Source organism: Phocoena phocoena, chromosome 7 (genome assembly GCF_963924675.1).
Source record: "Phocoena phocoena chromosome 7, mPhoPho1.1, whole genome shotgun sequence".
In the NCBI taxonomy this organism is placed as follows: domain Eukaryota; kingdom Metazoa; phylum Chordata; class Mammalia; order Artiodactyla; family Phocoenidae; genus Phocoena; species Phocoena phocoena.
The window spans coordinates 64,690,813-64,762,901 of NC_089225.1; the positions used below are offsets into that span (position 1 = coordinate 64,690,813).

Sequence of the window (72,089 nt, forward strand, 5' to 3'; positions counted from 1 at the left end):
TTGATGACATTTTGTGGATTTGAGAAACCAATTCCTTTAAATCTCCTGCAGTCGGTTCTTGCCCTTCTTTCCTCATTAACATGAAAAAGGCATGAGAGAAACAGGAAGAGGCAGAAGTGCTAGTTTCCAGTCCTCTGTCCTTGAAGCTCAGGTTGAGGTCAGGACGAGAGATACTGAGGTGAAGTTCATCCACTGTGGGACTTCACTACTACCCCGTGACACCCAAACTCCCCTTTGTGGGCTACAACAGCAGCATCTGGAAAGAAATGACCCTGTCTTAGCCATCTGAGAGTAAAGCCCAAAGGGCAGATGGTGAAAATACCTGAAAGCAACCATATGGCAGCTCAAAGACTGTGTGGTCCTGATGTAGGCATAGGTGAGAACTCCTTCTTCTGGGATTGTGGAAATTGTTGGGGTTTGGGGGTCAGTCAGGAGGCAGGGATGTTCTCTTACTTCCAAAAGAGGGAATTTAGATCAATTGTTATTTACCATTTTAGGAAACTTTTGTTCAGGAATGAATTTCATTCTTGCATGTTTGTCCTTGTAGAAGGAAACAGCACCATTTGCTTCATAAGTGTTTTCTTTTCAGCATACCACAGCTTAGAAATTTGGTTCTATTAATACTAATATCAAATATGTAAATTTAAGAGAATGAGACTGTCAAGTGATGGGCACAGGCTCTAAAGAACCCCTGCTGGAGGAAGAAGTGAGAGCATCATTTGTTCCCCATGGTCCCTGGGGGACCCCACTGCAGCTTGGGTAATGAGAATGAGCATTTGTTTGAAAAGTCAGAATCACCTCTCTCCTGACCACCATCATTCCTTTTATTGAGCATATTTTACTGAGCATTAAACAGCACAAATCCAAATGATAAAGTTTAGGTCACCGCACAGGCCTGTAATTCAGTTCAGCTTGGGTGTGAGTGTACGGACACACACCCCACGCTGACACACACAGACACACCCACACCCGGAATCTTGCACATTTTACCATCCTGCAACTACAGCATTTTAGAGAGCCCCATATCTTTAAAAAAATAACACCCTGGTGCATATGCGTACACACTTTCTTTTCCTGGTCAAATGCAGCAAGTGAGATTTATTTTAAAAGAAGAAGAAAAAAAAAGACTTACACCAATGAGGTTATCTAAAAGGAAGCAAATTAAATAGAGCCATACTGATAACAGCTGATGTCTGGTTATAATTCACTTCCCTAATGCTGATTAATATATTCACAAACAAATCGAATGTGTTGCCAAAAGAGAAACACTGCTGTTAACACCCCAACAGCTACTGGTTTCAGTTGTGCTTCTCGATCAGGCAAAATGCTCTTTCCCCAGCTCCTAACACTGTTTATTTTGCTTCCTGCCAATCTTGCAGATAATTCGTCTTGCGTGTCGTTTCCTCATAAATTCTTCCTGGTGCTTGATCACTTTGCCTGTGTGGCATTTGATTGCAAACTGCCATTTTACCTTTATAAACATTTAGAACTTTCTAAGCGTGAGGAGAATGCCCAAAAGGCATGCAAAAATGAGGCTGTAATTACATCAGCAAAGTATGCCTTACAGCCTATCTAGCTTTCTGTGTATACCAGAATCTCTCTTTGCATCCAATATTGCATTCCCAATCTGGGTGCAGAACAGTAAATTAACATTTACTCCAGCAAAGAGGCCCTGGTATCAACATGTTTAATTTATTATTATTGCAAAGGACAGTTTTCCCATGATTAGTAAAATAGAATACATATAATATATTTAAGGATCTGCACCCAGACCACAGAAAAGGGGGGTAGGGATGGAGGGTAGGAGAAAAGCAGAAAATAAAAGAAAAAATAGAAGTAATATCAGTTACCACCTGCTTTTTGTGGTTAAAAAATAGAATATGACGTGCAATAGTGCAATTTTCCTTTGCTAGTCCAGCGACGCAAGTCTTAATAGGAAGTCCACTGAGGATTTTCTGCATTTCAGGATTTAGTTGCGTGCTTGCCGGGGGTTAGAGTTCCTACCAGACTTCTGACTCTGAGTGGAATCACTATGGCTAGAATCACTTTTATTCAGTCCAAGATGACGGAGCTTCATATCCCAGCGCTGTGAAATTTAAAACAGAAAACGGTCACAAGCACATATTACCAGGGTCATCACTTCTATTATTCTAACAACTGAGTAAGACTGCAAAATCAGATCTCAAAAGCATTTTACTACTTTTCCAAAAGTATAAAAATCTATATCCCAGGGTAACAATGAGATGGATGCTATGTAAACATAATTCTTTTATTTGAAAAAGCACAAAATTGGCCACTTGTATCAGTAATGCTTTCATATCAAATCTTTAACTTAAAATATCCAATAAACGGTGACACAAATATACATTGATATCTGTGGGTATTTCCTGAGGTAACATACACAAGTCTAGTACTTCATGGGTGACCAACAAATGGAAGATTTACATAGAGAATTTGAAGAAAGGGCTACTTTTTATTTTCCTCTCTTATGACTTGTAAAAACACAGCCTTTTAAACCTGTGTGATTTGAGCAGTGAAAAAAATGAAAATGGGGGAGGGGGTAGAGTCCCTTAAAAATATTTCCTAAATAATATCTACCAAGTGCAACAAAACAGAACAAAGTTCTGCCCTTATTCTACGTTTTACAAAGCAGACATCACCAATGTTTCTGATAACTACAATCAAGCTTATTAATATTTCATATTAACAATTTCAATAATGTTTACATTATTGAATATAATAATTTAAAAGGAAGTTATATTATGGTATTACAGGTAGTAAATAAGAATAAGGGCTATAGCAGTACTTCTTAAACTTCAATGAATATAGAAATAACTTGGAGATCTTGTTAAAGTTGCAGATCCTCATTCAGTGGGTCTGGGATGGGGCCCAAGATTTTCATACCTAACAGGCTCCCAGGTGATGCCCGTGTTGCTGGTCCAGGGACCACACTTTGAGCAGCAAGGAGCTAATGTCAGATGGCCCAAGTTCAAATTCTAACTCCGTCAGTTACCATTCGAAGATTCTTGGACTTACTAGCCCTTATCATTTACATATTAGAATTAATTCTAGCATCTCCTTAGTGTTCTGAAGATTCACAGATGAAAAACGTATAAAATTCTTAGTAGATAACAAATTCTCTATTTTCAATTACTGAAATTACTGAAAGTAATTCTTCATTTTAGCACACTTAACTCCACAATCTTATTGGATTTTCATATAAAAAAAAAAGTCTGAATTTTAGCTCCCCAAGGCAGGCCAAATATCTTGATTTGAACAACCTATTACAGAAACTTAGGTTTAAAAAAAAAAATTGCATTGCAAAACCATAAAAAAGTCTTTATTTAATTCTTGATCTATCCCTGAGCGCAAAAAAAAAAAATCAGCTGAAAAGGCCAACTTTTATTTTAAAAAAAACCAGTATCCTCCATAAAACTCTTTTTTACATCTTCAGAACTGACTGGAAAACTACAGTAAGGATCTCAGTAATTCTAGCCAAAAGAGGTTTCCCATTCATGGTCTTTAACCCTGAGTTCTGTATATGAATTAAAAATTGTTCAAGTTATTTCTTCCCTTCAGCATGTTTAAATCCAGACTGAAAATATAAATGAGTTCACAATAATAACTGTGAGTTCCCTGTAGAAAGCAATGGAAAATATCTTTGCCTTACTAAGAAAAAGGACAAACACGCCATGTGTCCTGGGTCTTTACACGATGGTAATTGTTTTGGTACCAAAAGAGAAGCAGCAAGCCGTGTTATATGCTTTGCAGCAATTCCAACTGGTACAGGAATTTAGGACAAATTCCTGTTCTGCATTAGCAAGCAGAAAACGGAATTAAAAGGACAGTAAGAGATTCCAATACACTGAAGAAGAGCTACTTTTTAACAGACACCAAACAAATTGAAAAGAGATACAAATAGAGAATTCTCATGAGTCTGAACTTGAAATACATCTCACTTTTGACAAAATACAGAAGTGGCGGTGGGGGCGGGGTGGGGGGGGGGAGGGATACCTTTCTGGAGGGTATTTTCTCCCTGCAAAATAATGCCCTCTACGTTTCTTGTAGGTCACTTAAACTGAAATGTGTCTGCTGTGTCAAGTGCCAGGTGTATAAGATAAACTGCCTGGGGGTGTTTAACTTACACTTGTAAATGTTTCCCAAGCCTTCAGACTCAGAGGGAAGAGGATATATTATGTTTGGTACAATTCCCACTCTCCCCTCCCCCCCTTTTTGCCCACTACACACACACACACACACACACACACACACACGCGCGCACGCGCGCGCGCGCGCACCATTTTTGATTCTTTGCCCTTCTGTGCCTACTACCCACATTCCTTTTGTTGAAACAGATTTGCTTAGTAAGAGGAAATGGAACCTTCTATAATAAGGTGATTTACTGTGATTTTTTAAAAAATGCGTCACTTACAGAATCTAAGAGTCATTGGCTTAAAAATAAAGCTATGGGGCTTCCCTGGTGGCACAGTAGTTGAGAGTCCGCCTGCCCATGCAGGGGATGCGGGTTCGTTCCCCGGTCCGGGAAGATCCCACACGCCGCGGAGCGGCTGGGCCCGTGAGCCATGGCCACTGAGCCTGCGCGTCCGGAGCCTGTGCTCCGCAACGGGACAGGCCACAACAGTGAGAGGCCCGCGTACAGCCAAAAAAAACCAATAAAGCTATGTTTCTGCTTTAAGGACCTAATTGGGTCAGATCTCTTATATACAGATGAATGTGGCTGCACCTTGTACAGAGGAACTGGTGTCTATGCATTGGGACAATATTGGCAGTTTTGTACCCAAGCTTTATTCTCCCCTTCTTCTCTGACTCACAGAACTGCAATTGTTCAAGGAACCAACATATTCAGCTAAAAAAACTACATTTTCTAGTTCTCTTGCAGCTAGGGATGGACAGGAGACCCAGTCCTAAGTAAAATTGCTAGGTAGGATGCTTGGAATCTATTTTTACCTCCCTTTTCTTTCTCCTTGAAATGTAGGTGTGATGTGGAGGTAGGGCAGCCAACCTGTGACGTCCAGCTAACCTTGAATATGGAAGCAATATCTTTTAAAATGACCGACCCGTAAGCTAGAGGGAGCCTGGAGCCCTAATGATAATGTGGAGCCACTAGAGCAGGGCTGGCCTAACTACAGCTAGACTTCCCATGGTGGGAAGTTAGACAGCTGTAGTTAGATCTCTGATACACACACAGAGAATTTGCTCCTTAAATGAAACAGACATTACAGACAAACTCAGTTCTTGGAATATTAAATATATATGTATCAGGTTTTAATATTTCTCATGAAGTTGAGGGCAGCTATTTTGTTTAAATGACTGTCTTTCTACTTTTATTTCCTGTTTATCATTTTGAACATAAAATTTAGGCTTACCTTAACTTTTTTACCAAGTCGATCCTTCCATTTCTCAGCAATAGAACCTTCCACCAACAGTAATCTATATTTTTAAAGAAGCAACCATTTTTGAAACATTAAAATATATTACTGAAAAGTACAAGGGATCATTGTCAGAAAGACTTACTGTTTATACTAGACTAGGACAGCCAAGTTTTAGAACAGTAATTCTAACTAATTGGGAGTCATGGACCCCTCTAAGAACAAACGAAGCTATGATCCCTCTCCCCAGAAAAATGCACACCCACAAATTTCCCACATATACTTTTGTATCCAATACATGAAATTGAAGGACCCAACTAAAACTGATCTTTAATCCCTCAGAAGGTAGACAGATCCCGAAGTAAGAACCCAGGAGTCATTATTCTGAATCCTTAAGGAGTGAATTACCTGGAGCGTTCCTCATCTTCATAGCCCATGATGAGATACTCTTCATTGACGTTAAGTGGAGGACACAGGCAACCAGAGCTGGTGTAAAGGTTAACAGTGTCCCTTGGAATGTTTACCAGAGAAGCCTTTAAAATCTCCTTCACCTCCACTACTGCAGTCACATCATGGCACTTGATCTTCACTTCTTTAACTTTAGCCCGAATGACTGGGTAAAAGACAATAAAGCTGATGTGGTAATATGATACACAATAGGCACCCCATTCAAAAAAGACACATAGGCTTCTTTCTAGTCAATTCATATCCACTTAATGCTCAAAGAATAGAGAGGAAAAGTCAACCATATATTTTCACCTTAGACAGTAGTGAGTGACACACTACACAACACACCTGCCCCCTTAATGTTCAGCCCTGATCCCCTTTGCATGTAAGTTTATATTTGTGTGTATATAAGCATACATGTGTGCATGTATTTCATGGTGAGAAACCATTTAGATAATCAAAGATTGAATCTGGATGTAATTTTCCTTCAAAATTTCATTTTGGATGTGTGTATATGTATATGTGCAGTTTCAATTGTGCCAAGAAGAATTTAAACTATATTAATTTCACTCTATGTAAAGACCTAGTACTTAAATATTCTTTGTTGCTTTGTCAGCATTCTTCTATAGGGTCTATTAACAGATTTTCTAAAGAGTTGGGGTTTTCTTTAGCGTCATAAAGTTGTTCTGTTCTACGGTGTCCCCAATCTTGTTCTTCGATCTTTCCACCGGAACTCATCTTAGCTCACTGTTCAGACATCTGCTCCTTTCTTCCTTTGTTTCAGTATAGATTATCTTTCATACCCTCCTTTAGGTATACTGCATTTTCTTTTTGAATAAAAACTGTCGCCACTCATGTGCTATGGAATGTGGTCTAATATGTCAATTGCATTAATTTACCTCTTTCAAGGGATATTCTAGCACCCAACTTATAAGACTCGGTTTGACATCTCAATATAAAGACAAACTGCCTTAAAAATAATTCAGTTGCCAAGTCAAAGTATTTGACTCAGAATCTAGAAAGTACAGTTCTCCTTCTTTTCTGTATTTCTCTCCTTTGGAAGAGCCAAATTCTTTAGATTCCTACTTCTGGTAAATGAGCTTTTTACTTTTTTTTTCCTAAAGGGGGAGTTTGAAAAAGCCTAAAAAGAAGCAAAAATGTCAATTAGTAAGAAGCCAGTGGCTTTTGACCAGGCAGCCTCATTGCTCTAGTTCAATATCCATGGATGTTATACAGAGGAAAACACAACATATCTAAATGAATGTACTTTTTGAAAGCCTCTTAGGCATATATCTGTAAACTACTTTCATCTGAGTCCCTTCCCACATATTTTAGGGGTTTTGAACTACAAAGAAAAAAGTAATCCGTGAAAATATAAAGCCAGCTAATAAGCCATTGCCTCCCATCAATGCCCCAATTCCATACAGAAACTTATTCAATAACATTCCACCAGTACAAGACACATACAATAAAAATTAAGCTGCTAATTCTAAAAACTTTGGGACAAAACCTCATTTTTGCTTCACAGGTATTTCAATCTTCAGAGAACTAGTTGTCTCAAGTATGAGAGCTTATACTAAGCAAAATGTAACTGCCCAGCTGTCCCTGCTTGGTGTGATTTGTGAGTGAAGGAGTCCCTTTTTATTAGTGTTCTACTCTTATTTTAACAAAAGATAAGATTGCCCTTTTTGAAATGTCATTTGGGAGAATCAGGTGATAGATTCACAACCCCAGCTAGCAGACATTTTTGTGCGTCCTGGCTTATGTGAATGTGCTTCATGGCATTCATCAACTATCACAGATTAGTGAGCTGTGCAAACCTTCTCAAACTAATGATTTATTTACCCGGTGTGTCTACTATTTTCATTAGAAATTTTTAGCACATGTACCCACTCCAAAATAAATATCTCTCTACAAGACTTACTTTATTATTCAAGCAATTTTGTTAAAGCTCAAGAGCTTTTAACTGAATTAATCTGAATGAAGCAGAGGTTTTATCTGAATTATCAAATGCTCCCACCCCCACTTTGTTTTCTCAGTAGACACATGTAGATATTTAAGAAAGACAAAAATCAACATATTTTGGAATTTAAAATGTATTTTCTTTGCAGGGTTTTTCCTTTTATTTAATCATTTCAGTGCCTGCCTTCCCCAAAGAATCTCTGAGTAAGCCTCAGACAAGTGAAAATCCTTAAACTATGGGCAATCTAGTGATTGTTTGGCTATGAGAAAGAAATTATCTTTTTTCCATTAACTGTGCTCTGTATCCCATTTTCGGTTGTAATTTTCACTCAGCTACCTCGTTGCTGATTTTCTCTTCCCCTGACTTGTACCCAGTAGTATTTTATCTTTTAACAAAAATAGCAGCACTAACCACTGCAGCACTAAGAAGGTTGGGTATAGTAAAAAGTAATAAGTAAAATAAATGTAAATTCAACTAAAATTCCCAATATAAAATTTCTATCATGCTTTTGTTTTTAATATAACCATACTTAAAAGTTCATATAGCATTTTTCAGTCTTACAAAGCTAATCTCCTAAAAATTAAGGCTTCCTTTTCCTTGTGATAGTTCATATCACTTTGTAGAGGAGAGGGTCCTCGGATGAGCAGCCAGGTAAACATTTCAACCTTGGAAAGTGTGTCTACCATTGGCTAAGAGAAACTATAAATTCCTCTAAAGATGTTAGTAAACAAAAAATAAAAATTGATTCCGTTGAAGAAAAACTTGAGAAACTAGGTATATTTTTTTTAAAGAGATTTAACTACACTGAATCTTTTACTTGATACCTTTCAATATACAGTATTCTCAAAGATATCAAAGATTACTCTTACAGAGGTTTACCCATTTCTCTCCATCCAATTCCCAAAATTATAAAAGCAGGATAAGTGTGCCGTATATGTCCTATATTCTCTAAAGTAGGGCATGTAAACTCAATAATAAAGCCCTCATTTTAATAATGTAGGTGCATTTAAAAATCTATTTAATTGCCATGTTTATTCATTTACTCAGCACCGACAGAGACAGTAACATGAAATTTATTAATCTCATAAATGCCACAGGGGGAAAATCATAATAAAATGCCTATGGAATACAGCAAATACTGATTTGTTCCTTATTTTATCAACTGGAAAACTCTATTAATTGACCCTTTGAAATATAGCGGTAATTGATATTTGTGACTCTGAAGCATCCCAGTACCCAAAAGTAATTCTGAATAATCAAAGGAAAGACAACTTAGGTTCAATAACCATTGATAAAATAAGGATAATAGAACGTCTCATGGCGCAGTTGAGAAAATCACATAAGACAGAGTATAGAAACCGCCTAACACAGTACTTGGTACAGAGGCAGCAGGCTTTTTCCTCCTCCAGTTAAATTTGTCAGCTACATTTAGATTGGTAGCTCTTCAATTAATATTTTGTTTATCAGAATACCACATGTCTAGGTCAGTCTAGATAACAAAACATTTCCTTAATTGAATACTAACAACTTTTGTGTTACTCTCCAACCCTGTCAATGTTTTCCATGAGTTAGACTGAAGAAACCCAGTTTGATTCTTTTAACCACTCATAACACATTGAAGTGCTCCTCTGTTTATCCCACTTACCGTTCACCCCCGTAAATCACAACTGATGACCCATTGCAGCTCCAGATCCTCCCTGGCCCGTCAGAAAGGGAAGAGTCCCTCCCATCTGTTTTGAAATGTATCTCTGTGTACTTAACTGCATGGTTCTAAGATGCCAGCAATGCTGCCTGATACGCTTCAAAAAAATCAAGCATTTGTTGAGAATGGTCCCCTTATGAGACCGTTTAGTTGTTTGGAACAGGGAGAGTTTGCTCTTAAAAGTTGTCCTTGTTGGGGCTACCCTGGTGGTGCGGTGGTTAAGAACCCACCTGCCAATGCAGGGGACACGGGTTTGAGCCCTGGTCCGGGAAGATCCCACATGCCGCGGAGCAACTAAGCCGGTGCACCACAATTACTGAGCCTGCGCTCTAGAGCCCGTGAGCCACAACTACTGAGCCCATGTGCCACAACTACTGAAGCCCACACGCCTAGAGCTTGTGCTCCACGACAAGAGAAGCCACGGCAACGAGAAGCCTGAGCACCCCACGGAGCCCCCACTCGGGGCAACCAGAGAAAGCTCACACACAGCAATGAAGACCCAATGCAGCCAAAAAAAAAATCAATTAAATAAATCAATTAAAAAAAAAGTTGTCCTTGTTTGTTTTTAAGCCTCATTCTTATTTACACACACATACACATCCTTTCTTAACTCAACAGTTTATAAATCAATCATGAAGTTATCCTTACCATAGTTGTAATTGTTTCGGAAATAAGTCTTCTGTGTAGCTCTGATAGGTTTACATTTGCAGCGTTCTAAAAAATATAACATTTTATCTATTATAAGCAAAACTTCAACATCAGCTTTCTTTTGTTTATGCACATTTTTTGGTAATATTAGATCCAAGTTCGGTAGCAAGGAGGCTCTTAGTAATTCTACGTGTCTGGTCTCTTTCTCCTGGAACTACATTCACGTTTATTCTAGATACATAGCCTCTTATTCAGTGTCAAATGCTCATAAGTTCCCATTCTCCAACAAACCACCCAGATCCTGAGGAAACACTTCATCACCATGCGGGAGGAGAGCATGACTCCAGAGTCCTGAAAGAGACATGCTTAGTGCTTGTGGCAGAAGAATCAATGCCAACTGAGAGGCAATTTATGCTTATGCTCAGGTAACTGGTTTACCCCTGTGCAAGATCACTTGCATTCATGGACATTTTACAGGTTACACAGCACCCCTCCAAATATTAGTTTCCGGATCTAAAAGCAACTCAGTGAGATAAGCAGGTATTGTTATAACCCAGTGAACTTATTGAAGAGGCATGAGTTCCTTCTTTTTTATTTAATTTTTACTTTTTAAATTTTTAACTGAAGTATAAATGAGTTACAATATTATACTTGTTTCAGGTGTACACCATAGTGATTATCATGACTACCTTCTACAGGCAGAATAACTGCTATTAAACTCAATGGTATTTTTGTTTATTGGCAGAAATTACTAGATACATATTTCAAAATGAGAAGTTCTGTGCTTTTTAAATATTTGGTGAGTGGTGACCAGAACACGTATTCTATGTGACATAATACAGGTGTATGTAATAAACGTCATTATCTCAAAATGTTTCATGTATTGGATAAATCATTTAACATCTTGGAGAGTGGATTACTATATTGTTTATAGATTACTTAGCTAAGAAATATACAATATATATACATCATACATCATAATATATATACATCATAGTAAATTCTTAGTCATTAAAGTCAATATAAAAATAGGAAATAAAACACAATCACCTTAGAAAGCATTTTAGTTTATGTAAAGATTTCTTTAAAATAGTACCCCTGAGAAAGATTCATTGAAGATGAAATGGTATGTGTTTCTTCTATTTTCACACAGAAAAAGGAAAAATGAACACATGAACCACAGAAAAGAAGCCAACAAAAAATTTTTGTTTAAAAAGTGTTTTATGTTAGCATGGAGACTAATAAAAGGCAGAAGCTTTCCTTGACCATTTGACATTGTGTTTTCTAATCAAAATAAATGTTATTTCCAGTTGAACTCACAGATAACATGCTTTGAAGTAGTAGTCCCAAGGGATGTAACACCTCACTACCCGATTTTCAATTCTAGAAATAAGCGTCTCTACTGGGGACAGGTGCTGGTCTCCAAAGCAGCAGCAGCAGCACTGTCGTTCTCACCCAGGAGAGAAGTGAGGATGTCCTCAGGGCTACACACAGCAATTCTCTTGTTCTGCAGATAATTTTTAACACTGTTTTTGTGGAAGAACAATCTCAGCCTAATAAACCATACGTAACATCAGTGCTGGTTGCTATTTTGAAGAAGACCCTTCAAAAAATAACTTTCTTATTAGCAAAACATTTGTATTCCCGTTTAAAACAGAATAGAAAGTTATCTAGTTCTATTGTTATATTTTGTACCAAAATATTACACATTTTTAAAAGAGAGAGATTCTTGAGATTGACATTATTTCTGAAGAAATATATGTTATGGTCTTTGACTTACAAATTATCCTCACCCATATATAGATATGGATTTATGCTTTTCTACCTCTTTGTATTTTTTTAATTAAAATTTTATTTTTATTGGGGTAGAGTTGTTTTACAATGTTGTGTTACTTTCGACTATACAGTGAAGTGGAGTTCCCTGTGCTATACAGCAGGTTCTTATTAGTTATCTATTTTATACATATTAGTGTATATATGTCAATCCCAATCTCCTAATTCACTTATGCTTTTCTATCTCTTTAAAAATAGATATTTATTTATTTATTAATGAATAGATATTTATTCACTAAAAATAATGAATGTAGATAAATTATCTACATATTTGTAATTCTTCAGAAAATTGCACATGTGCTAATAAAAAATTCTTGGCAAAAATATACCAGCTGTTACTGGATTGCATCTAATATGTTGTTGTTACCATACAGCTTTGCTTGAAGCATAAAAAATGGATTCTAAAACACTTTCCAGGCAGAGATTTTTCAAAAAAATTATATCATAAAACAATTTAGGAAGATTTCAAGTAGGTGTTTCCACAACCATATGTACAACTACAGGGCTTCCCTGGTGGCGCAGTGGTTGAGAGTCCACCTGCTGATGCAGGGGACATGGGTTCGTGCCCTGGTCTGGGAAGATCCCACATGCTGCAGAGCGGCTGGGCCCGTGAGCCATGGCCACTGAGCCTGCTTGTCCGGAGCCTGTGCTCCACAACGGGAGAGGCCACAGCAGTGAGAGGCCTGAGTACAGAAAAAAAATAAAAATAAAATCTTGAAACTCATATGTATAACTACATGTATTAGCTAGTCTCTTTCCTAATAGCTAATGACCTAAGTAATTATTTTCTTGGGACTAAATTTTGTTCCTCCTCAATGCACTTGTTTCTGCTGCTGGCCTCAGAGGTGGCAATGCCATACTATATGTTTGAAAACTTTCCTATGCTCCAAACCTTAGCTCTTGCTATCAGCAAATATCTGTCTGTTTGAAGTAACTAGTAGCTCAAAAAATAACATAGTAATAAGGAGGAGTGGAATTTTATATCTACAAGGCTCAAATACAGAAGAAATTTCACTTACTTATGCTAACTCAACTCAAACATTCATATCTGAAGGTTTTCATGAAAAGTGTATTTTAGAACAACATATCTGGAAGATTATCCCTTTTCTAAAGTACTTCTACCCACATCTACATATATGTCTCCAAAAGCCCAAGAACTGGGAAATGGCCAAAAAAAAAAAAATCATAGAGGAATACACTGCATGCATTATTTACTACATTTTTTTGTACCAGCCACCCTAAATCAGACTGCAACAGCTTCTTTTTATTTTACTACCAATAGTTGATTTCTCAGACTTTTTATTGGGCCAGTAGCATTATCATCATATCTACTTTAATTCACCAATAATTTTGCCACTAGTGTCCCTCCCCCAGCTTGCCAATGGCACAGGTCTATTATTTTACTGAGCTTTGCACAAAAGACCACTAGATATTGATTTGCTTGCATTCCACCGTTAAGAAGAAAAACATGTAAAGGAACTGCCTTGGTGCTCTTATCTAAGGAAAAAATACGGCAAAATTTAAAGGAGTTGGCTGTGACACAGTAAAGAAGTGACAAGGAGTTCTTCTAGTGTGGGGAAAGTTTTAATATTAGCAATTCATTCACCTCGAAGTCTAGAATTAAATATAACCTGAATCACAGGATAACATGCAATCCTATATCTCACAAGCATCTATGGAGCACAACCAGGAAACTGTCTTGGGCAGCTTTCCCTCATATTCTCTAGTTAGATTCTCTCAGCTACTCTTCTACAATCCAAGATCTCCTACTCCTCTGCTAATGAAACTGAAAACTGTTTATTATCCTAGTATGAACATGAGTTTACCACTCTAGAACACATAGGAGTTTGTGAAATTAACATGCCCAGTGCTGCACAGAACCTGGTCTGCAATTCAGGGGAGCTGCCCTATGGTGCACTGCAGTGCCTGAGCCAGGAACAGCTTCCCGGTCTCAACACTGGGGCTTCTGAGAAACAGTTCCGAGTGGGAAGTCATCACATCCTTCTTTATTCATTTTTTTACACATAAAAAAAGAATCAGCTCATTTATTGAAAATACATAAAGACAATAGTCTTTTTTAAAGGGTTCCATGATTTTACAAGTCTAAAAATTATAAGTACCTGACAATTATGAAATTTGATACTCACCGGACCTTAACTATTTAAGGCAACCTTGTTTGAGTTCAAGCTTAAGTGTGATATGACTTTCTAACTAACCCTGACCTTTGTTTGAAATTGACTTCTGTTGGGTCTTCTCCAGAGCTGTAAGACTATAATTAACTTTGGCAGATTCCAAACCCCCTATAACCTTTCATGTACCATGACTTTGGAATACTACCATCTGTTAGTGAGTCCTTTTCTGTTTTTTTTTAGGAAAAGGCCTTAGATCTGTGCTCAAGATTTATTTTCAAAAAGAAAATACAATTCTATTTGCATTACAATTTCTATTATAACTCTTTCAAGACGGACTCTAATCAGATCAGAGTTTAAATAATTTTAATTTGTACCAAATGAACTATATGTTTTATATTTGACCCTGAAAGCCCACTTGTCCACCTTCGCTCCATTTTAAGACACATAGGAGCAGACCACAACAATTTTTAAAACAGATGTAAAAAATAAAATGTTATGATCCTTAACTATGACTTCTTTACTGAGATCCAGATCTATATTTTCAATTGCCTATAAATGGTGTCCATGAGCCAGGCTTGAGTAATTTTAAACATATGTCAATGTCCATCACACCATAAAATTGTCTTTCTTCTATAGAAATAGCGTTTTCTGACTCTACAACCCTGGGATAGCTATGCTTCTCTAAATATAAGATGGAAAAGGAAAAGAGAACTAACATTTGTTGAAGCCTTTGAGTCACTTACATATTAATTCATTCATTCTACAAATATTTATTGGGTGTCTATTACATGCCAAACTCTGTGTCAGGCATGTAGGACACCTGATGAGCAATACAGACAATTCAGAATAGGGTACAGACATTGAACAAATAATTACACACGAAATAATTTATTTTCATATGTAATACATCCTATGAAAGAAAAGTACAATGTGCAGTGAGAACATACAATTTGATGACCTAAACTAGTCTGGTCTTCAAAGTCCTCTGAGGAAATGACATTAAAGCTTGAAACCTGAAAGATCAGCTGTAGCTATCTAGGCAGGAACTACATCTTTATACATAAGATAGTGAAGAAGAAAACCATAAAGGAGACTGAGAAGGCACATCCAAAGATGGGGAAGAAATACAGGAGAGTATAGAGTCAAAAAGCTGAAAGAAGATGGTGTTTCAAGAGAAAAGGAGAGCTCTTTTTGAGGAGAGCACCCTCAAAGCTCAGATGACTTAAGAGGGAAAGGGGTCCATTAAATTCAGTTGGCAAGGGGACTTCCCTGGCAGCCCAGTGGTTAAGACTCCGCGCTTCCACTGCAGGGGGCGTGGGTTTGATCTTGGGGAACTAAGATTGCGCATGCCGGAGGGCCAAAAAAAATTTTTAGTTGGCAAGGAAAACATGGGTGAAAGCCAGAGGGACACTCTATCCACTGCACAAGAAGAAAAAGGAGAGAGGGGTACTGATGTTGACAGCTTCTAAATCTGTTGCTGGGATGATGAGAGTTCCCTCTGTTGGCTTTTACTTTCTCACTGAAGGATGAAGTCATCAGCTGCAGGGAATGAGAGGCTAAGAGAAGCTGGGTATGGAAGAGTAAGGAGAGAAGAGAAAGTATAAAAGAGTTATTTCGGGCGTGGCGCAGTGGTTGAGAGTCCGCCTGCCGATGCAGGGGACACGGGTTCGTGCCCCGGTGCGGGAGGATCCCGCATACCGCGGAGGGGCTAGGGCCCCTGAGCTCAGGGCCGCTGAGCCTGACCGTCCGGAGCCTGTGCTCCGCAATGGGAGAGGCCACAGCAGTGAGAGGCCCGTGTACCACAAAAAACCCGGTTATTTTATTGAGTGGAAAGGCAAACTTTCCAGAGAAACAAGGTAGGGTTGCTAAGCAATGTTAATCATGTATTTGAATTTTGTCTTGAACTTAAAGTAAAACCAGTCACCCTAGCCAAGTAATCTTCTCCAGCACCAGGAGTTGAGAATTTGCCAGGTGACTAAGGCAGAAGAAAAGATAGGCAAGGGAATTGAGGGTATTTTCAAGGGAATGATTATTACAATAGACTATGAAATCTCAGGTAGAAAAGGAGGTTAGGGTTGAACAATAATAGTAAGCAGTATATGATGAATAGGTAGTCCCAGTGGAGTAACATTTTAGCAGTGATGATACTAAAGGAAATCTGCTGGAATGAAGAGATGGTAGGCAAAGAAGTGGATACTTGAAATTAAGATTACAGAGCTGGCATCACTGCTAGATGGCAAGGTACAGAATATGCCCATGGAAGTGGATGGCTGGGGTAGAACAAACAGGTTAGTGAAGTGAAGGAGTCAATGCACTAGACGGATGATCTACTTTATCATCAAAGTCATCAAAATGGCAACAGGGATGGGTGCCATTATGGAACATGTACAGATAGAGCTTAGTGCAGGGTGGGCAATGTATCATTTGGCCTTCTGGAAGTCAGTTTCACTACCCTTCTAGAAAAAAAGAGATGGTGAAACATCCCTAGATTCCACCCCTAGGACCACCTTCCCTCTTCCCAAAATTACAAGTCATGAAATGGACACTGTATTGAAAATCTAGAGGATATTATTATTCCTGGTGCAGTAAAAAAAAAAAACAAAAACCTAAAACAAACAAAAAAACAGAACCCTAATGTCCTGATCTCAATAATGAAGGAAAAATTTTAAAAAGAACAACAATGCATCTCTTACAGAATCAGGAACCATGTTGATCTGTACCACTAAGAAGATCTATACCACTGAGGCAGAGTCCAGGAAACACCATGGTTAAAAGGATGGACTTTTATTGTGAGACACAGCTGGGTTTGAATGTAGGCTCCATCTCTTATTATTTTTATAACTTTTAATATCTAAAAGGTGGTATCTTGCAGAATAACTGAGAGAATTAAATGAGATAATACACATAAAATACCTTTCACAGTACCTAGCACACCACGGACCATAAATGTCAGATTTATTTTTGTGCAAGATTCACTGGGAATCTTAATCCCTCATTTGTAAAGACCATTTAATGAGTAAGAAGCAATATTTTCCCAAGGCTCCTTGCCACCTACAGAACTGCGGTGCCTACCAAAAGTAAGCAAAGCGATCAGAATTTTTTCAGTAGTGCCTGACTCTGCTATTTTGATTCAGGTACACCAAGCTAATTTCTTTCCTGATGTAGGAAGTCCATTTGAACTATTATGTACACATCCAAAATTTGAAGGATCAAACTTAGTGAGCCAAAATGATCATGTATGTGGCCATTCTAATAAACATTAGTGCTAAAGAGTATGGCAAAATTAAGGGCACATGAGTTTAAATCCCATCTCTGTCCCTTCCTACTTATGTGGCCTTGGGCAAGTTACAAAACCCATTTCTACACTAATGCTGGCTACCTCAGAGGGTTATTGTAAGAATTTAAAGAGTAATTCACATAAAGAATTTGGCACAGAGCCTGGTACTTAATCACTCGTTGGATGTTAGCTAGTAGTAGTAGTAATATATAAGCAAACCAAAAAGATTGGAAGGAAGATACTTATGCAAATTCAAGAGCAGTTTATGAAACAGAAGAGATAATTTTCTAACAAAAAAATGATCTATAAGTTTGAGGATAAAAATTTGCTAAATTTTCTCCTAGAGATAGAAACTTAATTTAGATGATTACATTTAGTTTGGGAGGAACTGTATAAAAAGAATAGAATTTAGAAATCATATTGGTATTATGATCACACACAGGCATACTATTTCACAATAAAATGATACACAGAACTAAATGGGTAAATCTCAAAAGCATTATACAAAACGAAAAGCAGCCAGTCACAAAAGAGTATGTACTGTATGATTCCACTTCCATGAAGCTGAAGAACAAACATTAATTTATAGTACTAAAAATCAGACCTATGCTCACCTCATGGTGGGGTAGGTGATTGACTCGGCACAAGGGAATTCTCAGGGGTAATAGATATGTTCTTTTTCTGGATCTGGGTGATAGCTACATAGGTATATACATTTGTCAAAAGTCAATGTGCCATATACTTAAGAATTGTGCATTTTACTGTAAGTACTATTGACATAAAAATTCATACTTACATGAATTCCTTTCATTTTTCCATAAAGTGTCATGACTTAGCAGCTGTTCATTACATGTTTAAAATAATATTTATTTCCTAAACATATACATTGGGCAAAAATATCATATTAGATTCTATTTTGGATTAGAGCAGTATGTGGAAAATGCAATGAAGTTGATTGGTGAACTCAGGTAATATAATCAGGCTTTAAAAAGCAAAACTAACATTTGCTTAATTTAGCTCAAAAAACAAACCTCGAACATTGTAATAAAGGTCTCAATTCACAGTAATTTGCACTTTGTAAAAGGGAATTGCTTAAGATTGAGGGAACTAACACTATATTAATATGAAAAGGAAATTTAGTTTTATTCCTTTAGGATTTATGTCACTGGAAATTTTAAAATAAACTGTCTTTCAGAAGGTTTCTGGATCCACAAGTCATTCAGGATATACAAAATGTAGAGAACCAATGTGATATGCCTGTTTTCTCCTGTGAGATCTGAAGTGTTAGTTTTGTGATATATAAAAGAGGTCAATTAAGAGGGAATTCCCTGGCAGTCCAGTGGTTAGGACATTGCCGAGGGCCCTGGTTCAATTCCTAGTCGGGGAAATAAGATCCCCGCAAGCCACTCAGTATGGCTAAAAAAATAAAAAGGTCAATTAAGAGAAAAGCAAAGTGGGTCTTTCAGAACATCATGTATCCACTCAATGTCAACCACACAGAAAAGAGGTGGGAGAAAAGGGTAGGGCAGCCAACTCTTCACTCCATCCCTGTTCTTGGCATCAAGTATGCCTGGTACAAGGGGTGGTGAATGGTGGGTGGATGGACTAATAAGTTTATTGGTAGATGGACTATGAAGTTTCAGTACTGGGGATCTGGGAAAACAATGGTGCCACATACTAAAACAAAAGTTGCAAGGAGTAAATTTTTAATGAAAAGAAAATTATTAAATAATGTAGTATTTGAAGTACAAATAAGCTGCCCAGGTGGAAGTGTTTACTGGAGGAGAAATGTGGAAATCTACCTGCGAGAGTGATCAGAACTGTCACAAGAGTGATAATTAGGCCTATGTGGCTGAATGACTTCCAACAGGAAGAACTCGTAAGGAGAAGCAGAGGTCAAGCACAGAAACTCGGGGAATGCCCATGGCTGGCGGACAGGAGGAAAAGAACTAGGACAATTTGGGTAATAGCTCAGGGAGAAGAACACTTAGGAATAAGTATTAATCAAAAGTGTCCAGGGACTTCCTTGGTGGTGCAGTGGTTGAGAATCTGCCTGCCAATGCATGGGACACGGGTTCGATCCCTGGTCTGGGAAGATCCCACATGCCATGGAGCAACTAAGCCCATACGCCACAACTACTGAGCCTGCGCTCTAGAGCCCGTGAGCCACAACTACTGAAGCCTGCGTGCCCTAGATCCTATGCACGGCAACTACTGAGCCCACGCACCGCAACTGCTGAAGCCCACACCCTCTAGGGCCCATGTGCCACAACTACTGAGCCCACGTACTGCAACTACTGAAGCCCTTGTTACCTAGGGCCTGTGTTCCGCAACAAGAGAAGCCACCGCAATGAGAAGCCTGTGCACCGCAATGAAGAGTAGCCCCAGCACAACTAGAGAAAGCCTACTTGTAGCAATAAAGACCCAACACAGCCAAAAAAGAAAAGTGTCCAATACTGGAAAGCAGTGAAAAAAGCATATATTTGTAAGCTACTACATAATTACAAAATACAATTTTTATCTATCCTAATTTTATTTTCAAATAAAGGGTAGAAGTTGCCACAAGTGAAGTCAGCCTCTATAGTCAGTATACATTTGCACCAAAGGAAAAAAAAAAGTGGACTCCTTCCCAAAATTAGTAGGAAGCCAAAGGGGAGGAAATAAATTTGGAGAAGGAGAGAGAACGGGTCTATACTACCCAAGCTAGGCATTGGTCATCCCAATAAAAGGGGGGGCGGGGCGTTGCCACGGCAGGCCTGGCAGGTGCAAGCAATCAAGAATCACGTTACTCAGCTGCTCAGAGGAATTTCTCAGAAGCACCTTGGAAAAAGGGTCAGGAAGGTGTTAGTGAAAACTGGGAGAGTACCCAACTTAACATCAGCAGATATTACTCATGTTTCCCTAATTTGAAAATATATCAGATATGGGACTTCCCTGGCAGTCCAGTGGTTAAGACTTTGCCTTCCAAAAAAAAAAAAAGACTTCGCCTTCCAATGCAGGCTGTGCAGGTTCGATCCCTGGTCGGGGAGCTGGGATCCTATGTACCTCCTGGCCAGAAAACCAAAACGTAAAACAGAAGCAATATTGTAACAAATTCAATAAAGACTTTAAAAATGGTCCACATCAAAAAAAAAAAAATCTTAAAAAAAAATTTTTTTAAAGAAAATACATCAGAATTCAGCAGTCAATATGATCTGATTTTATATTAAAAAAACAGACCCAGAATAACAGGTTAAGTAATTTGGTCATGCTTACACAGTTAATTAGTGTCAGAATTTACTAACTATATCACCTCTTTGGGGAAATTTGTGTTTTTCAAATACAAAAGCTCATAAATTGGTCACCATCACCAAGTAGAAAACTGGGGCGGGGGGGCGGGAATCTTTTTCAGAATTGTTTTAATAAACAACATATCTTTTCATTGCACCATTTGAATACCTGCCTTAATTTTCTGTGTTGATTTGACAGACGAAGTGACTCAGGAGAATAGAACTAAAATTGTTTTTCTCCATATTCCATGTTATGGAAACTAGAGAGAATGTACACCTTATTACGATAGTGGATTTACAACAGCAAAACACACTCACAAACTGGAAGCTGCTCAGACAGTCACTATCTCCCAAAAAAGAAGACTGTTAGCCTTTGAGGCAAAGGATAAATTAACTGGAGAGAAAGAATTTCATTTCCAGATTCCAGACAGAAACAGCTTGACACTTTTGAAAGAGGGGTTATGAGGGTTACAATGTTTTTGTGTCTTCCTCATTTCCTGCTTGATCATAATCAACCTCAGCTGTTACATTACTCCAAAGCACAAAATTTTGAGTGTGAACAAATTTTCTTTTCTTTTGGAACATGTGACTATGTCAGTGTGTTTCTTCACAAGCAAATGAGCTTGTTTTTGCCTCCCTGTTAATTTGTTTTCATCACTCCCATTATACCAGGGGACAGGAAAACATTTATAAAAGAGAAACAGTAAACACTGAACCCTGGAACACTGTATTCATTCTAGGTAGTTTTACACATTGAACTATCTTTGTGTATGAATGTACAGTGTCATTAATGTCTTCTCTCTTTCACACACTGAAGTGCTATATTATTCTAACCATAAGTTCTAGACAAATTGATAGCACATGCATGCGCTTGGCCTGAAATTTTGACTCACTAATTGTACTATATACTAATGAGGTTTTCTGTTTGTTTTCAGCAAATGTGAATAGCAGGAGTGATCCTTAAAATAGCACCACTACTGGACACCAGTGATTTCCAGCTAATTTTATGACACTATAAGAACACTCAATTACATTAAAAAGGTAACAACATAATTCTAAATAAATCATTTTAATTCACTTCTGTTTTTTAAAAGATAAATGTTTGTTTGGTGCACACTGCCTCATGTCAAATACTTGTCACTCTGATAAGATTCAGTGGAAATCAACAGTGAAAACTCTTCCAATCTAATGAAAATTGATGTTTCAAATTTATTTACAACTTACTAAAGATTCCACTTCCACCTATAAAACACCTTACAAGGCAGTACATACAGACCCAAACCAGTGCACATTACTATTTCCAGAAAGTAAGAAAGAAGTATACAGTAACTAATTGTAGTTGTAAAGTTCCTGCAGAAACAAATGCAGCATTAGTCATAGTAAAAAAAACAAAACAAAACTAGAAACAGTGCAAATGTCCAGGAACATTAGAATGAATAAATGAAGTGTGGTATACTCACATGATAGAAAACTATATAGCAATGAAAATTTAGAAGTTCTGCTATACACACCATAATGAAGAACAAAGGAAGCCCCACACATGCACGCACACATGCACACACACACTATATATATATATTAGGATTCCATTCATAAAAGTTGAAAATCAGGCAAAATTAATCTATGCTGTTAGAATTTCTGCTAGTGGTTACCTCTGGGAAAAAAGGTGGAAGTAGTGGTTTGGAAGAGGCACAAGGAAGTGTTTCTGGAGTGCTGGTAATGGTATACATCTTGATCTGTGCAGTGGTTACATACGAGTGTTTATTTTGTGAAAAGGCACTGGGCTGCATGCTTATGATTTGTGCCTTTTCTGCACGTATGCCATACTTCACTTAAAGGTTTATTTTATGGAAAGATGGAGTAAGTAGACTCCATCATGTCTCTCCCACGGAACACAGTTATCAAACAGAACGCAAGATGTTGCTACTTAAGGACTCTGAAAAGTAAACAGTAGCAGGAAGTTTGAGGAGAAGCTCAGTACCATCAGACTGACAGTGGGTTCATCATTCTTTCCACCTCTGATACCTCCCAGCCTGGTTTCAACACAGCCAGGAAGTAGGTATCATGCAGAGTCCTCCAGGAAAAGCCCCCTGGTTCTGACTCAGGAAGTCAGAAATGGTCTCCTAACACTCCATTCTCTTCTATCCCCATCTCTGAAGCAATCGTGGGACAGTGGTGGCAGCAACAGCTGCTGCAAGGGAGGTCCTTGGAAGCCTAAAATGCCGATGGAGGGGAACCTTCCTTTCTGATGTGGTGTCAAGAGACTGGGACAAACCCCCATTGCTTTGTCCTCCACCACTTGGCCCCTGATACAGAAGAAGTCACGGAAGTATATCACAGAGTGGGATAAATAAAGCTCCAGCTTTCTGGCCAAAGGACAAAAAGGGGGAGCCCCCAAGGAACAGAAAAGTACTAAGGCAATCACAGAGAAGGAGGAGCTTGGGAAATGATCCCATAAAAATACTTATGGACTGCTGGGCTCACCCCTGGGTATATGTAAATCTGACACTAAACAGTATACTATAGACTTTGAAAACTCGACTATGGTATAAATCACAGCCCTGATCTCACACTGGCCACTGAGTAGTGTACACATGGGATAGATCTGAAAGGCACTGCAAATGCCTTTGGAAGTGGAACTGATATTGAAATCACAACCCACAGAAGACTACTCAGAATTTGCAGCCTAACCCAGTTAGGTAGACTGCTGCTAGAACAAAAATATCACCATTTCCCATAAGATTTTAAGGACCCAAAGTCTTAGAACATAATATTCAAAATGTCCAGGATCTAATGAAAAATTACTCTGCCCATGAAGAACCAGGAAAATCGCAATCTGTATGGGAGAAGACAATCAGATGACACAAATGTTGAAATTATCCACCCACGATTTTAAGGCAGTTTTATAAAAATTCCCCCAAAAGTAATGGTGAATACCCTTGAAATGAAGGGAAAGATAGAAAGTCTCAACAATGAAATTCAGGATATAATAAAGAACCAAGAGGAAATCGTAATTTTGAAAATTACAATAACGGAAATTTAAAAGTTCACTGGATGGGCTCAACAGCAGAATGGAGAGGACTAAGGCAGGAGTCAGTAACCTTGAAGACAGGCCGATAGAAACTATCCAATATAAAGAACAGAGGAAGGCTGGGAGGGAATGAACAGAGCCTCTGGGACCTATGGGAAATATCAAAAGGTCTAAAATTCATATCATCATCAACTCACAAGTAGAAGAGAATGTGTATAAAATATTTTTTGAAGAAATAATTGCTGAAAGCTTCCTAAATTTGAGAAAAGGTATAAACTTATAGATACAAGAAGCTCAATTAACCCTAAACAGGATAAACCCAAAGAAATCAATGTCCAGACGTACTGTAATCAAACCGCTAAAAGGTAAAGACAAAGAAAACATTATTGAAAGCAACCAGAGAAATCTGATGCATTACTTACAGGAGAACAACGATCTGAATGACAACCAATTTCCCATGAGAAACACTGAGGACAGAAGTAAATGAACTAACATTTCTTAAGGACTGAATGAACTGCCAACCCAGAATTCTATATCCAATGAAAATATCCTTCAGGAATGAATATGAGATGAAGACATTTTTAGATGAAGGAAAACTGATAGAATCTGCTGCCACCAGAACTGCTCTAAAAGAAGTATAAAGGAAGTTCTTCAGACACAAGGGAAATGATACTAGAACATCAGGGAAGAAGGAAGAACAACAAATTATAAACATCTGTATAAATACAGTAGGCTATTTTTCTCCTCTTAAGCTGTTTAAAACATATTTAATGTTTGAAAGAAATATGAATGGTTCAAAGAGAGAATACTACATTGTCTCATGGAAAGATATATATATATATATATATATATATATATATATATATATATATCAGACAGACACATACATGGGTGTGTCTGTGTGTGTGTGTACACATGTGCACATGAGAGAGAGAGAGAGAGAGAGAGAGAATGAGAGAGAGATACATTCAAATAACCCAAGAGAAAGCTAGGAAATTGGAAACAGGAATGAAAAAGAGAGGGAACAAACATAAAACAAATAAAATAGTGGCTCTGAATACAAAGATATTAATAATTACAGCAGATGTAAATGATCTAAATATACTAATCAAAAGACAAAGGTTGACAGAATGGCTAGAAAACCAACCAACAAAAAAACCAACTATATGATGTCTAGAAGAAATTTATTTAAAACATAATGATGTAGGTAAGTTAAAAGTAAAAGGATAGAGAAGAAAATTGATACACCTTGCAAACACTAATCAAAAGAAAACTGGAGTAGCTATATTAACGTAAAACAAAATAGACTTTAGAAAAAAGAAAATTACCAGAGATAAAGAGGAACACTGCATCATGAAAAGGGTCAATTCACCAATAAGACATAAAAATATTAAATGTGTACACACCAAATAATATCACCTTTGACTTCATGGAACAAAACTGACAGAACTGAAAAAAGAAACAGAAAAATCCACAATATTTGGAGACTTAAACATTTCTCTCTCAGTGATTGATAGATGTAGTAGATAGAAAACCAGCAAGAATATAAAAGAACTAAAAAAAAGTATCAATCAATGAATCTAATTGACATTTAAAGAACATTCCACCCAATAACACCAGAATATATATTTCCAAAGTGCACATGAAACATTCACCAGGGTAGATCATATCCTGGGTCATGTAATAAATCTTAACAAATTTAAAAGATTAAAATCATACAGATTATATTCTTTGACCATAATGGAATTAGAATAAAAAATTAATAGCATAAAAAGAAAAGAAAAACCTCCAAACAGCACCAAATTTAACAACACAATCCTAAGTAAGGCATGAATCACAAAGGTAATCTCAAGGGAAATTATAAAACATTCTGAACTGAAGAAAAATCAAAATAAAACCTACCAAAATTTGCAGGATGCAACTAAAGCCATTCATAGATGCAGAGCACCTAGAACTCTTAAGCTAGTGCAAAATTGAACAGTCATTTTGGAAACAGTTTGGCAGTTTTTTATGAAGTTAGACATACCTTTATCATTTAGCCCAGTAATCATATTCCTAGATATTTACCCTAGAGAAATGAAAACTTACGTTTACACAAAAACCTATACACTAATGTTTATAACAGCTCGGTCGATGATAGCCAAAAAGTGGAAACACCCTAAATATCCTTCAAGATGTAAATGGGTAAACAAATGGTAATACATCCAAGTAATAAAATATTCAGCAGCAAACTGGAATGGACTATTGATACATGCAAAAACTTAGATGAGGGCTTCCCTGGTGGCACAGTGGTTAAGAATCTGCCTGCCAATGCAGGGGACACGGGTTCGATCCCTGGTCTGGGAAGATCCCACATGCCGCGGAGCAACTAAGCCCTCAAGCCACAACTACTGAACCTGCGCTCTAGAGCCCACGACCCACAACTACTGAGCTCACGTGCTACAACTACTGAAGGCTGTGTGCCTAGAGCCCGTGCTCCACAACAAGAGAAGCCACTGCAATGAGAAGCCCGCGCACCGCAACGAAGAGTAGCCCCACTTGCCATAACTAGAGAAAGCCCACGCGCAGCAACAAAGACCCAATGCAGCCAAAAATAAATAAATTAAATAAATAAAAATTAAAAAAAAAAACTTAGATGAATCTCAAAGGCATTTTGTGTGTGAAAGAAGCCAATGTCCAAAGTTTACATACTCTATCATCCCACATATGGCAATCTCAAAAAGACAAAAGTATAGCAATGAAGAACAGATCAGGGATTGCCAGTGGTTAAGGGTGGGAGAAGCTCAAGGGAACTGGGGTTTTCTTGTTTGTTTGTTTTGAGGTTGTGGAACTGTTACGTATACTGATTGTGGTGGTAGTTACACAAATCTAAATATGCATTAAAATTCATAGACCTATACACCAAAACAAAAGATCAAATTTTACCATGTTAATTTGAAAAATAAAATACAAACAAATATTTTTATTTGTTTACTTTGCAAATATAAGACACAAACTTCCCTAAATAAGATTTGAATATCTAGGTAACATCAAGACTAATCTGACCACAAAAGAAAACCAGGAAGATAGTGATATACTCACCACTGCTTGCCCCTCTACAGTTTCCATTACTAGAATCCATAGGAAAATCTGAAAGGAGGTGATAGAATAAAGTAAGAATCATAACATGTTCATTATTATTTCAAGAATTCCCATATTAAAATCTAATTCAGTCACAAGTTGATTTGGGTAAGAACCCAGGTGTCTCAAGGAAATTGATTCTTGTTAGTGTTGTAAGGTTGACACTCTATCATTTGTAGGTCAAATAAGGACACAATGTATTCTTTCATGTGATTGACAGTTGATATACTCTTTTGAATCTTCATCAACTGTGCATACTATTTCAGTATTTAATAAACAAAGTTTCTGAGTTTCACAAAAACTTCCTGTAGCTTTAAAGCCCATGAATATATTAGGTATTCACCCAACACATTTCTTGATGGCTAAAAGAACTAAATACACCTCTTCAATAAACAGATGTATCACACTTCACTGGCATACATGTTAATTCTTAGTGCTTAAGGAAAGCATGCAGAAAGCATTCTTGTGCTCTGGGTTAACTGCACACTAAACAGTTCGTTTGCCTAAAGGAAGCCTACCATCCAGGGGACTACTCAAGCCAGTGCCATTAACAGACACAGTAATAATTGGAATGCGCCATCAACTCTTTTCATGATCCCCAAATCCCACAAAATGATAAATGGTAATGAAAACGGTAATTATGTAAAGTTCTTCTTTGTTCTAGTTTAGAAATCAGCCTCTAATGAATAACACTGAGTGCCCCAGCAAAGCACTATGCTGTACCTAATTATATGTTCTTACTGACACTTCAACTCAGTACACTTACACGAGCATTTTACATTTGTATTAACACTTTATGTTAAATGAGTTTAATGCCTCTGTTTATCCTAATAGAAAATAATGTTCTTCCTCTGTCCTTTTTCTTCACAGGTCATATCATGAATAAATTAAACAAGGAGGGGTAATACCATTTTAGAACAATAACACCCAAAATTACAACTAATGAATTACTTTCCCAGGCTTAGTAATCATTAGCTGGTATTTTAAAAGGTATATCCTAGGGAGTTTCCTGGTGGCCTAGCGGTTAGGATTCTGGGTTTTCACTGCTGTGGCTAGGGTTCAATCCCTGGTCGGGGAACTGAGATCCCGCAAGCCTGCAGTGTGGCCAAAAAAATTAATAAAAAATAAGAAAAAAAGTTATATCCTAGGAAAGATGGCAGTCACCAAATAAAAATATAGATAATTAGGCAACAAAGACTTGATTCTAAAATGTTTGGTTCCACTCAGGTCAGATACTATGAATTCTATTCTTGAATAAGTCTAATATTCATGTGATAATATGCATATGATTTATACAAAGATGATCTCTCCATAAATTAAAAAAGTATATTGATCCACATTTAAAATAATTGCTTAATGTCAAAAGGTTGAAATAAAACTGAAAGATAAAATTCTTCTCTTGGAAAAAGAAAACCCCTTTGAAGCAGCTGAACCTGGGAGCTTGGTTTTCTTCTTTTACTCTTATTCATAGGAAAATGTTTCTACACTTTTTAAAGCGCTTAGACATCAATTGTTAGAATTATAAGAGAGAAAACCAAAGTTTTCTGATCATAAATAATCCAAAAAAATGTTTTCAGAAAGTTAAACTTAGGAATTCTAACAAAATTATCCTAAATTAAAATAGTGGGTATTATTAGTAGGTTTTAATGCCCCAAGGATTTCAGGTAGGGGTCATAGAGGTTTCCAGGAGAAGAGTTTTAAAAAAGAGCTGGAGAAGGAAAGGAGGGTTTTCCAAATAGAGAATAGCACATGCAAAGGTCTGGGGTGAGAAACCACAGGACTCATCAAAGGACCTGCAAGTCTTCCAGTGGGGCTAATAGAGTGGTATAAGCAGAGAGAAAGGAAACTAGAGAGGTAAGAAGGCATGAAATCATGAAGACTAGAGGCAGATATCAAAGGATTTTAAACAACAGATTTGTACTTCAGAAAGATCACCCTGTTGGAATAGGGAGGCATCATACCGGAGGTCAGCAAGCCAATTATCATTCTAGCTCCATAATGCATGGAAGAAATGGTGAGGCCAAAACAAAGAAAGTACCATTAGGGAAGAAGGGGAGGGAACTGGATTCAGAGTAGATCTAATAGTACTTGATACCTATTGAATGTGGGGGATAAAGAAAAGGGTGGAAGCAAAGCTGACTCCCAGGCCTGGAGTATGGGTGTGGCGGTGCCTCTTAACAATACAGAAAATACTAGACGAGAATAGTCGTATGAAGGTAAGGAGATGATGAGTTCACTCTGGGGCCTGCAGAGACTGAGGGGCTCAGGGTTAGACAGGAGAGTCTGGAATGTATGTCTTCTGCTGTCTCAGAAGTGCAGAGAAGTACTTGTCTCTTATCTCTTGGAATCCATTGTCCAGGACTGTCTTCTATTCTCTTAGGCCCTATATAAATGGGCTTTTGAAATGCAATGAAGAAAACTTGTTCCTTTAACTGAAATCTGATGGTTGAAAGACACAGATTCTCTGTACAGTTAGTATCACCTATTTCTTCATAAGAGAGGAAATATAGCTTAGAACAGGTCCTGGTTTGAATCTTCTTTCTATTAATAGCTTTATGGACTTGGTGCACTTAACTTCTCTAGATGCTTCAGCTTCCCTTTGTGCAGATAAGAGTAATAGTATTATACCTACCATGCAGTTATTATGAGAATTAAATAAATTAATATGCACTGCCCACTTAAAACAGCACCTGGAACATACTAGGTGTTGTTAGTTCTTATTCTGTGGCCGCTAATGATTCTTGTTCTGAGAATGACACGTCCTCTTCCCAATCACATTAATGTTGATTTACGATTTATCATTCACTTCACATGAATATTTCTTTTTGTTCTTCACAATCTCAATGTTAAAGTCAAATGACTTGCTCAAGGTACAACATTAATGGCAAATCTGGGATTCCAACTAAGGGCCCATAACTTTAAAACTGGTGGTCTTTAAACTGAGGATATATAGCCAATTCTTAATCATTTAAAACTCTGTATGGTGGTTCTTGGTCTCCTCTTTTGATACACCTAGTAGGAGGAGAAAGGACAAATATAACTTAGTCATTTTTGCTATTTATAGCAAACAACTGTTTAGAATTTTGCGGGAACAAGATAAAAGCGAATTATTGAAATACAATTTGGAAACTACATAAGATTCCATTACCACTGATAATTGTGTTAGCTATAAATAGAATTTAATATCATCACATTCTAAAATACTCTTCTCTACCCCATCCAGAGTGCCTTTCGATATTTTACATTATGAAGAAGCTTTAGAATCATGTTTTCTCTCTAGTCTTAATCTAAAATGTCCATTTCTCCTTTCCATTCCATTTTCCTCCTCATATCACACTAAATAATTCTCCCTTCTTGGTATTTGGCCCCTCAAATATTTGTAGAACAGGGCTAAAGAAAAGGCTGCCTGTTCCCCAGAAAGTGGAGAAATGATTAAACAGCAGTGCATGCATGTGAAAGTTGGCACAGCTCTGCCAGGCGAGAGAGGGCTGGGAGAAATGTGCTGGGCAAGAGCTGGGGTGACAACAAAAAGCAGCAATGACTGAGGAGCGATTATAAAGCCCTTGGCATGGCAAACCAGGAGGCTGCATAAACACCAGTTAACTATCATACCATACATTTTCTTAAACACTCAACGTCTACATTTCTGAGATAAACTATTTGTAACTAACAGACATCCATCAGACTCATTCTTCAGACCTATTGCTCCCAAAGGGATTTGTTCTTGAGCCTGAGGTCCAGGTCCATTTGTGTACAATGAAATACTAAGTTTATATTCAGGAGAAATAAGATCCACTTTCCCAGTTAGTTCTCGGTGTGAAGCTTGTTTCCCAGAGTTGAACTGATAAAGATCTAGGCCGTATCTGCATTTACCAACAGACCATGTTTGTCCAAAAAAACAAACAAAAAACCAATTTGAATAACAATGATAATAATGGTAAAATAGCAACAGCAGCAATTTGTTGAAGACCTACTATGTACCAGATGTCCATGGGACGTAGGCAGTACGTCCCCATGTTACAGATTAGAAAACTTTGAATTGGAGAGGTTATATCATTTCCCTATAGTAACAGTTGGTATGAGGCCAGAGTCAAGATTCAATACCCACCGAGTCTGCCCCATTCCAAGCACATACCCTTTACTCACTATACAATATTAAAGATTTGACTAATGTCTTAATTAACTGGCTGAATGACTAAATTGAACTGAATTCTCAGATAAAGCAGGTGTACATGCAGTCTCAACTCTCTAGTAAATATAAAATGTGGAAAAAGAATAAACTTCATGTGAATTTCTTAGTAATAATCAGGAAGATACAATCTTTTCTTTATAAAAATATGTTTGCCCCTAATATTTCAAAACAAAAAGTAGTTTGAAGCAATATTTCATTTCAATAAGATTTTGCTTTGTAAAATGTCCTTAAACTTGTTGGTGGAGTCATAATGTACTACAAGGGAACAGATCTGAGTGAACGGTAGGATTTGAAAATCCTCTTGACATTGAAGGAAAGTAAAAGGTGGTTCCATAGGAACATAGGAACCTAGAGGAAGGAAAAAAAAACCCTGCTTTATGAACTACCATATCCCACTGAACCAAGGAGCATATTGCATCATAAATTAAACTGGCCACATGTGGTAGTTCCTAAGTAATTCCAGGTGCCTGACAGTTTGACCCAGGATAGGGAGTGTAATTTTCAGCAAGCTGGCCTTGGAATCCACCATTCCATTCCCCTTCCCCACCTCCCCTTCAGCTCCCTCCTGCCACAGTCTCTGATTCACACTGAGGGTTATGGTAAAGGGAAAGGGAAGGGAGAACATCACTAAAATACAGTTCCAACTGCCACCTACCCCTACTTCTTTTTCTAGCAAGGATGCTGTCAGCAAAGCACATTATGGCATTTGAAAGCAGCTTAGCAATCAGGTTCCATGGACTGACAAATTGTTTCCATGCATGTCCTATTTGAGGGCTTCAATGAGGCAATTGTTCTACATTTGGTCTGATGATAGGCAACTTAAGGGACACTTAAGGAAACTGCTTTCCATTCATATTGACCATGGCTTTTGAGAGCCATTAACCTTGCCAAACCTCTCTCATTTGAGGTGCATCTCTAAGAGAGGTTTCAGAGCAAGAGGAGCAATGCATTTCAGTGTGAACCACGGCCACCTTATTCCTAGCCCTTGGCCTGAGAAGAGCACCAGCATTTAACTAATCTAAGCGTCTGGCAGACCAGGGCAGCAACTGAGCTCTCCCAGTGTCTGCACAGCCTGTAACGTTAATGAGTACAAAAGCTCAAGAGTGCTCTTTTCGACCAAAGATTAATAAGAAATACATTTCTTTTTGATTATTTTAAACAACCAGTTGTTGGTTCGTCATTAAAATCAAGACAACTATAGGGGTAGTCAAAGGTGATAAACTGAGGTGACCATCAAAAAGCTCTTGAAATCTTTCTGTTCAGTTTGGTTTTGTACAAGTACTTTTCCCCTCCCCACTCACTGTATGTTAAGTGGGTCAATGTGCACAGAATGCAATTTTTCCAAATCAATTCCCGGACCACCAAGAACTATTTTACCCAGAAACGGACTAAGGACATGAGCTTAGGCTGAGCAAGTTGAGAGGCAGAAGAAAAAGTTGATGCCCCAGAAATGAACAGAGAAGGAGGTATAAAGACATCACATCTAAGGGCAGAGTTGATCTGGGGAGGGTGTGGAAGAGGACCAATCATAAAAGATTGGGTTTATATTTAAAGTATATGAAGGGTGAAATTTTCACGTTTTGGGTAATCGGTAGGAATGATTTTGAGTTAGAATTAAACAGACTATAATGAACTAGATTTAGCTGGGGTCTTAAGAGTTATGACTTCCCTAATTAGACCAAACACTAGTGAGAAAACAACTTGTGATCGATTCCATTTACTGTAGAACTGCAATAAAGTTTTACAGTAGGGAAAGATTGAAATGAACCGGTGGTTGATGCACACAGAGAAAGGGCATAAAATAAAGTATCAAAGACAAATTATTTGCATAGCTTAAGAGTGGGATAAGGGGTGAGATTAAAAATAACATTACATGAGTGTATGATGATAACACGCCTTAAATATAACTCCTTTCATCCATATGTCATTTACAAAATGACTTGAAGGCATGTGGGAATGTGAAAGGAGCCCAGCAATTTCACTCAGCCAGCTCTGTGGCTGCAGGAAGTCTCAGGAGCTAATTAGCAGTGGATGGCAATGTTTCCCAGCTATTTCAGTCTGGAATGGAAGAACAATTTATCTCATTGAAAGGAAGGGGAAATTTAAGGTGAAGGTAATTGCTCAAACTGGATGTTGAGCAAACACATACCACTAACATCTGTGGGTTGGAGTAAGGTTACTGGAATTATCTTGGCATTTTTAACGATTAGAAGAAAACAGTTCTTCAGTTCTCTGTTTTCACCATACAATCTTGACAAGTAGCTAAACACGAGGAATATAGAAAACTGATGACTGAGAATGCAAGAGAATCAGGCAAGAAAGTTAAGTGATTCTAAACAAATTAAGAAAGTAAGAAAAAAGCATCACTATAGGAGATGTGGTTACTTGGACACATAAAGAAGAAGCGAAGGGGCAGTGTTGAGTAGAAGTGTAATGGGAGTGGAGGGAACTGAGTGTTTTAGAAAGACAGATCGCCTACTGAAATAGAGTGCATCCGTTGGAAGGGTGATGAGGTGAGAGAAAAAAAGGCATGGTGCTCGACAGAGCAGTAATTAAGAGAGACATTAAGAGAAGTGATCCAAAGAGAAAAGACAGAAATCAGAGAGTAAAGGCGAGTAACAAGGACTCCCAAGAAGTAAGCGGCTGGAGGACGCGCTTGGGCGGGGGGAAGGGGGGGCGCCGCAGGTTGTGCAGTGTCAGGACTCACCGGCTCCGTCTGCAGTGACGATGGCCTCGGGAGAGATGCACACGCCGCGGTCATAAACCGGCAGCTCCTCACAGGCCAGGCTTTCCGGCCACGAGTGGCGGTATTTGATGAGGATGGGCTCACAGCCCTGCCGGGCCCGCTCGCACACAGACTTGCAGGGCTTGATGGGCTCGTGCTGGAAGTCAATGGTGCAGATGGGCGCGTACATGGCGCAGAGGAAGAAGAGCAGATCCGGGCTGCAGTGGGTGCCCAGCAGACCTTCGAACTGCTCGATGGCCAGGATGGCGTTGGCCTGGGTGCTGTGGTGCAGGTGGTTGGGCATCTTGGTCATGTTCCAGGGCAGGGACTTGCACAGGGGGATGCGGACCGGCTCACAGGCTGCCGCCCGCGCTCCGGGCACGCGGAGCAGGCAGAGCGCAGCCAGGGCGAGCAGCCCAGCCCGCAGCAGCAGCATCCCTCCCGGGCTGCCGCAGACCATGATCCCGGCGGGACGGGGCAGGGTGCAGCAGTGCCGAGGACGCCAAGAGGCCCGCTCCGCCGTCTCCTCCTCCCCCCTGGAAGTGGACACAATGATCTGGGAGCTTCTCCTCCCCCGGCAATCTCACAGCTTCCTTGGATCAAATTCCCCCAATGGGGTACCACGAGCTTCGCCGAGCTCCGGCCGCCGCCGCCCCTGCCGCTCCTGCAGCTCTGGCTGCTCTTTCCCGATGTCTAAGCCTTCTGGGGCCGCAACATCTATTTATTCCTCGCTCCCTCTGGCAGAAGCATCGGACTTCGCAGATGAATCAGATGAGAGGAAAACAAGAGGAAGCGAGGGAGAAATAAAAACAAAAGTAGAATTCAGCTGAGGTAGCTGGAGCTCTGGGGTGTCACCTCCCCTGGATTACAAAAAGGTGCTAAAAGAAGCATGAAATTCTCCCAAGTGAGGAGGAGGACCAGAGGGGGGTTGGGGAAGGGGGGAACCAGAAGGCAAAGACTCCTAATGCGGGAGGACGGTGCAGGAAGAGTTTGCAAGTCTCGTAGGCTGAGCAGAAGGTCCAATTTTTGGTGTGAGCTGCGGCCAGCCAGCCGCAGGCAGGAGGGCACCAGCAGGAGGAGCCTCGACGGGAGGTCTGTGGCTCCGACCCTCAGCTCTTCACTTTCCTACCTACTGACCCGACAGGCAGCTCCGCCCCGGTGCAGTCCCAGCCCTCCAGCGCTCGCTCCCCTTCCCGGGAAGGGAGTGAGGGGTCCGGAGAGAGGTCTGTGGGTTGGAGGCGGAGGAAAGGGAAGCCTGGAGAAGCAGTGAGGATGCGAGAACCCAAGACAGAGCAGACTTGAGACGACCACCTCTTCCCCACCCACACATGGGGGGAGCACCCCGTCAGCCCCCCACCCCCGGCTCCAAAGGAGAGCCCCCGGCCTCTCACTGAAGAGCCCACCCCAAATCCCCACGAAGGAGTGCCCCCAGTTCCCCACTTGGGAACCCACCCGAGCCCCACGCCCCCTGGAGATATTTCCTCTAAGCAAACTATAGCCTCACCTCTGTGATCACCGGCTCTGCAGAAAGTCAGACCTGAGGGGGGAAGACTTAAGCAACGTCACTCAATGTCCAAGTCGCAGGAAACAGGGACCCCTGCAGCGGTGTTGGAGCCTTATCAACCCAGAGCTCCTGACTACAGAGGTCTGCATTTTGAGTAACTAGGTGGAGGGAAACTGCCTTTCATACAAGGAGAAGAAACGCTATATAATTACAAATAGGCCACCAGAAGCAAGATATGGGTGGGTTTTTTGTTGTTGTTGATATTTTGTTTTTCCTTTGCCCTGCAGAATTAAAACTTTTGAGTTTTGCTTTTTAAGCTTCGAATTGAAAATTGCTTTAAAGTACCTGGGCATTTTTTTTTCCGATTTTACTCACTAAAATAAAATGGCATTTATTAACTCTTCTCACCAATAATTTCACCTAACACTTGAGAGATGTGTAGGAAAATTACACTACACTGGTAATGATAATGATGATAATGACAACAATAAAACCCTTTTCATCCAAATGAGCTCAATCTAGAAAAGAAAATGGAAAACAGATCCCCTCCTGGTCTGCTCCTTCCACTAATGAGCTGCCTCTTTTCCTCCCTCTCCCCCTTCCTCCCTTTTCAGGGCAAATTGTAAATGAATGACCTACAGAGGCACTCCTACCCTGCCCTTTCAATGGGAAATTACTGAGCAAAAGGATTGCAGAATGTCAGAAAACACAGCCTTCATTGAGAAGAGAAGGAAACAAACCCTAAAACAAAACAGAAGTCACCTTTGCTCTGCATCAGTGAAACATTTCGCTGCTTTAATCCAGCCATTTATCACAGTCAATAATAAGCAGACAAAAGATGCTTCCACTTTAGAGCACCAAGTGAGATGGTTTCCATTCCCCAGCACTGACTTGACAGCACTTATAAAATGTCAGTGCTAACCTGAGTTTATGGAATTTTATCTCTAAAATGACCATAAACAGCCATTTGGGACTGCAGTAAATTATTTCAGAAGGAAGTTTGTTCCACTTAGGAGAAAAGAAAAAACAACAGATGGCAGGTAGGGAGTCATTTAAGTGAGTATACGAACTTTGCCTGGCCTACAATTACTTAGTATCATTTAACAAAAGAAAGCCAAAAATTATATAAATGAATTAGATGAAAAATGATTTAGTAAGTAAAATTTAGGGAGAAAAACTAATATAAAAACAGTTAATAGGGCTTCCCTGGTGGCGCAGTGGTTGAGAGTCCGCCTGCCGATGCAAGGGACGCAGGTTCGTGTCCCGGTCCGGGAAGATCCCACATGCCGCGGAGCGGCTGGATTCGTGAGCCATGGCCGCTGAGCCTGCGCGTCCGGAGCCCGTGCTCCGCAACGGGAGAGGCCACAACAGTGAGAGGCCCGCGTACCGCAAAAAAAAAAAAAAAAAAAAAACAGTTAATAATAGAGCCTTTGGGGGGCTCTGTAAAGAAAATGTAGGTGGAATTTTCAATGAACTAGAAGGAAGAAGTGAGGAGTAGATATAATAGATTGTTTGATAAATATATTTTCCTGTTCATCTTAAGTCTTAACAGCATGAGGGAAAAAAAATGAGCCAGTTGTTTTAATGGTTCTACAATTATCTGAAATAAAGTGTGTTTGCCTTCCCCTGCACATAAGTTAAATATCCCCTTTGTCTAACATGTATCCTCACAACTTTTCTATAATCCAAATTTCTCTGTATCAAAACCTAAAATAAATTTCAGAAGCCTTTTTGGGTTTTGGTTTTTTTTAAATTTATTTCTTTATTGAACTATAGTTGATTTACAATGTTGTGTTAGTTTCTGGTATACAGCAAAGTGATACCATCATATATATATATATTATTTTTCATATTCTTTTCCATTATGATTTATTACAGGATATTGAATATAGTTCCCAGTGCTATACAGTAGGACCTTGTTATTTATCCATGCCATATATAATAGTTTCCATCTGCTAATCCCAAACTCCCAATCCATCCCTCTCACAAGCCCCCTCCCCTTGGCAACCACAAGTCTGTTCACTATGTCTGTGAGTCTGTTTCTGTTTTGTAAATAAGTTCATTTGGGTCATATTTTAGACTCCACATATAAGTGATATCATACAGTATTTGTCTTTCTCTTTCTGACTTACTTCACTTAGTATGATAATACCTAGGTCTATCCATGTTGCTGCAAATGGCATTATTTCATTATTTTTTATGGCTGAGTAATATTCCATTGTATATATGTACCACGTCTTCTTTATTCATTCATCTGTTGATGAACATTTAGGTTGCTTGCATGTCTTGGCTATTGTAAATAATGCTGCTTTAAACATAGGGGTTTGTGTATCTTTTCAAATTATAGGTTTTTTTCCATATATATATATGACCAGGAGTGGGATTGCTGGATCATATGGTAACTCTATTTTTAGTTTTTTAAGTAACCTCCATACTGTTTTCCTAGTGGCTGCACCAGTTTACATTCCCACCAACAGTGTAGGAGGGTTCCCTTTTCTCCACACCGTCTCCAGCATTTGTTATTTGTAGACTTTTTAATAATGGCCATTCTGACCTGTGTGAGGTGGTACCTCATTGTAGTTTTTTTTTTTTTGCGGTACACGGGCCTCTCACTATTGTGGCCTCTCCCTTTGTGGAGCACAGGCTCCGGGGCACAGGCTCCGGAGGGAAGCCCCTCATTGTAGTTTTGATTTGTGTTTCTCTAATAGCTAGCGATGTTGAGCATCTTTTCATGTGCCTATTGGCCACCAGAAGCCTTTTTGAGTACCCTGCCTGGTTCTGATCATTTTTCTAGTTAGTTCCCCTTGAACATCATTCATTTTTGCAAATTATTCTTTAGCACTTGCCAATTGACTGCTTCAAAAAAAATTCTTCATTATTTCATCTGGGTGGGCTGTGCCTTCCTAAATAGCATTTTTTTTTTTAAAGAAGAGACTTCATCTTCTATTTCTTTTGAAATAGTCATTTGAGAAATGTTGGCTGATGGAACTTGGAATGCAATATTTTAAATATTAAAATATACATATATTAAAGAGAAGTAAAATACAAACAGTAAATTATGATAGCCAAGTTTGAAAAGTAGGCTATACAATCATGAAGGAAACACAAATGAGATATGGCATTGTTTCCACTAGTAGATGAGCTGTACCCTCAAAACTGAGTGCCTGGGCTTCCCTGGTGGCACAGTGGTTGAGAGTCCGCCTGCCAATGCAGGGGACGCGGGTTCGTGCCCCGGTCCGGGAAGATCCCACATGCCGCGGAGCGGCTGGGCCCGTGAGCCATGGTCGCTGAGTCTGCGTGTCCGGAGCCTGTGCTCCGCAACGGGAGAGGCCACAGCAGTGAGAGGTCCGTGTACCACACAAAAAAAAAACAACTGAGTGCCTTCAAACAGGCCCACACTAGAGAAAATTAAGGGAAGACTGCAACCCGGTGCCCCAGAGGAAATAGGTCATTGGTAATTTGTTTCCCTTATGTTCTATTCTACACCACTTTATTTAACCAGCGTTTAACTGACAGAACACTGATCTTCTTGTAAAACTGCACCTGGGCTACATGAAAGACAGATGATTGCTTTAGACATTTCTCCCAATCTGGTGAAGAAATTTCAAAGTAGATAATCTGTAGGCCACACAGAAGGGGCTGGAGAATTGGAGCTTTTAAATGATATTTGATGGGCATAGCTACAGTGATCTTTTAGAACTCACCTAGTTGGGACTGTGGGTCAATTCTGGGCTCGACAGCTGCTTAGGAACTACAACCAGACCAAGTCATGGCCAATCAGTCTTCTTATAATGCCTCATGGCACCATGGTAAGTACCATTCCATTTAAGTTCCTGATAAGGGTTCCTGTGGAGACATCAAAAAAAGATCTTGCTAGAGGTTATCACTGTGAAATAGCCATATTTCCAAAATTTAAGTTTGAACAATTAAAAAACATTTTGCAATGTCTTGTTTTGTCAATAATTTAAACATTAACATAATTTTCATCTGTTAAATACACTTTAAACTTACCCCAGCTGTGGTTTGTAAGACGGTCCACCTCTGTCCTATAAGGAAATGTGCAGGGCTGACGTGTGAAGTAACTAACAACTAGGGTGACTCAGACACTGACCAGTCAGAGCGACTGCAGCCAATCTCATTCTGCAACAAGTGAGCATCAGCCCTAAGTACCCGGGGAGCAGGGGGACTAGTGTTTATTGAATACCTACTATGTGTGAGGCACATAAACCACACCACGCTTTGCCAGAGGTATTGGTTACAAAGATGAAGAAACTGGGCTTCCCTGGTGGCGCAGTGGTTGAGAGTCCACCTGCCGATGCATGGGACACGGGTTCATGCCCCAGTCTGGGAAGATCCCACATGCCATGGAGCGGTTGAGCCTGTGAGCCATGGCCGCTGAGCCTGCACGTCCGGAGCCTGTGCTCCGCAACGGGAGAGGCCACAACAGTGAGAGGCCCGCGTACCGCAAAAAAAAAAAAGATGGAAAGATGAAGAAACTGAGGCTCAGAGAAATGAAGTCATTTCCCAAAGCTCTCACAGCTGGCTAAGGGCCTGTCAGAAGTGGGACTTGAATCCATGCTCTTTTCACAATTACAACAATCATACTTCTTCCAGGGCAGAAAGGAGCTGGGAAATGGGAGAAACAGGGCTCTCTGTGATTCTGGGTCTCTGAACATGGCTACACTGGCAGTCAGCCTCTGGCTCTGCTACCCAGGAATAGAATGCAAAGCTTTGGCCTCCTTCCTGCTTCATGGCCTCTACCCAAGCTATTCTGCAGACCTAGTAATTCCTCTTTAGGAAGATCTCACGTTTCCAGTCTCCAAGCAATCCAACAATTCCCACCTGTTAGCTACATCAGCGTTAGGGCAGTGGCTCTCAAATTGTAATGCGCAGCAGAATCCCCTGCAGGGCTTCTGAAAACAAAGATTACTGGGCCTCACCCAGAGTTTCTAATGTAGTGGGTCTGGGGTAGGGCGTGAGAATTTGCATTTCTAATGAGTTCCCAAGTGACGCTGATACTGCTGTCCAGGGACATTTGGAGTATCACCGTTTTGAACTAGATATTAAGCTCTGATTTACCTTTAGTAAACTCTTTACATGCTATAAAGATTTCATGATTTTATCTCCTGGTTATCTTCTCTTCCTTGAAACAAAATTTCAGTAGAGCAGCCTCACAGCTAAAAGGGGTAGGAAAGAAGAGAGGACTAGTTGCCTCTGTTAGTTATTCAAATGTCTTCCTCAGAGCCCCAGTGAGGCCTGACAATAAAATCAGCTGGCTCTCTGACCCTAATGTACTTTTCTAAAGGAAAACAGCACCACTCCACCCCCATTGTAACAAAAGAACAATAGATCCAGCTTCAAAGAAGTTCCAGAAAGAACCATAGTATCTTAGTAAAGACATGAACCTCAGCAATATAGCCCACCCACCTGTTCCCCCTCCCTCACCTCTCAGCCTTCCATATCTTAATTTGAAGAGAAAGCTCAGAGTTAAAATCACTTATGTGGGGCTTCACTGGTGGCGCAGTGGTTGAGAGTCCGCCTGCCGATGCAGGGGACAGGGGTTCGTGCCCCGGTCCGGGAAGATCCCACATGCCGCGGAGCGGCTGGGCCCGTGAGCCATGGACGCTGAGCCTGCGCGTCCGGAGCCTGTGCTCCGCAACGGGAGAGGCCACAACAGTGAGAGGCCCGCGTACCAAAAAAAAAAATTAAAAAAATCACTTATGTAAAGTCATGAAGTCAGTTAATGGTAGTTAAATGTTCCCGGTTCAATATTCTTTCTATTTACACCATCCTTCTCTGTTGAAGGTGTGTGTTTTTCCTCCATTTGGAAACACCAATGTCTATATAAAGTTTATATGATAATTAAACATAATGGTATTCAGTTTACACAATCCCTTAAAATCTTGCAAACATTCCAAACAGCTTAAAAGGATTTGGGAATCCAGAAGAGAAGGTATGGGACACATCCAAGGAAACCTCGCCCTGTGGCACTTCCTGTGTTTAATGTCAATTGAAACCTAGATGATCCTGGATTTCTTTCTAATCTCCCTTTGACAAGATTTAACTGCAGATGATTTCTAGAATACCCTTTCTATCATCTTACCCTAGAATAGACCTCCATGTTTTGCTGCATCTTTCATCTTATCATATGTGGGGAAGTCTTAATTTACTCCTCAGTTCCCCCTCTTATGGTGGCAGAGGAGAAGTCAAGTAACACACAGGTCATCCCAACCTGAGTTATGATGTAAACAACCGAGCAACTGACGGTGACCATCAAGGCCACATTAGAAAATGGCATTAAAATGATCCCCACAAGATTAGAAATCCTGCAAAAAAAAATCAATAAGAAGCAATAACCCGGGAATTCCCTGGCAGTCCAGTGGTTAGGACTCCTTGCTTTCACTACCAAGGGCGTGGGTTCATTTCATGGTCAGATAACCCAGCTAGTCTTCTGTCATCTGTGATTTGTTAAATGTGAGTTACACATATCATATTTAACCTGGAAGACGATTCGGTCTCTTCCATGGTTATATAAATAATGAGAACATGAATCTGCCAACTTGGCAACTATATCAATTACTAAAGCCAATGAATTAAAAAAATTTTTTTTTCAGTTTTGAAGAGTAATAATACTCATCAGAATATCAGAAGTAGGTATTGAAAGATTTCTACATTCAAAGTGAGAGACTTCAGGGACCTCCCTGGCGGTCCTGTGGTTAAGATTCTGTGCTCCCAGTGCAGGGGACATGGGCTCAGTCCCTGGTTGGGGAACTAGGATCCTGCATGCCACACAGCACAGCCAAATAAATGAATAAATAAATACTCATCTGCTTTATCCCACAGCATACATACAACGCTCTTAGAATAAAAATAACAGCACAACCAGCAATATGATTACTGTAAACACTTAAAAAAAAAAGTGAGAGACTTCAAAATAAATTACCCAGTGTAAAGATCCTAAATCTTAACACGGATCCTCCTGGTGCTAACAGGACCTTTCCTGGGACTAGGCTTATTACCCTTATATCACTAATCAACTAATTTGCCCCATGTGAGAATCCTGACCTGTTGAACTTCTTGCTAATCCAAGACCATTAATTACCCTGTGCCATTTTCCTCCATGATTCTTTCTAATTGAGGCCCTTGACCCTCAGGTTGGCCCTCAGCTATCTTACTCTTCCCATCACCTGTGAATAACTCCACCTTTGACTAATACTCTTTCAATCTTTCTCTCCATTCTTCCATCATAAATAACTGGATCACTATAGTGTAGCTCAGGCCAGAATCGTGGGAACCACCCAATGCTAGCAACTTTAGTAAGTCAGTAGTTGACTTAGTCGTTAGAGAATTTTCTAATTGAAGCTCTCAAAAGGTAAATGCAGATATTTTGCCTCTTTCTTGAGATATATTTAATCATATTTCACAGAAACAAGGTATTATTTCTTAGAATGTAGCAACATGAGGAGGCAAATGCCGATGTTGTTTTTTCCTTTTCCTGGGTTTTTGCTGTTGTTATTATCTGTCTGAAATCTGTCCCTTAGAAATCCATTTTTCCTTATTCCAACTTTGGCTCCTTTTTTCATACGTTTACTCACTAAGTTGGAAGCAGAAAGAGTTGGAATCCAGTCAGCACCAAAAAGTTATGTTTTGAATTTTGTGGACTATATATAATAATAATAAATATTTATATAGCATTTACTATGATTTACTATGTGCCAGGCACCATAAAAACATCTAATTCATTCAGTCATCACAACGACTTCATAACATGGTAACATTATTCTCACTTAGGAATGAGGAAGCTGAGCCACAGAGTAAATAAATAATTTCCCAAGACCCCACAACTTAATAAGAGGTCACATCAGGATTCAAATCCAGACAATCCAGCTGTAAGACCCGTGCTCTTCCTCTTGACCCTGCATTGCCTCCACATGAAAACTTACACTGTGCCTAATGGCACAGTGCTCATTAGGACAGTGGGGTGTGCATTAATATAAGTACCTTAGCTACTAAGTATCATGCCAATCCCCCAGATATTTTTTATAACGTCTGTAATGAGATATAATTTGCATAAATTATATAAACTTCATTCTTCTAAAGTATACAATCCAGTGGGTCTTAGATTATTCAGAGTTGAGCAACCACCATCACAACAGATTTTAGAACATTTTCATCATCCCCAAAAAGAAACCCATTCCAATTAGCAGTCACTCCCCATTTCCCCCAAGCCTTCTAGCCCTAGACAACCACTAATCTATCTTCTGTCTCTATAGTTTGCCTATTCTGGACTTACATATACCTTTTCATATAAATGCAATCATACAATATATGGTCATTGTGACTGGCTTTTTTCAAAATGTTTTTGGGTTCATCTATGTTGTAGTATACGTCAGTACTTCACTTTTTGTTGCTGAATAATATTCCGTTTTATGGATATACCACATTTGCTTATCCATTTACCAGTTGATGAACATTTCAGAAGTTTCCACTCTTTGGCTATTATAAATAATGCTGCTATGATGTTTCTGTACAAGTTTTTATGAGAACATATGTTTTCATTTCTCTTGGCTACATACCTAGGAGTGCACTTGCTGGATCACATGGTAACTCTATGTTTAACCTTTGGGGAACTGCCAAACTGTGTTCAAAGTGGCTACATCATCTTGCATTCTTACCAGCAACATATAAGCGTTTCCAGTTCCTCTACATCCTTCCCAACACTTAATATCATCTGTCTTTTTTATTACAGCCATCCTAGTGGCTGTGAAGTGGCATCTCATTGTGGTTTTGATGTGTATTTTCCTAATGACCAATGATGTTGAGCATATCTTCAAGTGTTTATTGGCTGTGTATTTGTATATCTTCTGTGGAGAAATCTCTCTTTGGATCCTTTGCACTTTTTAATTGGGTTGTTTGTCATTGTTGGTTTGGTTTGTTTGCTTTGTTTTATGTTGTTTTGATTTGTAAGAGTTTTTAATACAGTCTAGGTACAAGTTCCTTATCAGATATATAATTTGCAAATACCTTTTCTCCTTCTATGGTTTGTCTTCTTATTTTCTTGTGTTCTTTGAAGCAGAAAAGTTTGTAATGTTGAAGTTCAATATTTCTTTTGTCTTTTGTGCTTTGAGCATCAAATCTAAGGATTGGAGTAACCCAAGGTCACAAAGATTTACTCCTGTTTTCTTCTAAGAACTTTTAGCTCTTGTATTTTGGTCTATGGTCTATTTTGAGTTAGTTTTTATGCATGGTGTAAGGAAGAGGTCCAACTTCATTCTTTTGCATGTGGCTGTCTAGTTGTCTCAGCACTATTTATTGAAAAGATTATTCTTGCCCCATTTAATTGTCTTGGCATTCTTGTCAAATATCAGTTAAACATAAATGTAAAGGTTTATTCTGGACTCTCAATTCTATTCCATTGATTCCCTTGATATCTTGATTCATTCTGATGATAATTAGTGAAGATCTTAACACCAAGATTGGTTTTGTCTTAGGAAATTTGCCTTGTAAAACCTCTCTCCTTTGAGGAATCTCTCAGAAATGATAAAGAAAGACAGGAAGATTATAATTTCCAACTCCTACTCTGAATGTATGACTGATCGATACAATATTATTAAACGAACACAAGAGTAAATAATTTATTTTTATTCAAACAGAGAGTCACAAAAATTATAATCATCCTCATCAGTTCACTCAGTCCCATGTAATTAATTTTTTTTTCATCTTGATCTTTTGTTAGCACTTTTATGAATTCATCAGTTTTCCATTAGAGTTCTGAAAATACTTATTCATTCAGTTCAGCAGTATAGTTAGTTATCAGAAACCTGTACTTGTCAGTCTTTTCCAAGAATTCCTTGAAGATGAAACCCTTTTATAGGAACATTTTTGCAAAAGCATCAGAGTACACCCAGAACTGTCTGTAAATGACAAAAGACTTAAAAATGACCACGGTTAAAGATTTGATGAAAGTTCATAATAATGCAATTGACAAGGAAATTTACTTATTTCTAAGATATACATTTTAAAGTAATAACTAGAATTATGACTTATAATTCTAGAATTATAATAGAATAATAGCTAGAATTATAACATTATATCAGAACATATAAGATTTTTAGAAATTTCATGTAATGTCTGAAACATTTATGTTAACATATTTCCATACAAATAACCCAAAGAAAGTTTGGTGTTAGTTGTTTTTTTTTTGCTTGTTTGTTTTTTTATACTGCAGGTTCTTATTAGTCATCAATTTTATACATATCAGTGTATACATGTCAATCCCAATTGCCCAATTCAGCACACCACCATCCCCACCCCACCACGGTTTTTCCTCCTTGGTGTCCATACGTTTGTTCTCTACATCTGTGTCTCAACTTCTGCCCTGCAAACTGGTTCATCTGTACCATTTTTCTAGGTTCCACATACATGCATTAAATACGATATTTGTATTTCTCTTTCTGACTTACTTCACTCTGTATGACAGTCTCTAGATCCATCCATGTCTCAACAAATGACCCAATTTCGTTTCTTTTTATGGCTGAGTAATATTCCATTGTATATATGTACCATGTCTTCTTTATCCATTCGTCTGTCGATGGGCATTTAGGTTGCTTCCATGACCTGGCTATTGTACATAGTGCTGCAATGAACATTGGGGTGCATGTGTCTTTTTGAATTATGGTTTTCTCTGGGTATATGCCCAGCAGTGGGATTGCTGGGCTGTATGATAGTTCTATTTTTCATTTTTTAAGGAACCTCCATACTGTTCTCCATAGTGGCTGTATCGATTTACATTCCCACCAACAGTGCAGGAGGGTTCCCTTTTCTCCACACCCTCTCCAGCATTTGTTGTTTCTAGATTTTCCGATGATGCCCATTCTATCTGGAATGAGGTGATACCTCATTGTAGTTTTGATTTGCATTTCTCTAATAATTAGTGATGTTGAGCAGCTTTTCATGTGCCTCTTGGCCATCTGTATGTCTTCTTTGGAGAAATGTCTATTTAGGTCTTCTGCCCATTTTTGGATTGGGTCGTTTGTTTCTTTAATATTGAGCTGCATGAGCTGTTTATATATTTTGGAGATTAATCCTTTGTCCATTGATTCGTTTGAAAATATTTTCTTGCATTCTGAGGGTTGTCTATTCATCTTGCTTATGGTTTCCTTTGCTGTGCAAAAGCTTTGAAGTTTCAGTAGGTCCCATTTGTTTATTTTTGTTTTTATTTCCTTTACTCTAGGAGGTGGATCAAAAAAGATCTTGCTGTGATTTATGTCAAAGAGTGTTCTCCCTATGTTTTCCTTTAAGAGTTTGATAGTGTCTGGCCTTACATTTAGGTCTCTAATCCATTTTGAGTTTATTTTTGTGTATGGTGTTAGGGAGTGTTCTGATTTCATTTTATTACATGTAGCTGTCCAGTTTTCCCAGCACCACTTATTAAAGAGACTGTCTTTTCTCCATTGTATATCTTTGCCTCTTTGTCATAGATTAGTTGACCATAGGTGTGTGGGTTTACCTCTGGGCTTTCTCCCTTGTTCCATTGATCTATGTTTCTGTTTTTGTGCCAGTACCATATTGTCTTGATTACTGTAGCTTTGTAGTATAGTCTGAAGTCAGGGAGTCTGATTCCGCCAGCTCCATTTTTTTCCCTCAAGCCTCCTCTGGCTATTCGGGGTCTTTTGTGTCTCCATACAAATTTTAAGATGATTTGTTCTAGTTCCATAAAAAATGCCATTGGTAATTTGATAGGGATTGTATTGAATCTGTAGATTGCTTTGGGTAGTATAGTCATTTTCACAGTATTGATTTTTTCAATCCAAGAGCATGGTATATCTCTCCATCTGTTGGTATAATCTTTTTTATTTTATTTTTTTGTTGTTGTTGGTATAATCTTTAATTTCTTTCATCAGTGTCTTATACTTTTCTGCATACAGGTCTTTTGTCTCCCTAGGTAGGTTTATTCCTAGGTATTTTATTCCTTTTGTTGCAATGGTAAATGGGAGTGTTTCCATAATATCTCTTTCAGATTTTTCATCATTAGTATATAGGAATGCAAGAGATTTCTGTGCATTAATTTTGTATCCTGCAACTTTACCCAAGTCATTGACTAGCTCTAGTAGTTTTCTGGTGGCATTTTTAGGATTCCCTATGTATAGTATCACGTCATCTGCAGTGACAGTGTTACTTCTTCTTTTCCAATTTGTATTCCTTTTATTTCTTTTTCTTCTCTGATTGCTGTGGCTAGGACTTCCAAAACTATGTTGAATAACAGTGGTGAGAGTGGACATCCTTGTCTCTTTCCTGATAGTAGAGGAAATGCTTTCAGTTTTTCACCATTGAGAATGATGTTTGCTGTGGGTTTGTCACATATGGCCTTGCTTATGTTGAGGTAGGTTCCCTCTATGCCTACTTTCTGGAGAGTTTTTATTATAAATGGGTGTTGAATTTTGTCAAAAGCTTTTTCTGCGTCTATTGAGATGATCATATGGTTTTTATACTTCAATTTGTTAATATGGTGTATCACATTGATTGATTTGCGTATATTGAAGAATCCTTGCATCTTTGGGATAAATCCCACTTGATCATGGTGTATGATCCTTTTAATGTGTTGTTGGATTCTGTTTGCTAGTATTTTGTTGAGGATTTTTGCATCTATATTCATCAGTGATATTGGTCTGTAATTTTCTTTTTTTGGAGTATCTTTCTCTGGTTTTGGTATCAGGGTCATTGTGGCCTCATAGAATGAGTTTGGGAGTGTTCCTTCTACTGCAATTTCTTGGAAGAGTTTGAGAACGATGAGTGTTAGCTCCTCTCTAAATGTTTGATTGAATTCACCTGTGAAGCCATCTGGTGCTGGGCTTTTGTTTGTTGGAAGATTTTTAATCACAGTTCCAATTTCATTACTTGTGATTGATCTGTTCATATTTTCTGTTTCTTCCTGGTTCACTCTTGGAAGGTTATACCTTTCTAAGAATTTGTCCATTTCTTCCAGGTTGTCCATTTTATTGGCATAGAGTTGGTTGCAATAGTCTCTTAGGATGCGTTGTATTTCTGCGGTGTCTGTTGTAACTTTTTTTCATTTCTAATTTTATTGATTTGAGTCCTCTCCCTCTTTTTCTTGATGAGTCTGGCTAATGGTTGATCAAATTTGTCTGTCTTCTCAAAGAACCAGCTTTTAGTTTTATTGATCTTTGCTATTGTTTTCTTTGTTTCTATTTCATTTATTTCTGCTTTGATCTTTATGATTTCTTTCCTTCTGCTAACTTTGGGTTTTGTTTGTTCTTCTTTCTCTACTTCCTTTAGGTGTAAGGTTAGATTGTTTATTTGTGATTTTTCTTGTTTCTTGAGGGAGGCTTGTATAGCTATAAACTTCCCTCTTAGAACTGCTTCTGCTGTGTCCCATAGGTTTTGGATTGTCTTGTTTTTATTGTCATTTGTCTCTATGTAATTTTTGATTTCCTCTTTGATTTCTTCAGTGATCTCTTGGTTATTTAGTAACGTATTGTTTAGCTCCCATGTGTTTGTGTTTTCTACGTTTTTTTCCCTGTAATTCATTTCTAATCTCATAACGTTGTGGTCAGAAAAGATGCTTGATATGATTTCAATTTTCTTAAATATACTGAGGCTTGATTTGTGACCCAAGATATGATCTATCCTGGAGAATGTTCTATGTGCAGTTGAGAAGAAAGTGTAATCTGCTGTTTTTGGATGGAATGTCCTATAAATATCAATTAAATCTAACTGGTCTATTGTGTCATTTAAAGCTTCTGTTTCTTTATTTATTTTCATTTTGGATGATCTGTCCATTGGTGTAAGTGAAGTGTTAAAGTCCTCCAGTATTATTGTGTTACTGTCGATTTCCTGTTTTAGAGCTGTTAGCCATTGCCTTATGTATTGAGGTGCTCCTATGTTGGGTGCATATATATTTATAATTGTTATATCTTCTTTTTGGATTGATCCCTTGATCATTATGTAGTGTCCTTCCTTGTCTCTTGTAACATTCTTTATTTTAAAGTCTATTTTATCTGATATGAGTATAGCTACTCCAGCTTTCTTTTGATTTCCATTTGCATGGAATACCTTTTTCCATACCCTCACTTTCAGTCTACATGTGTCCCTAGGTCTGAACTGGGTCTATTGTAGACAGCATATATATGGGTCTTGTTTTTGTATCCATTCAGCAAGCCTGTGTCTTTTGGTTGGAGCATTTGATCCATTCACATTTAAGGTAATTATAGATATGTATGTTCCTATGACCATTTTCTTAATTGTTTTGGGTTTGTTTTTGTAAGTTCTTTTCTTCTCTTGTGTTTCTCAGTTAGAGAAGTTCCTTTAGTATTTATTGTAGAGCTGGTGTGGTGGTGCTGAATTCTCTTAGTTTTTGCTTGTCTGTAAATCTTTTGATTTCTCCATTGAATCTGAATGAGATCCTTGCCAGGTAGAGTAATCTAGGTTGTAGGTTCTTCCCTTTCATCACTTTAAGTATATCATGCCACTCCCTTCTGGCTTGTAGAGTTTCTGCTGAGAAATCAGCTGTTAACCTTATGGGAGTTCCCTTTTATATTATTTGTTGTTTTCCCCTTGCTGCTTTCAATAATTTTTCTTTGTCTTTAATTTTTGCCAGTTGGATTACTATGTGTTTCGGCGTGTTTCTCCTTGGGTTTATCCTGTATGGGACTCGCTGCACTTCCTGGACTTGGGTGGCTATTTCCTTTCCCATGTTAGGGAAGTTTTCGACTATAATCTCTTCAAGTATTTTCTCTGGTTCTTTCTCTCTCTCTTCTCCTTCTGGGACCCCTATAATGCGAATGTTGTTGCATTTAATGTTGTCCCAGAGGTCTCTTAGGCTGTCCTCATTTCTTTCCATTCTTTTTCCTTTAGTCTGTTCCACAGCAGTGAATTCCACCGTTCTGTCTTCCAGGTCACTTATCCGTTCTTCTGCCTCAGTTATTCTGCTATTGATTCCTTCTAGTGTAGTTTTCATTTCAGTTATTGTATTGCTCATCTCGGTTTTTTGTTGTTTAATTCTTCTAGGTCTTTGTTTCACTATCATTATTGTGAATTCTTTTTCTGGAAGGTTGCCTATCTCCACTTCATTTAGTTGTTTTTTTGGGGTTTTATCTTGTTCCTTCATCTGGTATATAGCCCTCTGCCTTTTCATCTTGTCTATCTTTCTGTGAATGTGGTTTTTGTTTCACAGGCTGCAGGATTGTAATTCTTCTTGCTTCTGCTGTCTGCCCTCTGCTGGATGAGGCTATCTAAGAGGCTTGAAGGGAGGGACTGGTGGTGGGTATAGCTGACTGTTGCTCTGGTGGGCAGAGCTCAGTTAAACTTTAATCCACTTGACTGTTGATGGGTGGGGTGGGTTCCCTCCCTGTTGGTTGTCTGGCCTGAGGCAACCCAACAGTGTAGCCTACCTGGGCTCTTTGGTGGGGCTAATGACAGACTCTGTGAGGGCTCACGCCAAGGAGTACTTCCCAGAACTTCTGCCAGTGTCCTTGTCCCCAAGGTGAAACAGAGCCACCCCCCTGCCTCTGCAGGAGACCCTCTAACACTAGCAGGTAGGTCTGATTCAGTCTCCCCTGGGGTCACTGATCCTTCCCTTGGGTCCCGACACGCACACTACTTTGTGTGTGCCCTCCAAGAGTGGAGTCTCTGTTTCTCCCAGTCCTGTGAAGTCCTGCAATGAAATCCTAGTACCTTCAAAGTCTGATTCTCTAGGAATTCCTCCTCCTGTTGCCGGACCCCCTTACTTGGGGCTCAGAACCTTCACTCCAGTGGGTGGACTTCTGTGGTATAAGTGTTCTCCAGTCTGTGAGTCACCCACCCACCAGTTATGGGATTTGATTTTACTGTGATTGCGCCCCTCCTACCATCTCATTGTGGCTTCTCCTTTGTCTTTGGATGTGGGGTATCTTTTTGGTGAGTTCCAGTGTCTTCCTGTCGATGATTGTCCAGCAGCTAGTTGTGATTCTGGTGTTCTCGCAAGAGGGAGTGAGAGCATGTCCTTCTACTCTGCCATCTTTGTTCCTCCTCAAGAGTAAATAATTTCTTGAACCCAAAGGAAAAACATCTGGTCAAACCTGTTAATTACAATGACATTATGATACATGACAGTCTCTGGAATAATTCTAGTGGAGAATTTTGTCTTGTATCTCCAAATAAAACCTTGTTTTTATTTATTTTTTTCATAAGAAATAAATTCCAAGACTATTCAGAAGTGATTATAATTTATAAAAAATAATATTTGTTTTGATTCTGTCTATTACCTGCCAGTCTGATCATTATTAAAGGATTATTATTCAAGTATATTATTAAAAGAAAAAAGAAATGAGTCTCTCCAATTCCTTGATTGACCTAATGTGGTTCAAAATTTGATAGGACTTTACACATAGATCATCTGGGAAAACCACGCCTTCCCCCCTAGTTACAAGTCATGTCAAAGGTAACACATTGCATGGGAAGGAGTCCCAGAGAGAGAATTAGGGAATGATGTTATATAGAGTGACATCACTGAATTATTCCATCCGAAGTGGAAAGAGAGACAGGAACAGAAAATCAGCCATTCTTTCCCTTTGCCGATAAAGATAAAAACCTGACAAAGTTATGAAAACAACACCCATGAAGATCAGATCAGGCCATTCAGATACTTTTAAGCATAGACTTTTTATAAATCCTTCATCTCCTCTCTTGATAGACATTCAGATTTTGACTTCTTACTAGTAATTGCCAAACAAAAACAATTTGAATTCTTTAAATATTTTGCAAGAGTGAGAAATAGCATCCCTTTTCTTAGATTTCCTTTCTTCCCAATTTTGAAACAAAAACCATTTTAATTTGTAAGATTGGAATGAAAATAAGGAAGTCTTTAAGAGGACCTTTTAGTAGAGTGCCCATTGGAGTCCATTTATACTTTTTTATAAACAAATATTATTGTTTTTGATTATGATGATAGTGATGGTGATTAACACAATGACAACATAGCTATCAAGGTCTAGAATATTGTGTCTAATAGGACCAAAGTGAAGAGGATACAGAGGAAACAGTGAAACTTCTCTTTGGCGGAGTTGAGGTGGTGGAATATAATCTCTGAAGAGAGTTTAAAAGAATATTGTTATCCTGGAAAAGATCATTCATCCATTCATTCACTGAACACATACTGCTACCTTCTAAGTGCCAGTTTTAGGTTGTGGAGATGACACAACAAACAAAGTCTGAGCCATCTTAAAACTTACATTGTTATAAGTTTTCTCTACAAAATGGAAAGAACTGTATAATGGTTGGTCCTATATCTTAACTGAGAAAAGACTAAGTTACAACATTATGTTACAGCAAAGAAGATTTACACTAGATCTGAAGGATGTTCTCCATTGAGGTTGATAAATTCCTGAAATTGGTCCCTTAAAAACTAAATTAGTGTAGAAAGAGAGAACACCTTTTTCTTCCAAGGGTTTAGATGATACCATGCTACAAGCATGGTCACAAACATCACTGTTTTCTTCAGATAGGCCCCAAACTTAAAGTGGAAGGAGGAGGCCCTGGGAGGTGAGGCTTTGAAAGAATTGGCAGGTGGAAAATGGTTAAGTTGGCATTTTTGATAGTACCTCTAAACTGCTCTTGAAAAACTGCTTACATTTCCCTAACATATTTTCAGCTCAGTATATATTTATTTAGTCACTTATCATATAATAAGAGCCTAAGTGTGTACATCTGAAATGATGCTTTTTCATGCAGGTGACATGTTTCATTTCACCAAATTATAGGTCCATATTTTCCTTTTATTTTTGCTTCTTCCCCACATCACCCACGGACATGCTTTTTGCAGAAGATTGCATTTCCTTTTCTAGGTATAAAAAATTTTTAACTAGAAGTATCTGTAAGACCACAATAGCCAGGGTGGTGCAGCCCTCAAGGAACCCTGTCACACTGCACCACATCAGCCACTCAGTGGGTGCTGCCTAGTGTTAAAAATATCGTTTATGGTGAATGTTAGTTTGGGAACTTTGCAGTGCTTTACATCTGCTATGCATTTTGTTTCAGAGCTCACTTTTCTCTGAAGAATGTGGTCAAGCCAACAACACGCTAAGATTTTTCCCTAAAGTATTTAAGAACAACCAAATAGAAAACCATAAAGTTGTAACACTTGAGTCATAGTAAGATTTGACTAAGGCAATCAAGAAACTACTTTACTAGAAAAGAGTTCAATCACATTTAGAAAAGAAAAAAGTATCCAAATAGACAGCCAGTCCATTGTTTCTATCTAGCTACTGCTGCCTCCAGGGAAACACAAATTTGTAGATTCTCCTATGAATGAACTTATTCTATATTTTAACAAATGTAAGGTATTCACACATTCCATGTTTTCAACCTCAGTAAAAATTTACATTTTCTTTCCTGACTATAGAGAATTAATATTTGCATCATTTCATATATAGATCTCAAAATATACAAAGTATATGTTTCCATTGTTGCATTTCTAAATAGGTATAAATAGTATATATCCCTAAGGCCATGATATATGATTGAAATAAATTATTAGGACAAAAAAATGTTTGATGGCTGCCCAGGAAGTCCCCCTCCCCCACCCCAGGCAGGGAAGGAGAACAAAGGAGAGAACAAAGGAAACGAAAAGAGGTGCGGCAAAAACAGGTTGGAAGGATGCTAGGGTTACACTTAATGCTAGTGGGGAAACAAGAAGATAATTCCACAGGGAGGAGGAGATGTCCACTCCTCCCCAGGACTAAATACATGGGAGGAGCCTGACTGGAAGAGCCACTTTTCCGGCCTGTGAAGTTGAGCGCAGAAAGCTGCCGGGCTTTTCCCTCTCCTTTGGAGATCTCTTGGAGATCTTCAAGCCCTCTTTGGTACCCACTGTGGTCACTTCTAGAGGTAGTGCAGCCACTGCAAGGAAGGCCTACAATGGCCCAGCACTCCTATGACTGGGTACTTAATTCTCACTCCTGGGGTCAAAAGTTAGCAAGTCCTGTTAGCCATATATCTAAAGCCACTTTCTCCAATCAACTTTGTTAGTAATCATATCCATCAGTTGGTCTGCTATAACTTTTTTTCTAACTGGAATTCTAATTTGGATTCGTAAGAAAGGTCTTTGTTTACTAAACCCTTCAAGGTTTACCAGGAGTCTAATTTCATCCCATTGGCCTCAGGGATGACTATGTCCCTGGGGTCTAGTTCCCTTATAATAGGGATAGTAATGAGACCTCTGCGCAGTGCCTCAGCACTACATCACCACAAAGGATACAATTTCAAAAGGACGATTTGATGCCAAAGTACTACTCTTATTAATAATATTGTTTATTTTTATAAAAACAATTACAAAGAACAAATAGGTCGCAGATGATAAGTATAAAGTAATATTTACCAGGACTTCAACTCTCACCATTTTAATTTTTCTCATGTGTGCCACGACCCCCAACCAATTTTCCTCTCATATTGCCTGTTCTTTGCCTATCTATAAACAAAAATGCCCTGGAGATTAAGTGCTACAGAAATATAAGATGGAACAGATGTTGTGCTGAATAACCCTTTCCCTGCCCCTTTGAGAATACCCAGGACTAAAGGTGCTTTTGACATACTGTATGTTTTTATAAGGCCAAAACTGTGTTACATCTTTTTACGATAAGAGTAGTGTTCGGGAATCCGATCTGTACTGTGGCTAAAGCCATAAAATATTATAAGATTCTGGGGTAAGATCCATGAACACTGCTGAGCTTCTGTGCAAATCTGCTTGTAATTCAACATATAACCCACCAAGTTTATCATTTACTGTCACCAAGACTCCCCTGCTCCTTTTATTTGCAACTCCCCACTGATAAAAGTAATGAATTCCAAGCATGTTCACATGGGTCTGTGAACTAAGACTCAACTCAAGACATAATGGTTACAAAATATTTATGCCTGAGAGGTAACAGTTCCTATACAGTTTCACTATTAATTAGTTTATAAAAAATGCACATCTGTTGAATCCTTAACTAATCTCCCCCAATTTCTTTTTTTTTTTTTTTTAAAGAATGTCCACCCATAGATACTTATTTACTGGATAACAGTAGCATGTAATTCCAAAGGGAGTGGTAAGTAGTGCTAAGATATTCCAAAATCTTTTATCATTTGGAAGGATACTTTGATTGTCTAATTATTAATATTAGACTGTGTTAGGTTAAATGTATCCTTTAAAGTATCTCAGGTAACCACTACAAAAATAGCAATAGGGCGTATAACTTTCAAACTAATGAAGGGGAAAACACAAGAGAAGCAGAGATGAAAATGAAACTAAAAACCTCAAAATGGATCCCTGTACCTGAGACCAGACATGGTCTGAAATTGTTTACATTTGCAAACATTCCAGCGGATACATAACTCCTCCACCTTGCAACCTTCAAACCCCACTTTCTCACCAAACCCAAGATTCTTCTCTCTCTCTCTCTCTCTCCCTCCCCTTCCCTTTCTCTCATTGTACATACACATACTTATATTTGTATAATTAATTCTTATGTTCTCTATTTATTTTTAGATCAATCTTATGTCTACTTCTTAAGCCCTTAGATTGAATTTACATATTAATAAAGAAATTTGACTAATTAAGAATAAAGAGCCAGGTTGAATATAACTGAATTTTGACTTATCTGGTTGTTCGGTGCTGGTGTTAGGGTTTTTTGAACCTATTTTTCAATGATAAACCAGCTCTCAATTAAATTTATATAGCTTAAATTGTTCCATTATCTCCAAAGTATATGTTAATTGTTTCAATGATAATGATAATTTAGGGGAGAAGGAGGAAGGGGAAAAAAACAGGTCATTGAGACACGCAGAGAAACCATCCAGGGTTGGGAATCAGTTGCACTAGCAGATAGAGGGTAAGAAACTTCCCAGCCAATTTCATCAGCCATTTATCAATACCATCTCTTTCCCTCTTTCCAGCTCTGATGAGATGGCTCTGATTTGACAAGTGAAGCACCGTAAGGTTAGAATTAGATTCAATGTCTCATTACTGTGGGCTCTAGAAAAGACAAGACAGTATCTACTTGTGAATAGTGCCATCAACTATAGCTAAGAGCTGCCCAGAGCCTTGATCTCTGCAGCAAGACAGGAGGCCTTGAAATTGGATTAAACATGAACAAAATACAACTCTTTGGAAAGGCATTCCATTCTATTTTAAATAATAGAATTTTCAATGTGTAATTTATACAGCTCTTCAAACCAGCAACATATTTCAAATCTATTTGATTTAAAGTAAACTAATTAGAAAAACTTTAGTTAGAGTTTCCATTACAGTTTGATTAATATGCCAGTCTAAAATTGAAGCCTCTATAATAACTCATTTACATTAAACATTTTCTAGAAACCCATAAAATGTTACATTGACTTGAAAATTCTCCTAGACTGCCATTTTGTTTCAAGACGGTGTATTGAACTACAAATGTAACTTACTTTGTGTATTTGATGGTAGATGCATGTTAGGCAGTCTGTTTCAGACAGAAACTGTCAAATGACCAAGCTTAAACAAAACCTTATTGCTACCATTTAAAGTTTCCTTAGTGTAACATTTTGAAAATGTTCCAGAAATCTCAATTTAAAAAAAAGAAAAGAATGAGCTTTTGCCAAAGTCAGGGTCGCTGCATTTACCCACTCCTAAATGGACAATATAGGAGTTATGGCCCTAAGTTTTAAGAAAGCAAACAAAAAACATTTTAGATGAACTATGCCAAAAGTTCTGGAGCTCATTTATTCCCTTTTGTCTTTGTTGGGTGGCAAAGACATGAAGTGAACATTGAAATTTATGAAATGGTCACAGTGTTTATCTTTATTAGAGCAAATACAGCACTTAAAATACATTCTGAAGTTCAACGTGGTCTTTCCAAAAGAAGGCTTTCAGAAGAAAATCTGATGTTGTTAATCATGGAACAAAAATGCTCTGACTAGAAAAGTCTTGACACCACCTATCTCACCAAATAAATGCCTTATGTATCTTTCCCACTCAGTGGAAAACATCCCTTGTTATTGGAATAAAATTATAAAACTAAATCAGGTTAGCACTAGGTTTTTCTGTAGGCCATTAACTTTCAGGGTGAGCATATGGGCAATCTCAGCCCTGTGAATGACTGCATCAAAAAGAACAGTTTGGGGCTTCCCTGGTGGCGCAGTGGTTGAGAGTCTGCCTGCTGATGCAGGGGACACGGGTTCGTGCCCCGGTCCGGGAAGATCCCACATGCCGCGGAACGGCTGGGCCCGTGAGCCATGGCCGCTGAGCCTGCGCGTCCGGAGCCTGTGCTCCGCAACGGGAGAGGCCACAACAGTGAGAGGCCCGCGTACCGCCAAAAAAAAAAAAAAAAAAAAAATTGTTGCATGAATTAATGAATGAGTGACTGTGAAGAATAGTCTTTACTGATGGTTATAGGAAGGAACAGCAACACTGAGAAGTTATTCATTATGACAACCTCACCTAATATGAAGACTAGCAAGGCACAATTGGTTTGAGTCCTACTTCCATCTCACACTAATATTTTGACCTTGTGTAAGTCACTGAACTTCTCTGCCCCTCAGTATCCTGATCTGTAAAATGGGCATAATAGTTCCTTCTCATTCGACATCAAAAGGCAGTTTTAGGGTAAAATAAGATAATGTCTACAAAAAACAACCATGTCTCTGAAGAAACAAGTTGGAAAGGATAAGCAAGGTATACTTTCCCCTGGAGAGCAGAATTAAATGTGTGTGTAAGCAGGGGGAGGAGGAATTTAGCCACTTACTTTATGCCATGATGATAAAAAAGACGGGATAAGTGGTGTTTATGTTGTATTCCCATCATTTTTCAAATAAAATTTTTAATAAAAAAATTGTTTCCACAGTTCTTCAAGCACTCTTAGCAATGCTTCAGAAGTGAGTCTAGGGGAAGCAGCCTCCTAGGTCTGATTTGTTGGCATGGGTGGGGGACAGAGAACATTTCAGATGCTGTGGCCACGACACAGGAGACCATGTCTCCTTTTTAGTGATAATATAAAAACAGATCTAGAAAACAAGTCCCAAATCTAAACACCTTCAGAAAAGAATATTCCACAACCTCTCTCAATGATGCCTGAGTCTGCTTCCAAGATTTACATAGTCTGCATATCCTGGAATTATCTGCTCATCTCCAAGGACTCTTTACGTGCCTGTGCCTGTGGTTTCCTTTTTCCAACAGACTCCAGGGAACCTAGCCACCATCCCTGACCTGTCTCTTGGTCCCATGCTCAATTTTCCTTACTGCTCCCAGGTATAAGCACTCCAGTTCATTTCACTTAAAATTGTAAAATGAATTTTGACAGGGAATGAGAGGAATGACAAAGACAGCCAACATCAGAAGTTACAAAGTTGGCAACTGCTAAGAGTCGTGCTCCCAGGTTTATGCTTGCCAACTTACTTCTGGAATAGAAGTGGAAGCCCCTAAGATTTTAGCCCTTCATTTTAATTTTTCTGGGGTTGGAGATTCCCAAATTGGCTATTTCCCCCATCCATCATTAGAGGAGGCCACCAACTCTCTGTGTAATCTTGAGCAACTGTCTCAACCCTTCTCAGCCTCAGTTCCACCTGTCAAGTGGAATGATAACAGTACTGGACCTCATGAGGTTGTTGTGAGGATTAAATGAGATAATATGTGTAAACAATTAGAACAGTGCCTGGCCTGATCAGTGTTAGCTGTTGTTACTATTATTAGTAGTATTAGTATTATCTGTGAAAGCATCTCTCCCCATCCTAAAAATTCCCCACCCCTTTGTCAGGTGGGCACATTACCTATCCAAGCATCTCTCTTTTGACGGTACCTGCTCTTCCTACATATAACCTGGACATTTCCCCCACCTTCCCCATTCTGAACTCATTACTTGTATTTTCTCATCAAAGGAAATAGGTAATTAATAATTGCTCATCCTTATCTGTGTAAGAGCTTATTATCTCTATAGAAGCTTAGAGAACTAACAACAGGTTTTTTCCATGTAATAACAGTTCCAATGCTTGTCAATGAGGCGATTTCTGGCTTTGGATGAGTCAGCTCACCCAATGGTATACTTTGTGGCTAAGGAGGCCACCTTCATGATTTCTACAAAGGGTGTGTGGAGGGATTTGCACAACTAAATTGGAAATTCTCACTCTTAAGACTTTCTGCTGTTTCTTTCTCCTGGACTGGAAAGTGTAAATGGGTCTGTGATCTGTGTCCCCTCTAGGTGGATCCCAGGCTGGTCCCAGCTACCCTCCCTGGTTTGGGATTCCTGAAAAGTTAGGTCAGCTCAGCCCTTGCTGTGGACCTTTTAGTCACAAGTTAGCATGCTGGATGAAAATAACTGTTTATTTTAAATATGGGAAACAAAGAGAAAGTGATCTGTCTTTAGGAAAATAATGAGTTTGTTCATTTGACAAATATTTAAGAAGTATCTGCTCAATTTTAGGCACTGTTCTAGGTCCTGAGTTTACAGTGATGAACAGATCAGACATAACAGCTGGCTCCGTGGCCCTCGGAATCCAGTGAAGCAATGCCATAATTAGAAAGTGTCTGGCAAAAGGCACAAACTTTCAGTTACAAAATGAGTAAATCATGGGGCTGTAGTGTACCGCATGGTACTATAGTTAATGATACTGTGTTGCATATTTGAAAGCTGATAAAACAAAGTTCTCATCACAAGAAAAAAAATCTTGACTATGGTGACAGATGTTAACTAGACATTGTGGTGACCATTTTGTAATATATACAAATATCAAATTATTATGTTGTACGCCTGAAGCTAATATAATGTTATATGTCAATTATACCTCAACCAAAAAAAAAAAGAAAGTAAGCAGATATCTGATCCCCTTCCACTCCCAGACCTACTCTCTCCACAGTGAAAACTGAGTAAATTCATAGCAGGCCCTAGAATCCCACCACAACATACCTCTTTCCCTTCCTTCTTCCTTGTTTTCCTCCTTGTCTCCTTTCCTCCCTTCTTCCCTTCTTTCCATGTTCTCTCCTTGACTTTCCTCCTCATCAGTGCTGTTTTTTACTCTACCTTACTAAACACTACACTAATAACTCGCCCCTCATTCTACTTTTTTTCCAGCCAGTTCTAAATGGAACATACTTTTTCAGCTCTAGTGTAAATAACTGAGCTGATGAGCTCTGCCTAGGTAGGGTGTAGGTGGCAGGGGGTGGGGCTGCCTTTGCATCCTGAGATGTTGGTCTTCAATAAACACTAAGAGATTACAGTTTATTAAGTTAAAAAATATCATTCATTTTCCTCCTTCCTTTCAAGGAAGGTGAAATACAGCAATATCTCGGGCAACATCAGGAAAAGCAGAATAGGTGTCAAATCCCTGGGTTTTGCAGAAGGTAAAGATTGATCTTTGAGTTCTAAGAATTATGTAAATGTCCTCTTTCATATAAAACGTCCTAAACTGTGTTAGGCCCGAGGTTGGTAGGGTACTTACAAGATTTTTAAAATGCCAAAGGCATCCAAAGCTGTCCAAAAAATGGCTCAGCTGGACACAAGGATGAAAAGAGCAGCACCCCCTCCCCGCCTCCTCAACACCCCTCCGGCCGCCTGCTGCTGCACGTTGCATACAGATACACCCATCCACACAGACTCACACAACCAGACATGTGCACACACACTGCAAACCTTGTAGGCCACTTGTTCCCACACAGGTCTCTTTAGCACCTATACTGCTGGGAGCTGAGCCGCAGTGAGGCATTCACAGAATGCCCTCTGCTGGTGGGCTCAGCTGGGGCAGACTGGTGGTCTCTCTGCATAATCATCTTCACCTCTTCCGCTCCTTCTGTGAGAGAAGGATTCAATTAAAACTCTCCACGCTACCTTAAAATAAATTGCTGGGGGCTTCCCTGGTGGCACAGTTGTTAAGAATCCGCACGGAACACGGGTTCGAGCCCTGGTCTGGGAAGATCCCAAGTGCCGTGGAGCAACGAAGCCCGTGTGTAATTACAGAGCCTACGCTCTAGAGCCCGCGAGCCACAACTACTGAGCCTGCATGCCACAACTACTGAAGCCCAAGCACCTACAGTCCATGCTCCACAGCAAGAGAAGCCACAGCAATAAGAAACCTGCACACTGCAAAGAAGAGTAGCCCCCGCTCGCCACAACTAGAGAAAGCCCGTGTGCAGCAACAAAGACCCAACGCAGCGAAAAAAAAAAAAAAAAAGAAAAAGAATTGGTGGCTCTTTTTAAAAATACTTTTCTTGAGCTTCTCTGGTGGCGCAGTGGTTAAAAATCCTCCTGCCAGGGCTTCCCTGGTGGCACAGTGGTTGAGAGTCCGCCTGCCGATGCAGGGGACGCGAGTTCGTGCCCCGGTCCGGGAGGATCCCACGTGCCGCGGAGCGGCTGGGCCCGTGAGCCATGGCCACTGAGCCTGTGCATCTGCAGCCTGTGCTCCGCAATGGGAGAGGCCACGGCAGTGAGAGGCCCGCGTACGGCAAAAAATAAAAAAATAAAAAATAATCCTCCTGCCAATGCAGGGGACACGGGTTCGAGCCCTGGTCCGGGAAGATCCCACATGCCGTGGAGCAACTAAGCCCATGTGCCACAACTACTGAGCCTGTGCTCTAGAGCATGCAAGCCACAAGTACTGAGCTCGTGTGCCACAACTACGGAAGCCCACGCACCACAAGAGAAGCCACTGCAATGAGAAGCCCACACACCACAACGGAGACCCAGTGCAGCCAAAAATAAATAAAAAAACCACTTTTCTTCCTTGGAATTGAATATACTCAATATTGTTCCATCTATTCAATCAGCTATTGCTTTTTAAACAAAAGGTCTCACATATTTATTGCTGAACCAACCTATTAGTGCAGAAGCATAAAGAAAAAAAATTTTCCCAGTAAAATATGTCCAACTGGACCGGTAGTGGCAATTTTTCAGCTTGATAGGGTAAAATGCTAGTGACCTTTTTACAGTATAAATGTGAGCCTCGGATGTGCGATTCCTTATAGACATAGCCTGGTTCCTCGCCAGTGTCTCCTCTTGGAGCTGTACCTGACTGTATTGTGAATTTTCATTTGAAGTCTTTGGGGAATGAAATGACTCTGCTTTTGTTTCTTAGCCAGAAATCACCTGATCCTGAAGGTCCTGTAGAAGACATGACAAGGAAAGGAGTCAACCGCACATACCACGATGGTGGAGAAAGGAGTCGATCAGTTATTATTTATTACATCCACTACATGAAAGTCTCTGGGTCAAATCAAAATGTGTCAGACACAATCTTGCCATCAAAGACTATACACCCTTGTACAAAGATGAGAAACACTATTGGGTCAATAAATAAACCGGATAGTTAGTAGGTATAAATTGTTTAAAGAAACAGGGATTAATCTGATCTCAGTATAAGATACATCTGGAACCTACCTTCCTAAATAAATTTATATGCTTAAAATATATAAGCAGTAGGGGAAAAAGCTGCCAACACGTTTTATCTTAACAGCTAGCAGCAGAATTCTCCTTAGAAAGGAAACTCTCTCAGTTTAGGAAATGTTTTCATAAATGAATGCCAGAGCTAAAGGTCAGCAGCCGCCAAGACAACAAACAAATGTGGGTGGCAGAAGAAAGAGAAGAGATAAAGAAGGGAGAGGAGCGCCAGGCCACATAGCGGCAGGGCAGATAACAATAAGAGCGATAATGATAGTAAGAGTAGAAGGAATGGCTAACCACTTCATGCCAGGCATTGTTCTAAGTGTTTTTCATGGTTTACATTATTCAACCTCACAACAATCCTATGACTTAGGTATTGCTATTTATCATCATTTTATAGAAACTAGAGCCCACTTTTAAAAAATGGCCAAGGTACTTTCAAAATCAAGAATAACCAATATTTAATTTGTAAGTTAACATGTCTGTAAAATAAATTCCTCTACCTGAAACTTCAGTCAAGTTTTCTACATACAAATAAATCTTTTGTGAGTACTTTTTGTGTATGTATGCAAAATAAAATCACTGGGTGACATGTCAGGGTCAAAGTGGCACAAAACATGGACACATTCATGGCATGGTGAGACAGTCCCTTAACAAATAATTTGGCAGAAGCAGGAGACGGGAGCCATAGGTGACCATGACCATAAGCTCCTCAGGAATTCATGGTTATTTGTTGGGAAAACACTGGATTTTCTGCAGTTAGTGGAACGGTATTCAACACTTAAGAGGGCAAAGTAACCCCCAGTAACACCTAGTGGAGACAACATACTTAATAAGAGTCCCAGAGGGTTGTTTATCTCACCTCCTAAAAAATGTTTTCCTGTAGGCCAAGCTTGTGCTAGATGCTGGAGCTACGTTATCTCATTTAATCCTAAGACACTCTGAGTTTTTAGGTCAGTCCAATAGCAAAGAGCTGGTGAGTAGTAGATTTGGATTTGAACCCAGGGCTTTCAGACCCCTGACCCAGTCCATTTAATATCACCAATTCCAGGACAGTATTCTCTTTTTACCACCTACAGCTGAAGGACGATGCCGCAGGCTAAATGGTACTAAGGTTCCATCCCATTATATGTTTACCTGTTTTATATTAGAGAAACACGCAGGGATGTTCCATTGGAGATAAAGGGAGTCAATATAAAGAATCACAATTAGAAGCAGATTCCCTCTTTTTCCTTCACTGGACAAGGCTATGGAAACCTTGATAACCTAAAATAAAAGGAGAAGATAAAAGAGCAAGAAAAAATTGAAATATATAGAAAAGGGGAAATAAAAGAAGGAAGTCAGAGATGAGTGTGAAAGAAGACAAAGGGAAGAGGTAGGTGCATATGTGAAAATGGCAGATGCTACACAGGGGCAGTAGTCTTGGGACACCTACCTCTACCCAGACCGTGCCTACCTCTATCATTAAGTACTTTCTTCCCAAATTGCATTTTCATGTGTTTTCTTTGATATTCTACATGAATCCAATGCAGATTATCCCATTTTACAGTAACTCCTAGAGTACATCTATCCTTAAGTATGCAGCATTGGTATTACACGTTTTATATAGCAGCCCCTTAGAGCTAGTTCCTCTTAGTTTGTGAAGATGCTCTTAAATACCATAGGTTAATATCTGAAAATGCAACAAAAACTAGGGTTGAATAAATTCTGACATATTGTAGACTTCGCAAAAACTTCTTTTTCAAATATTTTGTGTTTAGCAAAATGTATTTTCCAACCAGTATAATTTTCTTAAGTCAATGAGTGTTGTCAGAAAATTTAATCTATTTTTTAAATTTATACTTTACTCACCAATTCTATTTAAAGGATATTTTGAAATCCAGGAATTTATTTTAGTTTCTTTTTACAAGTCTCTTTTGTTCTTTAGGAACTCTAAACACATTTTATTATTTTTTTTACATTTTTATTGGAGTGTAATTGCTTTACAATGTTGTGTTAGTTAGTTGTGAAAGTGAATCAGCTATATGTGTACATATGTCCCCATATCCCTCTCTCCTGCTCCTCCCTCCTACACTCCCTATCCCACCCCTCTAGGTGGTCACAAAGCACAGAGCTGATCTCCCTTTTACAGATCTCTTTAAAACCTATTTTGTCCTGAAGTTGCCCTGAATTAAACTCTCACATATTAGAATTCACTTTGAAACTCTGAACTGAAAAAAATTTATTACTATTAAAAAAGGAACCATGCCACTCAACTAAAATAACAGTTCTTTGAATATATAGTTAAATGAAATTCTGGCAATATAGCTAAAAAAAAGAAATATTACTGGGAACTCTGCTGACCAGGAGTCTGTTTTTGGTCTTTGCTTGACCTAATCTGAGTTTCCTACTTCAGCCAAATATTGAACATTTTTCACTAAACCAAGTATAACAACCCTTTTCACTCCCCTGCCTAGTAAAGAATAAATTGTTAAGTGGATGTCTGCGTGAAACTTTGAGCTGTTCAGATAAAGAATACCCTATAAGAGTTTAAAGTAATGTTTGGTAATGAGGCAGGGAAGCAGGCCCTCTCAAACCCTGCAGGTGGAAGTAGAAACAGGAACAGACCATCTGGAAGACAGTGTTGTTGAATAGCAGAAGACTTACAATTTTGGCTCATAATTCTACTTCTGCGAATGTATCTTAATAAACAATAGGGGACTGGTAAAAGTATGGCACATGGAATACGATGCATTAAAACATTAAAAACGATTTAGTAGACTACACTGTAGTAGAAGAAAATGACATGGAAAAATGCATATGATATATGTTGTTTTAAAAAGTTATCAAACAGTGGGTACTGTATGATCTCAAGTAAGTGTATATAGATATAGATGCTGAAATAGATAAGTAGATCAATAGATCAATAGATAGATGTATGGGGTAGATGTAGATATAAATATAGAAATGCATATTGCTCTAGAATATATATATGTATGTATGTATACATATCTATATTTATAGATATATCTAGATATACATCTTTTTTTGTTTTGATTGTTTTTCAAAGAATGATTTCTTTTTTCAAGATTTACAAGAACTGTTATTTATTACCACGAGGTTCAAAGTATATACCTTTATAACTCATTAGTTTTCTCTTTTATACATAGTATCAATAGTGTATGTATGTCAATCTCAATCTCTATAGATAACTTTATACCTGTATCTAGATAAAATGTTAACAAAGATGGGATTTGGGGTGATTTAACATTTGTGTTTTTTCCTTGTCTGTATTTTTCCTGAATAAACATGTATTTTCTTCAGTAAATATATGTTTCCTTCAATAAACAAGTATTACTTTATAACATGGAAAAATTATTTAAGTGGATGACACTAGAAGAAAAAATCATATATTAACCAATTAAAAGACTATATCAGGGCTTCCCTGGTGGCACAGTGGTTGAGAATCTGCCTGCTAATGCAGGGGACACGGGTTCGAGCCCTGGTCTGGGAGGATCCCACATGCCGCGGAGCAACTAGGCCCGTGAGCCACAACTACTGAGCCTGCACGTCTGGAGCCTGTGCTCCGCAACAAGAGAGGCCGCGATAGTGAGAGGGCCTGCGCACCGCGATGAAGAGTGGCCCCCGCTTGCCACAACTAGAGAAAGCCCTCGCACAGAAACGAAGACCCAACACAGCAAAAATAAATTAATTAATAAACTCCTACCCCCAACATCTAAAAAAAAAGACTATATCATACTCAAGGGAAAAAAATGCATATTTTTATGTGTTTACACCTTCTGAGCCCAAATTTATCAATGTAGTCTCATGCCCTTTAGGCTTTGTGGCAGGCAGAGCTGATCTGTGCTGTAGGGCCTGGTGACATGGGAACCAAGTCACAGCCGCCATCCCAGGCCTTGGGTTGAGAACACTTGCACTTACAGCTTTTGAACTCCTAGGACCTCCTGAGGCTACTGACTTTTCACACAAATTTGAGGGCAGTGAGCCTCCCATAATCTGAAACATGATAAAAGGGCATTTAATGGTTGCTTAATGTACTCTAAATTCATCTGGGAAACATCTTCAGATTTTTGAGGTGAAGATGAACCTAATTCCACACTGTACCTTTACACGGCAAGCAAAATGGTAGCTAACCTGTCAACCTAAGTACTGATGGCTGGGGAGTACAGGGAAAATTGTTTGTTTTAGCATCCAATTCCTTCTTGTTTTATCCATCTAAGACTGCCTCCCCAGTTTAATAACAAAGGAGGAAATGTGGTTAGCTCCACAAGGAAATACCACCTTAGAGTCGAGCAGTCCTAGTATAATATCCTCTCTGTAGAACGCCAGCTCTTAAGATGAAGGCGTTAAAGAAATAAATATGGAAATGTTATTTTTCAGCTATAGAAGATTGGGATTCAACCCGATGATGACAGAGGCCTAGGTGTTGCACACGTAAAATATAGGAATCATTAGTGAATCCATTTTTGCATTATTATTTAAGCTATGGTATACTCCAGAAAATAGCACATAGAGTAGAAATGAATATATCCTAAAAGATTCAGTGTAAAGGTCTCATGGAAGGAGATTCTTTTTTATTTTTTAATTTTCTTGAATGTGGTTTGTAGGTTTTCCCCCCTCTTTTATGGGGCCCTCCTTAATGTATTCCTAATGTATCTAGCCACGAGGTAGCACTTCTTCGACACTCAGGAGAAATGCATTTCACTTAAGTCTGAACCCTTTAGTTAATGGTCCTGCAGTTTCTGGACTTTGTAGTCTGTTCTCTGACTCACAAACATGCCTTGCTAGAATTGTAGCCACAATCACAATATTCAGAACAAGGACCATGAATGAAAACAGATGCAGATTGTTAAAAGGTTGAATCTGGGTTTCAACGCGTTTGATACTGAAATTCTGAATTTCCACTTGCCCGTCAATCCCTTTTCAGAAGAATGCATCCTATGACAGAATTAGTCTTCTATTTGTATGAAGAAATGTCTCTTTTCCTTCAGAAAAAGTCTGGTTGCAGCGAGACTGATTACTACTACCACTATGAAACCTTACACTCGAGATACACGGAGCCCAGACACCTCAAGAATTCAAAGGAGTTAAACTGGAATCTTGCACACTGTCGAGGTAAGGGATACACCTTACAAGTCCCATCTCAATTACATCCATTCTTGCTGAGGTTATAGGTTGGAGATGCAAAGTCAGACGGGAGTGGTGCTGCAGGTATCCTGGAACACCACCAAATTTGGATCTGAGGTGCATAGACTTACCTGAACAAAAAGTTTTGTTCAAACCCACATATATGGTGACTCCAACATAGGCTTTCCAAATGAACTGGACTCAAAAAAATACAATTGTTTCTCCTTTTCTTTCTTTTTTAAAGGTTGGTTTTCTGGTGACAGTAATTTAAGAATAACTATGTTGAACTTCTCTTCAATGGGCTAAAAGAAAGGGCGTGGGTATCATTCAGGTTCATAAATAATGCCTCCTTGAAAAAATATATTGAGCCAATAAACCATGTGCTTGACATAATTCCTAGTTTTTAAGTCACCTTTTTTCTTTCCAAACTAATAAAATGTAGTGTATCTTTTTTGGTCTAATTTTAAAAATTAATTAATTTTTGGCTGCGTTGGGTCTTCGTTGCTGCGTGCGGGCTTTCTCTAGCTGTGGCGAGCGGGGGCTACTCTTCGTTGCAGTGTGCGGGCTTCTCATTGCAGTGGCTTCTCTTGTTGCGGAGCAGGCGCTCTAGGTACTGGGGCTTCAGTAGCTGTGGCTCGCAGGCTTAGCTGCTCTGTGGCATGTGGGATCTTCCCGGACCAGGGCTCGAACCTGTGTCCCCTGCACTGGCAGGCAGATTCTTAACCATTGTGCCGCCAGGGAAGTCCTTGGTCTAATTTGCTCATGGGAAATGCCATTACATATAACCTTTCACGAACCCAGTGTCAAATGCCTCTTTTCTCTTCATTTCAATATCACAGCTGATTACGTGCTAGCTACAGTGCAGACACAAGCTACTATTACAAAGAGGTGGCAAATACACAAAACAGGTTATTATTTAGCAGAGGCTATTTGGCAATACATAACTTACAATGTAATTTACTTGTTTCCCCCACAAAGTTACATGACTATTGCAAATACCATAAACTATGTTCAATTCAGCCATCAAAGAAGGATTTATTGTATGTTTCCTGCTTCAGCTGAGATCTTATTATAGCTCCCACAGGTAGTCAAAACACAAGAGAATTTTAACTTCCTTCAATAACTGCTCAAACTTGAATGTAGCTAATATGGAAGGAAATAAGAATGGGCTATAAGTCTATTGTATCCTCTGGGTGTCTGAGAATCTCTGGTTTGTATTTCTAAATCGATATGTAATCATTTTGTCTTTTTTTTTTGCCGGTACGCGGGCCTCTCACTGTTGTGGCCTCTCCTGCTGCAGAGCACAGGCTCCGGACGTGCAGGCTCAGCGGCCATGGCTCACGGGCCTAGCCGCTCCGCGGCACGTGGGATCTTCCCGGACCAGGGCACGAACCTGTGTCCCCTGCATCGTCAGGCGGACTCTCAACCACTGCGCCAGGGAAGCCCCATTTTGTCTTTTAAAAAAAATTAATTTTAAGAGTTTTTTCCTTAAGAAAAAAAATCAACTAGCTTGTTAAATTTTACATAGTACATTGGACTATATCATCAAGGCCAGATTTCCTCAGCCACATTTTAGGCCCTTTCCTCAGCAATATACACTTGCTTCTTAAAAAATAATAAATAATAAAAATCATTTTCCCAAGCACCTCAGTCTAAAGTTACAGCTGTATCTGGTTACTCTTTGGATGGGAAATAGGCCGGTTGCTTTTCTTCTTGGTCCTCCAAGCCTTGCTCCTGAATCCTTTCCACACACATGACTCTTATTTCAAAGAGAAACCCCACTGGGAGGGTGGAAGACCTGACTGTCAGAGAAGGAAGTTATGCTAATTTCCCACCCCAAAGACGCCACTGAGCACTTCAAATACTTGCAGCTTAGGAGGGAAAAAAGGCTTCATTCTAGATCAGTTCAAAGTTAGGTGATCACAACTGCAAGTTTTCAGGCTATGCCATCTCCTCCCCCACCTCTCACCAGTGCCTTCCTCAGCCCAAGAAACAGCGTTGCAGCCTGAGGAACAGAGCCAGGCAGAATGGGATGCAGTGTCCCCATGAGAGCCGGGCCCTGTGCTAATTGAAGACATGGACGGCTGTGTTGTTTCTGGCTGCACCACAGCCAGAACTTTATATTTGGAGGAACAAATAGCTCCCAAGTGTTTGGGCCACAACTTGTCTGTGTAGCTTCTCTGACGTTCAGGAGTACTTTGCCTCTCAAATATGAAAGATTCCAGAAAAGGGGAGCAGGGAGCTCTGGGAAAGGAAAGAATTTTTAAAAAATGTTTACTCATTTACCTTTGTTAGTTGAGGAGTTTCTAAAGGAGATATTGTTCAAGAAGAAATGGTACATATTAAAAGAAATCTTTCAAGAAGAAATACAGTCCAATGCAAGCATTCACGTAACAGATATTTTATATATGTCATATGGTGCAATTATTCTTAACCTTTTCCCTAGCCTCTTTGAAAATCTGATGAACAATATGAATTATTTCCCTAGGAAAAAGCATACACATATGGAAGTACAGGGCCTTTGTCACAAAGTCCCTGAAGTGGAGGCAGGAGTGATATTACCAAAACAGTGATGGAGAAAACCCTGCCCTCTATCCCCCAGTAAAGATCAGCAATTAGACAGCTCTCCATGAATAAGAACAACTCTGGAGAGCTCTCGAGTCCACTTAAGAATCTTCAGCAACACAGTGGAACAAAAATCTGAGAATAACCTCATGAGAAGAGAAGGAAGAAAGCTTCATTTTGCCTGCATTATCCCATTCCTCAAGCCAGCACTGCTCAGGGTCAAGAGAGAACTTCCCAGCTAGAAAGAGCTCCCCTAGCCAGGAAAGGAAGAGTGGATGGAGTGAGCAACCAGCTTCCCCAGCCTTTGGGGAACCATATGAAGGTCCCATTACAGTTTCACCCCACCCAGAGACTGGCAAAGCTGACACACAGAGAGACAGAAACAAGGAAGAAAAGCAGGAGTTACCAATAACAATCATGGTTTGTAGTGACTTGTGACTTGCTCTGCAGACAAATCCAGAAGATTTTGCCACTGAAGAAACGTGTTAACACCAGCACATTTGCCAGAGACCCCCTGGGGATTTCACCAGCTTTTGCCCCACAGGTATTTGTATTTACTGACACCAGCCACCTGAATCCTTCCCTGCTACCTCCTTCTTCACCCATGCCAGACCCCAGGAACTGTACTGGTGGCCAGCCCAGGCCTCTGTGGCTACATGAGTGCTAGATGCCAGCCTAGACCCCCACAGCTGACATCCACTTCCTAGTGTGTACTTGACATAGCCCCTCCAGGTGTGCATTTGCACGCCACTAGCCTGATACCTGTCACCAGTGTCCACTGCAGTGTGCACACCCAGGGGCAGACAATACAGCCACTGAAGAGTATGCTGACAGCCAAGGTCCCCATAACTGCCTGTGGGCTTGGATCAGGCCTTGTCTTCTGTCACTGTCTTGCACCACTGCACCACACTACCTGCAATTAAGGCCTCCAGCTGTGCACCTGCATACTCCTGGCCTGACCCCCATTACTGGCCTCCCCTGCAGTGCACACACAGAGGGAGACGATGCAGTCACAGGAGAGCACACCAACAGCCAGGGCCCCCACAGCTGCCTGTGAGCCCACAACTGGCCCAGCCCTTGCTGCCTACCCTGGCCCCCACCACTGTGTATGTGTCTGCAGCTGATCCAAGCTACCATACAGGCACCTGCAGCAGGCCCCATAGCCCAGTGTATGTACACTACTGGCTCTAGCCACCATCATTGTCTGGCCTGGTCACTAGTTGCTGGACCTAGAGGCATAACTGAGGACCCCAACAGCCCTTACAGCCACTGTAGACCTCCACAGTGCTCCCAAGGACCACACAGTTGTTGATGTCGTGGACCTCAGCAGCATGAGCCAAGGAGACATCATGCACCCCTGGACCCAGCGCCACCACATGTCCCCACACTTGGTACCTTCCTCCACTAGAACCAGAGTCACAGCACATTCCAGCATGTCCCAAACCACAGGTGAAAGTCTTTCCTTGCTGAGATCAGTCCATGAAGCCCAGAAGAGATGACTAGTTATTTAAATGTAGAGACATCTATGCAAGGCTACAAGGGATCATGAAGAATCAGGGAATCACGACTCTCCTGAAGGAATACAGTAAGCCATCAGTAACGATCCCCAAAGAAATGGAGATGCAGGAATTGCCCAACAAAGCGTTCAAAATAATTGTTCTAAAGATGCTCAGAGAACTACAAAGAACACAGATAAATAATTTAACAATATTAGGAACACAACAGAAAAACAAAATGAGAAGTTCAACAGAAAGAAAACATAAAAATGAACCAAACAAATTTTGGAGCTG

The 72,089-nt window shown here is 39.3% G+C and overlaps 2 protein-coding genes across 2 annotated transcripts; both read right to left on the reverse strand.

Moving 5' to 3' along the window:
- Positions 1–803: 803 nt before the first annotated feature.
- FRZB (frizzled related protein) lies at positions 804–34,973 on the reverse strand. Its single transcript, XM_065880383.1, has 6 exons — positions 33,712–34,973; positions 26,774–26,821; positions 10,151–10,216; positions 5,799–6,003; positions 5,388–5,451; positions 804–2,086 (listed from the first exon to the last, which is right to left on the reverse strand). Exons 1-6 carry the CDS (start codon positions 34,187–34,189, stop codon positions 1,970–1,972), a joined length of 978 nt encoding a protein of 325 aa, XP_065736455.1. The 5' UTR covers positions 34,190–34,973; the 3' UTR covers positions 804–1,969.
- Positions 34,974–67,331: 32,358 nt separating this feature from the next.
- On the reverse strand, positions 67,332–71,726 carry CUZD1 (CUB and zona pellucida like domains 1). Its single transcript, XM_065880156.1, is given in 8 exon segments — positions 67,332–67,382; positions 67,384–67,480; positions 67,482–67,593; positions 67,596–67,639; positions 67,641–67,802; positions 67,804–68,036; positions 70,890–71,077; positions 71,564–71,726. Coding segments are annotated over 8 exon segments (1,050 nt in total).
- Positions 71,727–72,089: the final 363 nt, after the last annotated feature.

Coding starts and splice junctions, on each gene's coding strand:
- FRZB (XM_065880383.1), bottom strand. CDS start 34,189: ATGGTCTGCGGCAGCCCGGGAGGGATGCTGCTGCTGCGGGCTGGGCTG. Junction 10,217..26,773: donor CTGTAGAGGGGCAAGCAGTG/GTGAGTATATCA, acceptor TATATTTTTTAG/AACGCTGCAAATGTAAACCT. Junction 6,004..10,150: donor CCGAAACAATTACAACTATG/GTAAGGATAACT, acceptor TCTTTTACCCAG/TCATTCGGGCTAAAGTTAAA.